At 46.6% G+C, this 60948-nt stretch overlaps 2 protein-coding genes across 4 annotated transcripts; both read left to right on the top strand.

Annotated features, from left to right (window-relative positions):
- The first annotated feature begins 10950 nt into the window (after positions 1–10950).
- Positions 10951–16541, top strand: LOC136467552 (DNA polymerase alpha-associated DNA helicase A-like). Of its 3 annotated transcripts, XM_066466306.1 has the most exons (6): positions 10951–12182; positions 12304–12587; positions 13014–14051; positions 15372–15540; positions 15763–15920; positions 16049–16541. In XM_066466306.1, exons 1-6 carry the CDS (start codon positions 11138–11140, stop codon positions 16295–16297), a joined length of 2943 nt encoding a protein of 980 aa, XP_066322403.1. In that variant the 5' UTR covers positions 10951–11137; the 3' UTR covers positions 16298–16541. The 3 variants fall into 3 exon arrangements, with proteins under 3 accessions (XP_066322403.1, XP_066322404.1, XP_066322402.1); XM_066466305.1 differs by lacking the exon at positions 15372–15540 and having other exon boundaries at positions 10991–12182; positions 13014–14079; XM_066466307.1 differs by lacking the exons at positions 15763–15920; positions 16049–16541 and having other exon boundaries at positions 10990–12182; positions 13014–14079.
- A 6505-nt stretch (positions 16542–23046) lies between these two features.
- Positions 23047–25092, top strand: LOC136466052 (uncharacterized). The gene is made up of 3 exons (XM_066464549.1): positions 23047–23133; positions 23744–23833; positions 24505–25092. Exons 1-3 carry the CDS (start codon positions 23047–23049, stop codon positions 25090–25092), a joined length of 765 nt encoding a protein of 254 aa, XP_066320646.1.
- Positions 25093–60948: the final 35856 nt, after the last annotated feature.

The following is a 60948-nucleotide window of genomic DNA, read 5'->3' as shown; positions in this document are numbered from 1 at the left end:
CGTGTAATCTTTCGTGTAATCCCTGATCTCCAAACGTAATCGCGTTTTCCCCTTTTCCGAATCTAGCTTCGAATCTCGGAACGAGATTCTTTTTAAGGGGGGTTGGTTGTAACACCCGTGGTGTTACGAGCTTATTTAGCACTGCGTTTTAGGCCTAAGAAAATTTCTAAAAACGAGTTTCTTGGATTTTTAATTTAAAACGTACTTGAGGCGATAAGCGAATCCTGTGTGACGTAGTTTCGCGGATTCAAATAAACGTCCAGGTTAAATTTCAGTGCGTAAAAATATTTAGGAATGCCGAACGACGATGCTAGCGGACGGTTTGTCCTATTAGCTTAAGCATGAAAATCAACTTTTATAAATAAAATAAAATATATTAATAAATAGAACGATATACATACATACATATATATATAGCTCTTGAATAAAAATTTAAATTCGAGCTTTGTTAAAATTTTCCCGTGTCTAGACGTTGCAAATTATTTAAATTAGTAAATCGTTATATATATATATATATATATATATATATATATATATATATATATATATATATATATATATATATATATATATATATATATATATATATATATATATGTGTGTGTGTGTGTGTGTGTGTGTGTGTGTGTGTGTGTGTGGCCAGACGTTTCACACAACAGCACGTATTATATTTTTCTAATCCTCCTTGGCTCCAAGCACTTTGAGAAGCCGGTCGACATGAACAAACAAATTGCGAGATTTGTTTTATCCTTGCAGCTTTCCATTATTTTAGAAAATCGAGATGTGCTTGGCAGAGGTAGCCATGTGCGTACAAACATTTGAATTCATGCACCACGTCCTGGTAGCGTAGACCTCTAGCTTTAGCAATTATCTAAATTTTCCCGGTCCCTTCACGTCTGCACGTTTCCGGCCACGTTATGCAGGCCGGCCATCCTAGCTGCTGTTGCTGTCTCTACCCTTTGTTTTTTTTGAGAAAGCCAAGCCACACGTGGTCCTGCTCCCTGCTCAGCCAGCGCACACCGTCCTTGCCTCTGCCATGCCCACGTCCTGCTGCTCCCTCTCCTGCACTCGTTCTTCTTGTGCACGCCGAGATTGAGTTGCAGCGCGGCTGCGCAACGAAGTCGTCGTGCCGCGTCTTCTGCCATCTCGCACGAGCGCATCACTCGGAGCCACAGCGCCTCACCGGTACCCGTTGGCCGCAGCACCCGCGCCACCGGCGCCTCTCTTCTTCCCTCCGTGCCGCGTCTAGGCCTGGGCCATTCGCGTCGGTGCTGGCCTCTCCCGTGCGCCTGCCCGACCATGCCTTTCTCTTCGCATGAGCGCCACCCCCTGTTCTTGCGCGGTGACGACCACCACCGTTGATCTTCCGCGTCCAGCCATTGCAGCTCGATTGGTTTGGCGGTGAGTACCTCCAGATCCTCCTCCTCCTTCTCCAAGCCACGTCTCTTCCTCTCCTTGCCTGTGTCGAGCCGCTCCCAAGCTCCGGTGGTCGTCAATGGTGGCTCCCGTGGCCCTCAACGCCCTTCCTTGTTTCCCTCCCTCACTCATGCCTTGAAGCGCAGAAATCGATCCCGCACCACCCTCCATCTTCCCAAACCCACGGCTCCCCCTCTCTCCACCTGAGCCGAGCTCCCCACGAGCTTCGTAGACATCCATGGCGGACGAGGTAGGGGCCATGTGCGCCCGTGCCCCGCTGTTGCGCCTCGCTGCTTGCGCTGGGGCCGCAGCACCTCGCCACCCTCAGAGCCAACTGTGTCCCTCGGTCCCCAAGCTGCACCCAGGAAGGAGTGGGCAGCTGCGCGCGCTGTCCGATTCCCTTTCTGCGTCCGCGGCAGCCGCGATGCCGTCGCGGTTGGCTCGTATCCGCCCGCGTGTGCGTGTGAGCAAGCCTGGCCCTCACGGCCATGCTGGAACCGCGCCTTGGGCTCTGCTGCGCCAAGCCACCGCACCACCATCGGTGCGCCGTGGCTGCCCTCACTACCCGGCGCATCGTCTCCGTCAGTGGCCGGTTCCTTTTTCCCCTCCCTCTGTTCGGTATCGAGGGGAGAAGAGGAATAAGGGGTCTCTTCGCATTATAGGGCTGCCTGCCGTTGGGCCGTCTGCACCGCTAGACTTGCTGGGCCGCGCGTTGGCGTGGGCTGCTAGTCTCTCTGGACCATCGCGTTGGGCTGACTTGCGCACCTGAGGCTGCCTATGCTGGGCCTCGCGTCTTTGCGGGCCGCGCGCGCCACGCGCCCTGGCTAGGCCACGCTTGGTCAGTGGGCCGCGCAGCGCTACTGGGCCACCGCCGCGCCTTACTGCGCTGCTGGGTCGGCCGGACACATCGTCCGTGCGCTGGGCCGCCTTTGCCGCCGCGGCCTGGGTTTCGAGTTGGACGGGCTAGTCTTGACCGGCCGGGCCTAATGCGGCCGTGGTGCGTATTTCGCTTTCTGCTAGTTTTATTAATTGTTTAATAGGGGCTGAAGTTTGTAAATTTGTAATAAATCAAATAAAAATCATAAAAATGCCAAATTAGTTTTGCTGAGTTTATAAAATCGTGGTCTATCTAATAGTATATTTTGTTCGCATAGGCTCGGTGTGTTTTTAGGATTTCTCTAATTATTTTAACATGCTTAATATTGTTAAAAGAGGAACTTGTAGGAATTTCCAGGATAAATCGGTAATAGTGTTGACTCTAAAAATTTGACAGTAAACTACTAATATTATTATCTACTCACTGTAATTTTTGTAGCAATAATAATTAGTTTGCTAGGTAGCTAATGATGCTCTATTTCGAATAACGATTAAATCGATAGATAGGAATAAAGAAATAACTTGGGTTTATATAACTAAGCTAATTGTTGGGAAATAATGCCTTATCCGATAACGTGTATATGTAGCCTAAGTACGGTCGTTGTTAGAACTAGCCCGTTAACTTGAGAGGCATAAATCGTATTTTACGAGTCATGATTGCAGTTGGTTAATTATATCTTTGCATTGCATCGCATGCATATCATATAGGTACGATGATGGATCAACGGATCGATCGAAGGGTGATTGGAAATCCAAAGATGGTGTAATGGTATTCTCTCCAGGAGATAATGCAATGGACTTCCTATTCAGTTGATGGTGGATGATCTGAAGATACATATACTAACTTTTAATATATCTTACCCAGGCAAGCCCCGGTGCATAACCCCTACTTTTCTGCAGTTTAAATTATATATGTGCATTAAGTTTTAAGGAGTTGAATGAAACTCACTTGCATATATATCTTTATCCTATGAGTCTTACTAGTATGATAGGATCGTGTAGATTGCTATGCTACAGGACTCCGGTAGAAGTCGAGTGATTGCCTGTCACTCGCGAGAGATAGGAAATATATTATTGGATTACTATCACTTGGAAAATATGAAAATGGTGGAAAGAAAAATGGTGACCGGGCATGGATGTGGTTTGGGTATTGGTGGTTGTAAGAAGTTGTGTCGCCGTGGAGGCGAGTCATAGCTTGGTTACACCGTTTTTCCCTGTCTGGTCGGTTAAGGACCGATCGTTGCATATGACTCTAGGCAGGTCACAGACTTATTATCCTGAGCACATACTTGTGTATGGGCGCTTGGAAGATTTGTTGCTCTCTTGTCATGGATCTAGCTCTTTTCTAGACCGACTGCTGGGGTTTGTTTTGGTGGAGGAGGTCCTTGCACCGCACTGAGTCCGAGACTCAGGGGCGGGGGCTTGGAGTCCCAGTTTAGACGGGGACCTAGACACCCAAGACAGGAGAGTGATAGGTTGGTCCTGCTTGTGCCCGGGGTACAAGCGGGGCGTGTGTTTTCGGGGTACCCAGCTGGGGGCATTGATTCACGAATCGCCGGGCTATCCGGTACGGCTTGTCTACGGTTTAGCATCGTAGTAAGAACTAGAAGATGAAAGATGGAAGATGGACAAAGGAAATCTGATTGCTTACCACTTGCTTGAAAGTAGCACAGGTGCTTACATAGAATGGTTAGTCAATGAACCAATGCGGCTATTATTAAAAATCAAATATAAGGACACACGCTTAGTAATGCTTTATGCAAATGCAACCCACAAATCAGATAGTCTTGCATATCCTTGGAGTCTTTTCTTTTCTCCAGTCGGGTAAGTCTTGCTGAGTACAATTGTCTACTCAGGGTTTTATTCCCCCTGTTGCAGGTGACAGGTGGATGCTAGAGCCGACCCTTGTGTGTGGACTCCTCCTGGTGGGCTCAGCGAGGATTCCTTTACGCTGCGATCGTAGTTGTTATTTATAACTCTCACCAAATAATTTTATAAATGAAAGTTTAATAATCTGTTGTCGTAGTTTATATATCAATACTTCATCATGTCGTTAATAGATGTTTATTTCCGTTGTAACTCTGATCACATGCTTATATTCCGCTATTTAATTAAATTATTTATAACTCTAATAATATGATTACATTCCGCTATTATAATAATAAATATTATACTCTGATGTACATGTAAAGTGATGTAAGAACTGGTTAAGAATGATGTAAGCTTTATTCTCTCATTTGTGATCCTGAGAGAAAAATGTGGATTTTTGGGTTCTCCCCTGGGGTGTGCCCGACGGAATCGAGTAATTTAGTGTTCTTCCTTGGGTGCTTAGTGTCTAATGGAAGACAAGCACTCCTGTGAGGCATTAAATTAGATGGTTCTGCCACAGTAGGAGCCCTCCAATGCACCACCTCCTTCGACGAGAGTAGCCCATTCTCGGTGAAGGCGGCCAGCACCTCCTCATCCACATTGGAAGGCCTCCAGTTCGACATCGCACCTCGGATTTATGAATGAATCTGTGAGTTCTCCTCTCCCTCGCTCTACCCTCCTCTCTCCTAGAAACTGTTGTGGCACATGAACAAACTTGGCGAAAAGGAGGAACGAGGAACGACAACGGTTGAAGGAAGGCAAAAGAATGGGAGGAAAATCCTCTCCCTTCCCCCTATTTAATGCGGAAAGACATGCGGCAGGACATGGCCCTGGCTGATAGGACACGCCCTGCCCGACAAAACATCGCCCAGTTAGCGGGACATGGCCTGGGCAGGGCCCTCCACTACTTCAACTCGGGCACGGGAAATAAGGCGCAACCGCACGCAAAAAATCCTCTGTCTTCCCTGGCAGGGGTTGGAAGGGCCCACCAACAGAATCTCCATCGAGGAGAGGCCAACGGGTCACCCGAGTCGATTGGACGGCTCGGGCGGCTGCCGAGAGACAAGTAAGGAGCAGCGGGATGACTCATGCGGGTTATGCCGACCCCATCACGAACAATGGACACGAATCCCATTCAGACATATCCGATAGGAGCTCCCCAGACCCGTCACTCGAGCCATCGAGGTAACCTTACCAAACCCCCTTTTTTGTTTTCTAGTGCATAATCATTCATTCATCCATTCTCATGCATGCATTCATACATTCATCCCATACATCCAAGCATTGCATACGCAGTTGTTGCATCACAATGCTTCGTGTTGCGTCACAAAGCGGTAGTCGCCTCATTTGATATGAGCGACGACCGACTGTGGTTCGAAGGCTAACCCATAAAGGGCTCGAGGCCACCTCGCGTCAAACAGAGCCAAGGGAGAAAATGCAGATGAGCCCCAACAGCCCTCGCTCGATCCACTCAGAAACGGATGGGGTCATCTCGACCTTCTCGTTCGATACTGACCTTGAGCCATGCCCACAGAATCTCCATCGAGGAGAGGCCAGCGGGCCACCTGAGTCGGTCTCTAGAATGGCTCGAGCATCTGTCGAGAGGTGGGTTAAGGAGCAGTGAAATGCCACATGAGGGCTATGCCGACCCCGTTACGAATGATGGACCCGGATTCCACTCGGACATACCCGTTATTAAGCTCACCGAGCGCGTCACTCGAGCCATCGAGGCAAACGACATTACCCCTCCAGTTGCAGAAACCGTAGACAGGGTAATGCACGAAACTAGACCGACCCCTCGGCCGCACCTGACACTTGGGTTGGCGCCTGACACTTAGGTAGGTGCTCCGTCTCACTCAACCCCTCGGCCGTGCTCGACACTTGTGTTGGCGCCCGACACTTGGGTTGGCGCTCCATCTCGCCCGACCACTCGACCACGCCCGACACTTGGGTTGGCGCCCGACGCTTGGGTTGGCGCCCCGTCTCGCCCGACCCCTCAGCCGCGCATGACACTTTAGGTTTGTGCTCCGTCTCTTCCGACGGTGACCCACGATCTTACACCCACTAGGTGCGCTCATGAAATGAGTGTAAACAACCCCTTCATGACTTCATAGAAGTCCCAAAAGGGCTCGGGGGCTCCTATCGAGTTTATAAACCCAGGGTCCCCAATGGACCCGCTTCCCTATAAAAACTCGGCCCAGCAGATGGCGTAGCAACAACGCGCGTCTCCCGGGTCGGCCTAGATACATAATGACAGGCCAGGAGAACGATCTGGTCCCTGACCGGAAGGCCTGGCCAAGGTAGGGACACAGTCTAACTCTAACCTCCTTTTTTGACCGAGGATACACCGGACCTCTGCTCGTGGTTCTTCCCCGTCCGACACGACCGGGGTCGACTGGGAACGACCATCCGAGGATGACCACTCGGTGAGGGCCCAGGGATCAGGCAGAGCAGATAAGGTAAGGCGCTCAAGTCAAACCGCAATACCGAGGACCATACCCTGCCATACCCTGCGCACCTGCAGTATAGTGCCACCAGGCCATGCCAGATGGGCACTATGCAACCTACCAGGTATGTCAGAACACAAACTGTATTGTAGGCACCGATGTTTGCCATACCAGGCGAACACGGTAGAGCCTGCCACATGCATCTGGACATAAATAGTATTGTGGGCGTCGACGACCGTCTCGTACCCGACAGTGTGGGCAACAAAACTAGGTAGCACACATATACATTATCTCTCTTTCTCTGACTTGTAAGGCCATCCCCTTCGACTATAAAATGGGATGAGCACTCTCCTAAAAAGCTCTCTGGCTCTCCTAAAAAAAGAGAAGCTAGATGATTCGAGCACTCGAGGACCTGATAACTCGAATAGCTCAATAGCTCTAGAACTCTAAAGCTACATAGAGCATACCAGTATAAATCATGTGTCATTGAGTGCTAGGCCACATACGATCACAACGCGTGACAAAACTACAAATATTTACTTGTTGATCACTTTTCGCACCGACACTCAACCTCTAATTCAAATAAATTTCAAAGGTAATAATAAATTTTAGTGCAATAAAGGATAATACTGACAAATTAACTTAACAAATTAACTTAACTTAAATACTATGTGGCTATTGTGATATGACTATTCATGCTCCGAAAATTGTTGTTCCTACTATTACAGCTACGCTGTTAAAAATATTCCAGTAGCCTTATGTTGTTTCCAAATTTGCTCCCAAGGATCTAAGGCCTTGTTTGGATCCCTGTCCATGGACTAGGCCCGTAAACTTTAGTCCTGCTAGTTTGTTTGGATCTATGGGTAAAACTTTAGTCTTTCATCCTAATTAAGCCATGCACATGCACAGTGGGTGAGTGGGTGGGGGGTTATGGGGGTCAGTGCGCCCCAAGGCACTTTTAGCCCCGTTTAAGACCCCCTTTGGAGCAAATGGACTAAATTTTAGTTCTCCTCATTTGCCCACTTTTAGCCCACCTATTTGAATCCCCATAGACTAAAAGTGGGCAAAAAGTGCATAACTAAACTTTTACCATAAGATCCAAAAAAAGGTCAGTCAGCCCATGATCCAGCGTAATTCAGAGCATGATATAAAATATGGACAACCTATAGCTACTGCCAGTGCCAGCCCTAGGGGTAGGGCACGAGGTGCGACGCCCGAGGTCCCAAGCGGAGAAGGGGCCCAAGCCCAGGTATACAAACCTCCAGGTCCTATAGTTCATTAGGCATTAGCAAACTAATGAGAAGATGGACATAGAACTGGCCAGACGGTCCAAAAAGACAACATCGATATTTTTTTACTAGTTTTCTTTTCCCACGGCCCTCCGATAGAGAGTAGGCAAGGAGTCACGCTGCACACATCACAGTCTGATCGTGAGTTCACGACGTGCGCCTTACACACGCAGAGCTGGCGAGCTGCGCCGCCGCGAAGAGCTAGACTACCGAAGACATGGACACGGCGCACGAGAACGGCGACCAAGCAGGGCTCCATGACGACGACGTCTTAATTCTTGGCTTCTTACGAATTGCGATCACCGATCAGTTGTTTAGGCCCAAGATATTTTTTCCTTTTTATTTTTAATCCAAATTAATTATCTGTATAGTATTATAGACTTCTAGTACTTTGTACCCATATAGTCATATATTTTTTAATTTAGGTGTTAGAATTTTAGAATGTTACCTAAGAAATATTTGTCATGAGTGAGAAAAGAAAACGAATATATTGTTTTTTTAATCTACATTGTTCTTCGATAATTATTATACATCTACAAATATATTACTTAATCTACATTGTTCATCGATAATTATCAGACATGTTAAATTAAAAACATATTATTAAATTTGATTTCGTTTTGCAAGTAAAATTAGTACCTATATATTATAAGATTTTATATATGTTTGAGAGAGCCCGTTGCGACGAGATCCTCAGAGGACCCTTAAAATCCTAGGACCGGCACTGGCTGCTGCTAAGAATACTTAGGTTTTCCCTATCCTAAAGAAGTCACTTGAAAACGAGTCAAAGCGGAGGTCGGCTTTGTTTTAAAGAAAAGAGAATGAGATGAGCACATGGCTCATCAAATTATTTTAGCCGGAGATCTGCTATGCCCGAATATTTTCCCGATCTTTAACGGTAACAATTCATGTACCAGCAGAAGTCAAGTCTTCTAGATATTTAATCTTTAATCGAATAATTAGGAGTGAACTAATCCGTCATTGAAACCTCTATACCAGAATATAACTTGCTTGTGCTGATAGTAGTTGGCAACTGCAGTATCAATCAAGCTCTTCTCACCAATAAAATATACTCCAAATAATCTGTTGGCCAAATAATCTCTCACCGAGTCAAGCACCAAATCTCAGATTCGCTGATAGTACTCGGCAACCGCAGTATCAATCAAACTCTTCTCACCAATAAAATATATTAGAGACCAATTTAATTGGATGTCCAATTAATATAATCGGTGTGTCTCCTGCACAGGTGACTGACCATCAGTCATCTTCAACCTCGCGCCCTCCTCGCCTCCTACCCTGCGCCCACCTCGCCTCCGCCGGTCTTCCTCCTCGCCTCGGCCAACAGCTTCATCGACCTGCCCTTCTCCTCGTCCTCGCCCTTGCCGCCGCCCACCGCCCCGTCGTGACGCGCTAGGGTTTCACCGGAGCTCCGCTGCCGCAGCTCTGGCGAAACCCTGGTGCGCCCGCAACGGGCGCCTTCTTTCCCTCCCCCTCCTTTTCCCGTAGCGAGCTCCGGCCATGGAGCTCCCGTGCCCCGACCTAGCCGGCCACCTCCACCGTCGCTAGGGCAGCTAAATAGCCCTATCCGTCGTCCCCACCGCCTGGCCGGCTTTCCTCCCCAAACTCTTTTTCTTCCAAGCCGCCGGAGTTAGGGAAGAAGGGGGTGGGGTGGGCACGAGCGCTGAGGAGGAGCTCACTCGCGTGCGAGAGAGACGAAGAGCATGGGGATGCGGGTGACTGACGGCGCCTTATCAGGTGACTGCAAAGGAGTATTTTATGATAAGATATTCTATTGGCCAAATAATCTCTCACCAAGTCAAGCACCTTCAAACAGAGCACTGATCCGGTTGAATAAATACCAGTAGTGTTCAACGACACATTACTAATTTCCGTCTAATCAATCACAGGAGTATAAGAATAAATGTAGCCAACGGCAGCGAGACCAAATAATAATAGATGCAGTAGCACAAACTTGATTTCTGAGTGTCTCGGCAGCACCAAATATTTTCATTTGACTAATGAAATTCAAACGATATCATAGGAATGCTTACAATACGATGCAATCAAAACCCTAGAATAAAAAAAAAATGGTCTGAAACAAATTATGTAAAAAATTGTTAGATGACAAAAACTTATTTGTATAAGTTATGTTATTCATAAAGTTATTATGCAAAAATTATGCTAGAAAATTTGTGTTGAGAAATTGTTATTATCATAAGTTTGTCTACAAATAGTTATGAATAAAAAATTGGGTTATAAAGACAATATAGAAAAGTTATCATGATAAGTTATATATAAAATTGTGTAAAAAACTATATAAAATTATGATAAAAAATTTATGGTGATAAATTTGTTCTTTAAAATGTTATACACAAAACATTATACATAAAAGTTAACTTTCTAAGAAATGTTATACACAAAGTATAATACATAAAATTTGTTCTGCAAAATGTTATACACAAAATTATGATGATAAATTTGTTCTGCAAATTCTGTATAACACAGGAAAACGTATAAAACATTAATACAAGAAACAACAGGAAAAAGGAAAAGGAAAATGTAGGAACAAAAAGCAAAAGCAAAAAGGACGAAAAAAGTAGTGCACGCAAGTCTATCCGATGCCATACCACGGCAAACGCCACCGTCCAGGCGGGCGGGCCATGTGGTCCGCAGGCCGCGCATGCAAGTCGACCTGATGCCAAACCAAACAGCACCCTCATCCTGCGATGGAGCAGCGCGCGGGGACAAACGAGGCCCAGCAGCGTGCGAGCCACCACCATCACCGTGCGATGGCGCGGCGCGCGGGGACAAACGAGGCCCAGCAGCTTGCGAGCTCTGTGGTTGTGGAGCGTTCGCTCGGAGAACGTCCGTCCAATTAGAATTAATGAGGCCGCCGAGGCACGGCAACCGCGCGAAATCAAACCAGAAGACGGCACTTTACTTGCTCACTGCTTCGCCGCGCGCGCGTATGGAGGGGGACGGAGCCCGTAGCCGCGCCCTGCGCCACCAGTCGCCGCGGCACGCTCCGCGTGCCACGCCATCGCCGAAAAATATCAGCTTTCCACGAAGGGTTCATTCACCTGCAAAGGTGAGCCGCTCGTCGGTCCTTCTGTCAGTTGGTTCGCTCGTTCCCGCGCGCGCGCGCCTCCTCCCCAACGCTGCCTCCGCCGCGCGACTGTGCGAGCGCGTCCAGCGGCGGCGGAGGCTGGGGCTGGGGGCCGGGCAGGCAGTAGCAGCAGCATGTCGCTTGATATCCTCTCTGGCAAGTTCTTGTTCTCTTCGTGCGCCGCCGCAAAGCCTCCGAGCAAGAAAATGGTCACGTTTCTCGCTGCTGGTGCTTCGCCGTCGACGCCGTCGAGGTCAACGTCATCCAATGCCCCTTCTCTTCGGCCGCGGCGCGTACGGACCGTGCCATCGAGCCCCACCAAGCAGACCCCCCGACCTGCCGTCAGCAACACCAGCGGCACCGCGAAGAGGCGGGTGCGGAGGAGGAAGGCCGAGGAAGAAGAGAAAGGCTTAGGTGGTGGTAGAGGAGGGGGCGAATGCGTGCCATCGATGGAGGAGGCGTCCATCAGCGTGGCGACGCTGTACCAGAACGGCGATCCGCTGGGGCGGAACGAGCTCGGCCGGTGCGTGGTGGAGTGGCTCAGGCAGGGCATGCGATCCATGGCGTCCAAGCTCGCCGCGGCCGAAATGTCAGGCGACCTTGTTCCCACGGCATTGGCTCTGGAGTGGGCGTCGGCGGAAGGCAGGCTTGGGTTCGTCATCCAGGCGCAGCCTTACCTCTCGGCAGCGCCCATGCCCCAGGGTCTGGAGGCGCTCTGCCTCAAGGCCTGCACGCACTACCCCACCCTGTTCGACCATTTCCAGCGTGAGCTCTGTGATGTTCTGTTGAGTTACCAGAACCAGGGGCTCATCTCGGACTTGCGAGTCACGCAGTCATGGAGGATTTTGGAAGAAATGGCCAATTCTTCAGAGCACCAGGCTGCAGTGCGAATGACATCTCCACGGCCTAAGGCCGTGCACAGCAGCATCGGTATAACCCTTAGAAAAGTGAGGCTGATGCAGGCCAGAATTGAAGAATTTGTTAGACATATGTCAGATCTTCTTCGGATTGAGCGGGATGTGGAGCTGGAATTTACACAGGAGGAGCTGAATGCCACTCCAATGCTAGATGATGATTCCAAGCCACCCAAGCCTGTCGAGTATCTGGTGAGCCATGCGCAGGCTCAGCAGGAGCAATGCGACACCATTTGCAACTTGAATGTGATCAGCAGCTCCACTGGTGAGGGAACAATTTCGGTTTACTTCTTTTCTTTTATGTTCAAATTTTATCCTCAGTTATTACTCTGACAGATTGAATGAGAAAAAATGTTTTCTGCTGTCCCAAATTGCCACTTTTGCAGGGTTGGGAGGCCTGCATTTGGTTCTATTCAGAGTTGAAGGTGGGCATAAGCTGCCTCCAACTACATTGTCTCCTGGAGACATGGTTTGTGTGCGAACATGTAACAGCCGTGGTGAGGGCGCCACTTCTTGCAAGCAAGGCTTTGTTTATAATCTTGGGGAAGACGGTTGCAGCATAACTGTAGCTCTGGAATCACGCCATGGTGATGCTACCTTCTCTAGGCTATTTGGGAAAAGTGTGCGAATTGACCGAATTCAGGGATTGGCTGATTCTCTTAGATATAAGGTATTGAAATTCTGTCACATAACTAAAATGTCTTTGCTTTAGTGCTTTCATCAGTCAGTATTAAAGATCGTTTTGAAACTTGTCAGTGATGTGATAAGAATCTTATGTAAATGTTTGTAGTATATCATGCACTGCAACTTTACCTGGTGCAACTATGGCTCCTTCAAGCAACTCTGCATTAAAGAGTCAATCAGCCATCCTTCTGTTTACATGAACTGAAACCTTTTCTAATTTTAGTGCATATAGCAATATATCCTGTATTAGATTGGTAAGAAATAGGCAAACCAGATGTTGGGAATGCAAGCGTTAGAAAAGGGATATATGAAGTAAATAAATCTTATTCTTGCCTTGTTTATTTCCATCATTATGTATCTTATTACACAATTGAAAAGTCCATCTTAACCACTAGAGCATTTGATTTGGCAGAGGAACCTTGAAGCGTTAATGCTTCTTCAAAGGAATGGTTTACAGAAAGACAATGCCTCCATTGGCGTTGTGGCAACACTATTTGGGGACAGTAAAGACGTGGTGAAGATGGCGAAGAATAACTTGACTGATTGGGATGAATCAAGTGGACCTGATCTGAGTCTATCAGAGAGGTATGCATTTGATGCCTCCCAGTTAAGGGCTCTGAAATTAGGCTTGAACAAAAAGAGGCCCATTCTAATAATCCAAGGGCCTCCTGGCACTGGAAAGACAGTGTTGCTCACTGAGCTGATTGTGCGTGCTGTCAAGCAGGGCGAGCGTGTACTTGTGACAGCTCCAAGCAATGCGGCAGTCGATAACATGGTTGAAAGTTTGTCGAGTACTGGATTGAACATTGTTCGAGTTGGGAACCCTGTTCGACTATCACCCTCTGTTGCCTCAAAGTCCTTGGGAGAGATTGTGAATTGCAGACTTCGACAATTCAGGAAGGAGCTTGAGAGAAAGAGAACAGATTTAAGAAAGGACCTGAGGCAGTGCATAGAAGATGATTCTTTAGCTGCTGGCATTCGCCAACTTCTGAAGCAACTCGGAAAGGATCTAGAAAATAAAGAAAAGGAAACAATCAGAGAAGTGCTCTCTGATGCACAGGTTGTGCTATCGACTAATACAGGGGCAGCTGATCCACTCGTCAGGAGAACTGGTTCCTTTGATGTAGTAATTATAGATGAAGCTGGGCAAGCGATTGAACCAGCCTGCTGGATACCTATATTGCAGGGGAAACGCTGTATTCTTACCGGCGACCATTGCCAGCTTGCACCCGTTATACTATCGAAGAAGGCCTTGGACGGTGGGCTTGGTAAATCTTTATTGGAAACAGCTTCATCATTGCATGATGGATTACTTACTACAAGACTTACTGTCCAGTACAGAATGCACGATTCAATAGCCATGTGGGCATCTAAAGAGATGTACCATGGATTGCTCAAATCCTCTGGTTTGGTTGCTTCACATCTTCTTGCCGACTCTCCAGTTGTCAAGGTATCCACATTTGCACTTTTAGTTCCAGGTATGAAGTGTGGGTGATCTTGCCTAGTACTCTCTCATTCAATGCTCAAGGATCATGATCAAACTCCCTTCTATGCATTTTTTAATAAAAAAAGACGACTTCCTTGAGCACTAAATTAAAAATATGTAAAAGTTGATCCCAATGAATTCACTACATTGTTTAAAGGAATCTCATGTCGTTGCCATTTGATCGCTAATAATCCATCCTTCACGAAGGAAAAAACATCCATCCTTAACCTCTACAACTTTTTCCTATAGGGTTGCTGTAGGCCAATTATGCTAAATTCAGGGATCTGTTGAGCTTTAAGAAAGTAGATTTGTTAATTTGATATGCTATGTTTCTATCAATATCTGTTAAAAGCATCCATTTTTTGACATTGAAGATTGAACAAACGCTTCATAAACAGCGATGAACAACTATATTGCATTGGTTTTACAGAATTTTCTTGATGCTCATCCTCAATTTGCTTGTTTCATTTATGTGTACTTCAGATAGGCAATATTAACTTTTTAATCATGAGTCTCATGAGCTAATCTACCTTCATGATTCCTAAAAAGGGTGCCTTTTGAGTTTTGTGTAGTCAAACTGTTTGAATTTTGGCCATATATTCTGAATATTGAGACACATTTAAAAATGATACGGCTAAATTACTCTTCAAAAGTAATTTAGAATTTTCTGTGTAAATATATCAAGATAAAAGTTCGCGTTCAAAGTTATATCTTGGGCGTATAGCTGTCCAAAACAACACTTTCGTGTTACTGTACGGAGTTGTTTGTACCCTGACAGTTCTGATTAGTTGTTACACGGTTACACCTATTCACAGGTTGTAGACAGTTTGTTTGTTTTACTGTTCAGTTCAAGCTGTGTGGCTATTATGTACGGTGTTGAGGATAGAACCTATTGTTGAAGATTATAAGAGCCCTAAATATAACGTCTTTACTAATCCTGAATCCTGTTGGTTTTACTCTACTTGGATTATTTAGCAGATAGGCATGAGCATGTATTTGAGCTTAATTTGTGCTGAATTTCCAAGAAAACTTATCTATACATCACCTCTTGGTATTGGAGATAATTGTTTGCATGATTTTTTTTTATGTATGAAAGAAACAGTTGGATCCAAACTGCCTCTGGGACCAAACCCGAAGTGTCTTCGTTCTTGTTTTCTTATTTTATTTGAAACCCACACGTTTTTCTTTAGGATTTTTTTTGTCATGACTGCACTTTGTGTTGCTAGCTAGCCTGAATCCTTGAACAAATGCAGACCTGTCAATTGGATCTTTTGTTGATTTCAGGCTACTTGGATAACACGGTGTCCACTGCTCTTACTTGACACCCGGATGCCAAATGGAGCCCTAAACATTGGTTGCAAGGAGCACTTAGATCCTGCAGGCACAGGCTCGTTTTATAATGAAGGAGAAGCAGATATAGTCACACAGCAAGTTCTTAATCTAGTACTCTGTGGTATATACACACAATTTACTTCTTTACTTGAACACTGCACATCGTTGTATCATGCTTTTCTTTGCATATTTCGTTCATGTTCTATATTCCTATTTCATTCCTGTTGGCTATTGATTAGGATTAACAGTTACTAGTTAGCCTTGATCAGCGGAACCTACTTATCCCTAATTTTCTATGCTTGGATTATTGAGCTGACAGGCGCCTCAAAAATCATGGTTGCAGGAGTATCTCCAACTGCAATTGCTGTTCAGTCACCCTACATTGCTCAAGTGCAATTGTTAAGAGAGAAGCTAGAAGAATATCCTGGGCTTTCTGCTGTTGAGGTTTCAACCATAGATAGCTTTCAGGGGAGGGAGGCAGATGCAGTGATCATATCAATGGTAAGCACTGTAGCATGTGTGCTCTCTTTTTTAGTCCTATATCATAGAAGTATGAATGAGATTCACAATAACAAATCAATTCGTTTTCCATTACTTTATACTGAGGTTTATATCTGTATCAATTCTAGGTTCGCTCGAATCCACTAGGAGCTGTAGGGTTTCTGGGCGACAGCAGGCGCATCAATGTGGCTATTACGAGAGCACGGAAGCACGTTACTGTGGTTTGTGATACCTCCACTATTTGTCACAGCACCTTCCTTGCCAGGCTCCTTCGCCATATCAGGCGGTATGGCCAAGTAAAACACGTTGCCCCTGGTTCCTTGGATGGGGTTTCTGGCCTCGGCTTCAGTCAACCTACTCTCCCCTCTATCAGTTAACACTCAGGACAATTACAAGCACTCTATCGATTGACGCAAACACCTGAAGGCTTTGTAAATACACAGGAGGATGAATATTCAGGAAGAGGAAAACTTCAATTTCCTGAGTATCATTAACCTATTTCTTGCCTGACACAATGCTCCTATTCCTGTAAATACATTACTGTCGACAAGGATAGGATACTCGGTACAGATTACAGAAATACAGACATGTACAGCACATTGACAGTTCACAGTTGAGTTCTAGGCTTTTCATTTATGATTTGTCGGGTTTATAAACCCAGGTCCCTAATGGGTCCGCTTCTCAGCAAAAGCTCGGCCCAACAGGTGACATTACAACGACGCGCGACTTTTGGGCCGGCCCAGATACCTAACGACAGGCCGGAAGAGCGATCCAGTCTCCGACCGGAAGGCCTGGCCAAGGAGGGGACGACACTCGCTTCTGACTCCGACCCGCTTTTTCGACCGGAAGGCCTGACCAAGGAGGGGACGACACTCGCTTCCGAATCCGACCCGCTTTTCCGACCGGGAATACACTGAACCTCTGCTTACGGCTCTTCTCCGACCGGCGCAGTCAGAGCTGACTGGGAACGACCGATCGGGGACGCCTGTTCGGTGTGGACCCAAGAACAAGCGGAGCAGATAAGGTAAGACGCTCAAGTCAAACCGCAATACCGAGGACCATACCCTGCACACCTGCAGAACAGTACTGCCAGACCATATCAGAAGGATGCTTTGCAACCTTTCAGATATGTCAGAACATGAACAGTGTTGTGGGCGCCGACACTTATCCTACAGTATGGTAGGCGTCAACATTTGCCATACCAGAAGAACACAATGGAGCCTACCACATGCATCTGCGCGTCAACAGTATTGTGGGCGCCGACAAACCATCTTGTACCCGACGATGTGGGCAACAAGACTAGGTAGCACACACACTCTCTTTCTCTCACACTTGTAAGGCCATCCCCTTCACCTATAAAAAGGGATGCGCTCTCTCCCAACAGAGGACGGAGGATTCCGACTCACTCTGCTAAGCTTTAGATATTCTGAGCACTCGAATAGCTCTACGGCTATAGAACTCTAAAGCTACACAGAGCATACGTTTCAATACTTAGCGCATGTAGGAGCTCCCGTCACTCTTGGCGCTTCAGTCCAGAGTCCGACCAGACCTCTAACACCCTCATCTTATTCCCACTCGTTTGTAATCCCATAATAAACTTCGAGCACCTAGGCTCAGGAATAAAGTCACCGACCGACCAAAACTGGACGTAGGGCATGTTGCCTGAACCAGTATAAACCCTGTGTCATTGAGTGCTAGGCCACATCCGATCACAACGTATGGCAAAACTACAAATATTCACTTGTTGGTCACTTTTCGCACCGATAGTTGGCGCCATCCGTGGGGAGGACGCCGTACGTTCACGCTTTTGGTCATCAGATGGCCCACCTTTCCGCCATCTTCGTCATGACGGGCTCAAGCGATACGATTCGCTTTGGCTCGCTGAAGTTTCCCACGCTTCCACCTGTTGGGATGTGGGTTCCTCCTGTCTTTGAGCCATCCCAGACCTTCCTCTTCAGAAGACTAGACTTCGTCGCCGACCAGCTCGGCGTGCTTCGCCTTCACGAGGAGGCACTTGTCCCAGCGCCCGTCGGAGGAGGAACGCCCTCCGTCGGCTCCTGGCCACCCGATGACCTCAACGACGAGACACCTGCGCCTCGCTCTGAGCCCACGCTTGGCTTAAACCCCACTGTAAATAACGTACATATTGTTCTTTACTCGCTATTTAATGTCTTCCGTCGACTCTCTGGAAGGACCCCGTTGTCCTCACCACAATCACCGTGCGACTGGTTCCCCAATGGCCTCGCGTCCCCCATGGACGCGTACGCATGGGGGCTCAGAAAGATGCTGACGTCGCCCCTCTCACATCTGAATTCATGGGGATGGCGGGCTATGCTCCCGCCTCTTTCCATGACCTCATGGATGATGAGGTTGAAAGCGACGGCTCTAGCATCGGCGACGTCGTGGCACCTAGCCACCCTCTGTCCCGGGAGTGCGGTATGGCGGACGCTTTAGGACAGCCGCCGGTGATAGCGGAGTCTCTACAGACTCACACCCCTCTGGACCCTCATGCTGAGACCCTCACGCGAGCGTAGGAGCACGGCGAGGAGTTACGACAATGGCGGCAGAGCTAGCCGCCACCTGTGCCGGCGCGCTCGGCGCAACACACTACGGCGGTGATGCCCAAAGTTCGCTCGGGCTGGCCAGAACATCACCGCTACGGCGATGCTTCTGCGCGGCCTTCCCAAGCCTGTCGACCCCTAGGAGGAGGCGATCCACCAGAACCTTCGGGCGCTGGTGGAAACCACCACCGTCCAATAGGTGGAGCGCTCCATGTCACGACACCAGCTCGTAGCCTCTTTCCCTACCAGGGGAATGGGGGTGCACCAGTCAAATCGCTCCTTCCACTCACCACTATAGTCACCGGGCGAGGAACAGGAGGACACAGCTACACCATGGCCTGACCCAACGCTCGCTCCACACCAACCACCTGTGCGTGAATGGCTTGGGCCGAACCGAGATGCTCACAGCATCATCAACAATCGGCATCAAGCCCGGTGTGATGATGATGTCCATCATGAGGCGGTGAGAGCAGGCGTCACGGGCCTTGGCCGGACCATCGGGGGGAGCGGGGAAACGCACCCTAGGCATGGTCGCCGACCAGACGATCGGAGTCCCAGCCCGGATGGCCCTAGGACCATGGACCTTTGGCCGTCATATCCAGAAAGCACCATTCCCACAGCGCTTCCGACTGCCTACCAACATCGCCAAATACACCGAGGAAACAAATCCTGGTATATGGCTTGAAGACTTTCGGCTCACCTGCCGAGCTAGAGGAGTGGATGATGACCATTTCATCATTCAATACCTCCCCATCTGTGTGGGGGAGCATGTTTGAGCATGGCTCGAATTCCTCCCGCCTGACAACATTCGCGATTGGGCAGATCTCAAGAGGATCTTCATTGGGAATTTCTAGGGGACGTATGTCCGTCCTGGGAATTCCTAGGGCCTCAAGAGCTGCCAGTAGGAGCCCAATGAGTCCCTATGGGATTACATCCATAGGTTCCCAAAACAATGCAATTCCCTTCCTAATGTCATTGACTCAGATGTCATCATCGCGTTTCTCTCTGGGACAACCTGTGAGTCCTTGATCCACAAGCTCGGCTGTCTGAAGCCCTATACCACCCGCGACCTGCTCGACGTCACCACGAACCACGCCTCCAGTGAGGAGGCAGTCAGAGCGGTCTTTAGTGGAGGCCGAGACAAGGGCAAGGCCAAGCGCAAGGACTAAGACAAGGGCCCCTCCATGCAAAGGGGCAAAAAGAACAAGAAGGATCGGCGTCGACCTGCCAAGGCCGCTTTGGTCACCGTGGCCGATCGTGCGGGCAAGCAGCCCCAACAGGGCTAGCCTGACCACTTCGACAAGCTCATGGAGAGCCCATGCACCAACCACGCCGACCCCGTCAAGCACCTCTACAAGGATTGTGAACTCCGCAAGCGCTTTCTGTGATAGTCCGACGGACCAAAAGAAGGAAAGGGCAAGGAGGTAGCGGCCAAGAAAGGAGGCATGGCGGGCAAGGATAGGGACAGCTTTCCTGATCCCGAGGAATGCCTCATGATCTTCAGGGGATCCGATGCCATCTACTCCAAGCGTCAGCACAAAGTGCGCTATAGAGAGGCATGCATCGCCGAAACGTCCATCCCCTCTTTCCTTAGCTGGTCAGAATCTCCGATCACTTTTGATCAGAGGGACCATCCTTCCTACGTCGCCAGACCAGGTCGCTACTGTGGCAGAACCGCCTAATCTAATGCCTCACAGGAGTGTTTGTCTTCCCTTAGACACTAAGCACTCGAGGGAGAACACTAAATTACTCGGTTTCGTCGGGCACACCCCAAGGGAGAACCCGAAAATCCACATTTTTGCCATCAGAATCACAAAGGAGAGAATAAAGCTTACACCATTTTAACCATTTCTTACATCGCTTTACATGTACATCAGAGTATAACATTTATTGTTATGACAGCGGAATGAAATCATATTATCAGAGTATGAATAATTTAATTGAACAGCGGAACATAAACATGTGATCAAAGTTATAGCAGAAAAATAATTAGCTATTCATGGCATGACGAAGCATTGATAAATAAACTATGACAACAGATTATCAACTTCCATTTATAAAAAAACATTTTGTGAGAGTTGTAAGTAAAAACTACAATCGCAGCATAAAGGAATCCTCGCTGAGCCCACTAGGAGGTATCCACACACAAGGGCCAGCTCTAGCATCCACCTGTCACCTGCACTAGGGGGAATAAAACCTTGAGTACTCAATTGTACTCATCAAGACTTACCTGATAGGAGAAAAGAAAAGACTCCAAGGATATGCAAGGTTATTTGGCTTGTGGGTTTATTGCATTTGTAGGAAGCATTACTAAGCGTGCATTCTTATATTCGAATTTTATTAATAGCTGCATTGGTTCATTAACTAACCATTCTATGTAAGCACCTGTGCTACTTTCAAGTAGGTGGTAAGCAATCAGATTTTCCTTTTCCATCTTCCATCTTTCATCTTTCAGTTCTTACTACGATGTTAAACCGTAGACAAGCCGTACCGGATTTTCCGGCGATTCACGAATCAATGCCCCTAGCTGGGTACCCTGAAAACACACGCCCCGCTTGTACCCTAGGCACAAGCAGGACCAACCCATCGCTCTCCTATCTCGGGTGTCCAGGTCCCTGTCCAAACTAGGACTCTAAGCCCCCGCCTCTGAGTCCCGGACTCAGTGCGGTGCAAGGACCTCCTCCACCAAAATAAAACCCTAACAGTCGGTCCAGAAAGAGTTGGATCCACGACAAGAGAGCAACAAGTCTTCCAAGCGCCCATACACAAGTATGTGCTCAGGATAATAAGTCTATGACCTGCCTAGAGTCTTATGCAACGATCGGTCCTTAACCGACCCGACAGGGAAAAACAGTGTAACCAAGCCGTGCCCCGCATCCACGGCGACACAACCTCTTACACCCACCAATACCCAAACCATATCCCTGCCCGGTCACCATTTTCCTTCCACCATTTATATTTTCCCAGTGATAATAGTCCAATAATATATTTCCTATCTCTCGCGAGTGACAGCCATCACTTGACTTCTACCGGAGTCCTATAGCATAGCAGTCTATACGATCCTGTCATACTAGTAAGACCCATTGGATAAAGATATATATGCAAGTGGGTTTCATTCAATTCCTTAAAATTTAATGCACAAATATAATTTAAACTGCAGAAAAGTAGGGGTTATGCACCGGGGCTTGCCTAGGTAAGATATATTAAAAGTTAGTATCTGCATCTTCAGATCATCCACCATCAATTGAATAGAAGCCCATTGCATTATCTCCTGGAGAGAATACCCTTGCACCATCTTCGAATTCCCAATCATCCTTTGATCGATCCGTTGATCCATCATCGCACCTATATGATATGCATGCGATGCAATGCAAAAATGTAATTAATCAACTGCAATCGTGACTCGTAAAATACGACGTACGCCTCTAGAGTTATCAGGCTAGTTCTAACGACGACTGTACTTAGGCTACATATACACGTTGTCGGATAAGTCGTTATTTCTCAACAATTCTTTTAGTTATATAAACTAAGGTGTTTCTTTATTTTATTCTATCTGATTTACTATATTCGAAATAAGATATCATTGTCTATCTAGCAACTAATTATTCTAGAGCTACAAAAATTATAGTGAGTACCTAATATTGCTAGGAGCCTATAGTATAAATTTTATATTCAACAATATTACCAATTGATCACAACCATTCCTATAAGTTTATACTTTTATAATATTAAGTACCTTAAATTAATTATATAGCTTCCAAGAACATTATCAAACTATGTGAACAAAATATACTAACAGGTAGATCATGATTTTAGGAACTCAACAAAACTGGTTTCACTATTTTATGATTTTTTTTATTTGATTCATTACGGATTTACAAACTTTAGCCATTTTAAACGATTAATAAAACTAGCAGAAAGCAAAAAACGCACCACAGCTGCATTAGGCCCAGTTGGTCAAGATCGGCCAGCCCAACGCGAAACCCAGGCCGCGGTGGCAAAGGTGACCCAGCGCGTGGATGGTGGCCCCGGCCGGCCCAGCAGCGTAGTAAGGCGCGGCGGTGGCCCAGCAGACGAGAGCAGCCCGATTCAACAGCAGGCAGGCCCAGGCGGGTTGGCACAAGGCTGGCCCAGCGCTAGAACGGGCACAGGCGGTGCGCAGGCCGATAGCTGGCATGGTTGGGCCAGACGTGCAAGCCACGGCCCAACAGGCCGTGCAATATTCATAATGTATTCCGGGATTATTTTCTTATAAGAAAACGGCCACAAATTAGATGTGACGCAGGATGACATCAACAAGCTATCACGCACAGCCAGCCGCTAGCTTACTCTGCTTGCTTGTGCGAGCATGGCGTCTCGCCACTCATGGTGCGTCTGTGCGCGGTGAAGAGGAGGCAAGGCAGAGTAGGAGCCGCACGCGGGGAGGATGAGCAGGAGCTGGGCGCCGTTGAGCAGTAGACCAGGCATGGGACCGAGGAGCGCGCGCGCTCGCGCGCAGTGGTCGGGCGGCGGCGTAGTCTGGCGGGTGTGGACGAACCGACGAGGCGGCTCGGGCAACGGCGGTGATGGCCGTGGAGCAGCAGGGAGCACAGGCGCCGGAGGAGCTACGCGTGGCGAAGCTACTGCAGTGGTGCGGCCACGGCGGTGTTGAGGTGCGAGGCGAGGTGCTGTGGAAGGGCAGCGCTGTGGCACGGAGTAGCTCGGCGTCGTTCGACCAACTACCAATACGAATAGAGGCAGCAGCCGCATGGATTTTAGTTGCTGGAGTTTAGCTGCCAATACGAATAGAGGCAGCAGCAGCGTGTTCGGCCAATTGCCAATACGGTCATCGCCGTGCCCATGACGCTGCTGGAGTTTAGTTGTCCGCTGTCCACGCCAATCAATAATATACGAAGCATGGAGATTTGGGAAGGCAGTTCGCACGAATGACACGGGAGTGGACCATGGCACGCGCTGTCGGATCGCTGGTTGCTTCTCACCGATCTGACTATGCAGTGTGGTGTCGTGGACTAGTGATGATTGATGCGTGCGTTCCTTGCTTTAGAAAAAGGAAAAGGAAGGCAGAGAAGCAGAGGTAGACAGACAAGACAGGGCAAACAGGGGCAGACAGAGACATGATTGAAAGAAAGACAGGGAGGAACAACATCTGGTCAGTATTTTATAGAGTGCAGACTAGTATGACTTGCACCAAAGAACTGAGTACAAGAAGCTAGCTAGAGTAGGCAACACAATAAAAATAGGTCCTGGCGATTGTGCACGTAGGTAGTTGGAGGCTTGGAGCTCAGCTTGGCAGATGCAGAGGATACAACTATACAAGTAAAGGCAGACAAGGACAACACCGAGGCAGGCAAGGTCAGAGACAAGACAGGGACATGTGAACTCGTGAATTGGAGCGATGTGCCAAAGTCTCAGCCAGGAGGAGAGCTAGTACTAGTGCCGAGAATCATGAGAAGATGTGATGGTTGTTGACGCTGCAAGCCAATGCCGTAGCTTGCAAAATTTTACTACTAGGACGACGAGATCATTAATTCGACGGGACAACTGAGGCAGTGGCTACTCGGCGGTGCGGTAAAGTACCTACTTGATTGGCGCTCATATAAAAATTCAGACGTGACGCAAGAGATGAAGAGAAGGACACGGGCACAGGCAAACGGACATGCCGGGGTGCAGAGCACGTATCGTTCCGGCGAGGTAGGTGGGACGAGTGGCCAGCGACACTCTCATTTTTATTTCTATTTCGTTTTAAGTTTTAACCCGATTAACTTCCACCAATAATTATTTCACACAAAAGTTCATACTTCGCACTAACCCATAGAGACAAAATATTTAAGCGTTATTTAATTACTTTGCTCAATATAGTTTGCTAAAAATGGTATTTTAAACCTAAGCTCAATATTTAAATTTTAAAATTCGAGAAAGTCGTTCTGGAAATTTTTCTTAGGCATAAATTGCGGTGCTAAACGAGATAGTAACACCGGGGGTGTTACAGCTACCCACTCGTCGTTGACCCCATTGTTCGCAAGAAGCGCCTCACCAAGGTGCTGATGGATGGAGGCAGTGGCCTCAACACCCTCTACGTCGACACCCTCGACGCCATGCGCATCCCCCGATCGGAGCTCCGCCGAGTGAGCTCTCCCTTCCACGGCATGATCCCGAGGACGCAGACATACCCACTCGGGCAGATCGACCTACCCGTCACATTTGGTGACCAATCTAACTTCCGCTCGGAGGTCCTCACCTTTGAGGTGGTAGGCTTCCTAGGGTCCTACCACGCCATCTTAGGGCGGCCATGCTATGCCAAGTTCGTGGTGATCCCCAACTACACCTGCCTCAAGCTAAAGATGCCGGAACCGAACGATGTCATCACCGTGGGTAGCACCTTTTCACACTCCTATACGTGCGACCACGAGCATTACGAGCTCACCACTACCGTCATCAACTCAGCCGAGCTCCCTCAGCTCGAGAATTTGTTGACCCCGGTAGTCCTAGACTACAACAAACCAACCTCCTCAACTGTCTTCCACCCAACTGAGGAAACTAAGGTGGTGGGGATCGACCCCACCGACCCAACCAAGATGGTGTGGATAGGGGCCAAGCTCCCGGCTAAATAGGAATGCGAGCTTGCCAACTTTCTATGCACCAATCATGATGTCTATGCATGGAAACCTTCTAACATGCTGGGCATACCATGGGAGGTCACCGAGCACGCGTTACGCCTTGTCCCGGGCTCAAAGCCCGCCAAGCAACGACTGTGTCACTTTGACGATGACTGGCGCAGGGCCATAAGCGAGGAGATCACCAAACTCCTAGCAGCTAGGTTCATCAAGGAGGTTACCACTCCAACTGGCTTGCCAATCCTGTTCTTGTTAAAAAGAAGACCAGGAAATGAAGAATGTGCGTTGATAATACGGGCCTCAACAAGGTGTGTCTGAAGGACCATTTTTCTTTGCCACACATAGACCAGATTGTTGACTCCACCTCAGGATACAGAATACTCTCCTTTCTGGATGCCTACTTAGGCTACCACCAGATCACGATGAAAGAGTTCGACCAGCTCACAACTTCATTCATCACCCCGTATGGTTCATACTGCTATGTAACCATGCCTTTTGGTCTAAAGAATGCTGGTGCCATCTATCAACGGTGCATGCAGCAATGCTTCACCGACCAAATCAACCCGCTCGACTAGCCTGACCAAGTCAAGCGGCCAAAACCAACAATCGCCATCTATGTTGATGACATAGTGGTCAAAATGTCTCAAGCTTGCGACCTGATCGCGAACTTGGCCGCAATGTTCGCAAACCTCTGAAGGTTCAACATCAAATTGAATCCTAAAAAAATATGTTTTTGGGGTTCCGAAGGGGAAGTTGCTTGGATACATCATGTCCAAACACGGTATCGAGGCCAACCCCAAAAAAATCATTGCCATCTCCAACATGGGCCCTATACGCAACATCAAGGGCGTACAAAGGCTCACCGGTTGTTTGGCCGCCCTAAGCCAATTCATCTCTCGGCTAGGCGAGCGGGGGATGCCTCTCTACAAGCTTCTAAAAAAGACAGACGCATTCGTCTGGACTGAGGAAGCACAACAGGCTTTGGAAAGCCTTAAAACGTCACTAACATTGGCCCCAATCCTAGTCGCTCCCGAATAGGGAGAACCCCTCCTCCTCTATGTCGCGGCAAGCAACCACGTGGTGAGCACCACCCTAGTCATTGAAAGGGAGGAGCCGAGACACCACCTAAAGGTCCAGCGACCCGTATACTTCATTGGTGAGGTACTCACCAATGCCAAGGTTCAGTACCCTAGGTGCAGAAACTTCTATACGCTGTGCTGATGGTGACCCAGAAGCTCCTACACTACTTCACCAGCCACGAAGTCATAGTCATCACTTCATTCCTGCTGGGAGACACCATCCACAACTGTAATGATGCGGGATGGATCTCCAAGTGGGCGCTCGAGCAAATGGGCCACAGCATCAGGTATATCCCCGCACCGCTATTAAGTCTCTGGCTCTCATGGACTTTATCGTTGAATGGATGAAGGTCCAGCTCCTGACCCCAGACGTCACCCATGAGTACTGGATGATGTACATCGACGGGTCCATAATGGTGCCCGGCTCAGGGGCTAGAGTGGTTCTAATCTCCCCGAACAGGAGCAGGCTCCGCTACACGATCTGACTCCATTTTTTGGCCTCAAACAATGCCATGGAATATGAGGCCCTCATCAATGGACTGCGCATCGCCATCGAGCTTGGTGCTACACGGCTATACGTCCGCAGTGACTCAGAGTTGGTCGTCGACCAAGTCATGAAGGAGTCCTCTTACAAAAGCCCCCTCATGGCACCATACTACCGGGAGGTGTGCAAGCTCAAGGACAAATTCCAGAGGATTGAACTACATCATGTCCCCCGAAAGGACAACGATGCCTCTAATTTTCTTGCAAAATTGGCTATCAGGTGGGTTCTATCTCTAGATGGGGTCTTCATCAATGACCTTCATGAGTTGTCTGCCCGCATCCTAGAAGGTCCGGTCTAGACACACCCCAATGCTAATCTAGCACTCGGGGCCTTCGACCTCGGTGCCTCTATGACAACGTCACCCATCGACGTCGCCATGGTAGCACTCGATCAAGCCAACTGGAGAGCACCACTTCTCACCTACCTCCTCGAGGAGATTCTCCCACCAAGACGTTCGTCGCATTCGGTAACGAACATTACAAGTGAAGTTCGTCGAGAGTACTCATGAAGTGCGTCCCTACTAACCAAGGGAAATAGCTCCTCCTCAAGGTCCATGCTAGAATCTACGGACATAAAGCGACCTCGAGGTCGCTGGTCGAAAAAGCCTTTCACCAAGGTTTTTACTGGCCCACCACACTACGAGATGTAGAGGAGGTCATCCATATGTGTGAGGGATGCCAGTTCTACGTTCGGCAAACTCATTTGCCGGCATAGGAGTTTCAAACCATCCCCATCACCTGGCCATTCGTGGTCTGGGGCCTCAACATGGTCAGACCCCTCAAAAAGGGCCTAGGCGGCTTCACTCACCTACTCGTAGCGGTGGACAAATTCACCAAATGGATAGAGGTGAAGCCCATCACCAACATTCGCTCAGAAGAGGCAGTCAAGTTCTTCCTTGACATCATCCACCGTTTTAGTGTTCCTAACTGTATCATCACTGACCACAAAACTAACTTCACCGGGAAGAAGTTCCTAGACTTCTGTGATGGATACGACATCAGGATCGACTAGGCCTCGGTCAGACATCCACGTACTAACGGTCAGGTCAAGCGGGCCAATGGCATGGTCCTCTAAGGACTCAAGCCACGTATCTTCGACCGACTCAATAAGTACACTAGGCGATGGGTCGCAGAGGTCCCAGCGATCCTTTGTAGCCTGAGAACGACCTCGAATCGATCCACAGGGTTCACACCCTTCTTCCTGGCCTACGGAGCTAAAGCAGGCAGTGTTGCCCTCTGACCTCGACCATGGCACCCCAATAGTGATGGCCTTCGACCGAGACCGAGCGGTGGAGGCTCAGCGGGATGTGGTCGACTTGCTTGAGGAGGCTTGTGAGATGACCATCATCTGCTCCGCTTGCTACCAACAAACTCTCTGTAGGTACCATGAAAGAAATATCAGAGGGAGGATCCTCGAGGTCGGTGATCTCGTGCTCCGAAGAACCCAATCAACCAAGGAGAAACATAAACTCTCTTCACCATGAGAAGGACCCTATATGGTGACTGAGGTGATCCAACCGAGCGCCTATCGACTAAAGGATGACAACGACAACGTTCTCACCAACACATGGAAGATCGAACAGTTACGCCGTTTCTTCCCCTAAAACTCGGTCTTACCACTTTCTTTCATTCAACGTTTGCACCTACAAGCACCCCAGCTCGAACACTCTCGGTCTGGGTCACTTGAGGGCTCCACGAGGGTGCGATACCACATCTTTTTTTTACTATCATATAGTAATACTTTTTCACCCAAACAAAAGGGTAGTCCGTTCATTTATTTGCCCTATGTAACTTATGTTTTAAACTCCTGACCGATCACACCCCGCCATGACCTATAGTTTCGAGCAGTTGAGCCTCATGGGCCATGCCCGAGTTCTTAAGGTTGCAGCCTATGGGTCAAACGGGCAGGTGCGAAAAAGAAAGGATAAAAAACAAAGCTATGCTAGGGTGAAAACAAAGACGGATGGGACAAGCTTCCCCTTATGAGTGATTCCATCACAAAAATGAAACTGAAGTATTCACGAATACAAAAAACTGTTCACACGGGGGCTCCCCCATGAACTTATCCTTTACATATACTAACTGTTTCTACTCTAAATTCTATTATGGCCACTCGGCGGCATCAGCTGACGGCTCGGTCGATGAGGATAAGGGCAGCTCACCTTCCGACGGGACAACATTCAGCTCGGTCGGAGGTGGGACGATGCTCGCTCTCGACCCGGTCTCCACTCCGTCCATACGCTGGATGCCACCTTCTTGACACATGCCTTCAGCCACGCTCACATGGTGAGCCTCCATCACCCACTGTGCGGATACTTGCTTAGCAACCATCTATGCGTATGGCAGTAAGCTCTCCCCGGGCGCATGGATGGCATCCGCGCTCCAGCCATCGGTGTACCCTCTATAGATGGCGGCGAAGTTCAGAACTAGGTGGTGCATCGCCACCAAGGTCAGCACCCTCAACGTCCCATAGAACATGCCATCAGAGATAAGCGCCCAAACTTTGTTTGGGACCTCCGCCAGTTGGACGGCGGGCTTGCTGGTGCTCGGCGCCAACCCGAACACCTCGGAAACAACCACCTGGGCGACGTTGCGGATCTAGTCAAGCTCCCCCTCAAGAGCTCATCGCTCTTCAAGGGACTTGGCTAGCACCTCCACGCTCCGATCGATCGCCGCCTTGGCTGTCTCCAGCTCCCGCTCCAGAGAACCAATTTTTTCACCCATTTCTAGAAAAAGGACGACAGGTTTAGAAGCAAAGCAAAGGAAAAGCTGAGACATCAACCAAAGGTGGAACAAGTACATACCAAGGTGGGTGTTTTTGAGGATGGAGAGTCCCTCCTCTTACTGGGTCATCTTCTCGAGCAATCGAGAATTCGACTCCTCCGCCCCAAGCACCTGCCCTCGGAGCATGAGCACTTCTTGATCAGCCTCCAACCGGGCCTTCTGCTCCGTCTCTAGAGCCTCTAAGGACTCCTAGAGCACCGCCTCAGTCTCTGCTAGGTGGACCTTCCCTATGTTGAGTCCCCGCTGGGCAGTAGTCTCCCGTTCCATCGCAACTAGTTCCGCCGCCCGCGCTCCCATCGCCTCGGCCACCTGGTCTTGGGACTCACAGTAGGTAGATTCTAGCTAGTACTCAAGCACATCGACCCACCGTGACATCGTGGCTTCTCGCTCCATCCAACTATGTTCCTCTTGAAGGAAATGTGACTTGTGGATCGACGTCGCCTCTAACTCCAGTAAAGCGAGAAGCAAACATGCTGAAACAACTAGTGAAAGACCAAGGAGTCAAGTACAAATGCTAAAAACACATAAAGCTTACCTCCGCGATGCATGGTAGGTCGACTGAGATGGCCTAATGGATGAGCTCAACCCGCTCCAAGGCCTCCTTGAGCCTCGCCTTGGTTTGGGCGAGATTGGACTCCATCGACAGTCCTCGCTCCTCCAGCAAGTGCCAAAGCCTCACCTCCTCCTCATCGCGAAGGATGAACCAAGCCTTCCTCGGGTCATCGGGGTAGGGCCACACTAGCTCGCAGGTCACCCTAACCCATTGGAAGATCCAGCCATCACAATATCGTGCAATGACTGGACCATCGCCAACTCCTACGATGGCGGGATGGCTGGCGGCTCCACCCTAGTGCCTACCTCGTCGGAGCAGGGGATCTCCACTATCTTGACTCCATGGCCCATTGGTGGATGTTCTACCTCTGGCCTGGCCACGTCTCCTCCTGACCCCTCTAGCTCCAACCAGGAGGGCGAGCCATGTGTTCCTCCACCAGGTGAGGCAGGGGGCCTGGATTCCCTCCTCTCTTCCATCGTGGCTGTTGGGGGAGGGATTGCAAGGGTCACCTCTGACCCAACCTCCGTCGTCACCACAGGGATCACCACCATCATTGGCGCTGCCGCTGCCACTGTACTCACAACCGGTCGGGAGGACGCAACCCCTAGAAGGGAAGGTCACGTTGCCGCAAGTTTGCTTTCCCCGCCACTCGTCGCAACTCACTGCAGGTTGGGTCTCCACTCCTCCCGCATGGGAGGCAGGGCAATGCCCAGTCTCGTCAGTCCCTGGCCGCTATCAAACAAGTACAGGTCAGTCGCGCTCAAACAACTCAATGGTGAGATCGAAAAGGAACAAAGACACATACCAAAACGAAAGTGGCAGGTCCCTGAAGCCCTGACCCACTGGCCACTGCCCACCGGACGAGGACCGCTCATGGGTCATGACCCACGCCCCCTGGTATCAACCGAGGGAGGAGTCGACCCGGTAGGTTCCCGATCGGCCTATGAATGGCCGTGACCGCTGACTCATGGTGCACCCACTGGAGCAACTAACGGGGCATCTCCCCATTATGGGTTGCACACACGCGTCGACCCCGAAGACAAGGGGGTACGAGCACGCTCCTCCAACCGGCCGGCATGCCCCGCCACGCTCGGAGCAGGAGGGTACAAAGCCAACGACGCCTCTAAAGGGCGCGACAACCGCGCCCGCTTTGCCTCTCTCTCAATGGCAGAGTCTGAGATTGTGGCGTGCTTCCTTGATGCGGGAACGTCGCCGCGCCTCTTCATATCCCACCCACCACCGGTGGACATGGCCATAGGCTCATGATGCTCCACTGAGTTCATGACGACACCCCTATCTCCTTCATCCTCGGAGGTGCTCGCACCATCTCCGTGGGCTCCTCTAACTCGAGCTCCGCCTCCATGTCGCTCTAGTTTTCACTGGCCCACACCCGTCGAGTGATCTCCTTCTCCTTCTCGTGCCTCCTCTGAGCCTTCTCAGCTCTCTTCTTCTTCTTGGCAACCACTACCTCCTTTAGGGTAGCTTGTTGAGCTGCGCCCTCTAGCCCCCTCAAAAGATGCGACCTGGATTTGTAACCGGTGAGTCCCTATGAAATGGACAACTCGAAGTCAAAACAAAGGAGAGTAGGAGAAAAAAGGTCATGGAATAAGAAGAGGGGAGCACACTAGATTGGTCAACTTCATGACGTGGAGAGGTCTGTGCTTTCCTTCAAGGGACTCTTTGTCCCTCAATTGCAGCACCCGGTCGAGTCAACTCTAGGCTTTGTCCTTCACCAACTCCTCCAGTGAAGTGCGGTCGGGATCCCACATCAGCCGCCTCCTCTCTTCCAGTGGGGTGACTCGATGATAGAAGAAGGTGTGGAACACCCGTAGCCCATCGAGGCCATGCTACACCAGCTTCTGAAGCTCCACCTCGATGACCTCTAGCTTGTTCTACCGACTAGAGGGACCCCACAACCAGCTCTCCTGCCTCTTCGACCTTCTTCTGGTGAATGGCGAGAATGGCGCCTCCGCTGGGTTCCTGATATAGAACCACACCCCATGCTGAAAGCTCTAGTTTGGTTTTGGTGAATTGATGAAACCCTAAGTGCTAACCTAGTTTATCAAGTGATCATGAGATAGGTAGCACACCTCAAGTAGAGAAGCTTATGAAGATCATAGCATGACAATGGTGATGGCATGGCAATGATCAAGGGCTTAAAACTTGAAAAGAAGAAAGAGAAAAACAAAAAGCTCAAGACAAAGGTATAATTTGTAGGAGCTATTTTGTTTTGGTGATCAAGACACTTAGAGAGTGTGATCACATTTAGGTTTGATAGCCGTACTATTAAGAGGGGTGAAACTCGTATCGGAATACGGTTATCAAAGTGCCACTAGATGCTCTAACTCATTGCATGTGCATTTAGGATCTAGTGGAATGCTAACACCCTTGATAATATTTGTGAAAATATGCTAACACATGTGCACAAGGTGATACACTTGGTGGTTGGCACATTGGAGCAAGGGTGAAGAAGTTAGAAGTGAAAACAGAGGAGATGCCAGCGTCGGTCAAGTGACCGGACGCTGGATCCAAAATCACCGGACACTGGATCCAAAATCACCGGACGCTGATAGCCTGCGTCCGGTTATGTTGATTGGCGGTACAGAGGCTAGGGTTTACCACCGGACGCTGGGCTATGTCCGATCGAGGTGGACCGGACTCGTCCGGTCGAGGAAAACTGGTTTTTGACCCTTACTGTACTCGACCGGACGCTGAGGCTCCAGCGTCCGGTCAGTTTTGCCAGAGCGTCCGGTCAGCTTCATAGCCATTGAAAACTGATGAACAGCGTTTGAAGCTGGTGACACATGGCGTCCATCAGTGGACCAGACGCTGAGTCCAAGGTCCGGTCAGTTGGACCGGAGCATCCGGTCAGAGCGCAGTGTGCCCAGTGAAGGGGTACAACGACTCTATTTCATGGGGGCTTCTATTTAAGTCCTATGGCTGGCTGTGGCTCATATCTTTGGCCATTTTCATTGACATAGCAACCTTGTGAGCCTAGCCAAAGTCCTCCCACTCATCTCCATCATTGATTCATCATCATAGTGAGATTGGGAGTGATCCAAGTGCATTGCTTGAGTGTTTACATCTAGAGGCACTTGGTGTTCGTGTTTTGCTACGGATTTCACTTGTTACTCTTGGTGGTTGCCGCCACCTAGATGGCTTGGAGCAACGAGGATCGTTGAGCGGAGGGTGGTGATTGTCTCCGGCTCCGATCGTGGTGATTGTGAGGGGTTCTTGGCCTTTCCCCGGCGGAGCGCCAAAAGGTACTCTAGTGAATTGCTTGTGGCTTGTGTGATCCTCATCTTGTGTTGGTTGTGCAACACCCTATTGAGGGTTTCACGTGTGAAGCCAATTAGCGCATGAACCTCCAAGTGAGTGAATCGCCACAACGAGGAGTAGCTTGCCGGCAAGCAAGTGAACCTCGGTAAAAATCATTGTGTTCATCCTTTGATTCCAAGGTGATTGGTCTTCATTGTTATTCATCCTTGTGATTGATTGGTTCACTCCTCTACACGGAGGTATAACTATCTTGATCACTCTCTTTACATTATCGCAAAATAGTTGACAAGCTCTTTAGTGTAACTAATTGTGAGAGCTTGCTTGGTTGGTTGGTGTGGCTCTTTAATTAGCCTTTGAGAGCACACTAACATAGGGTAGTGTCATACCTCTTGTGTGAATCAACACTATCTAAACTAGAATTGTGGTAGGTGGCTTGCATTTTGAGTAGGCTAGCACAACACTTGCTTCGCCTCATAATTGTCTAACTATTTTATTAAGTGTTGTTGTAGAAATTTTTATTAGGCTATTCACCCCCCTCTAGCCATTAGGACCTTTCACATGCCACCCCCAATTGAAGTCGTAGGGGGAGTATGTGGGGTAGGAGCCCAACGACCTCAACTTCTTCTACAAGGTAGAGCCCCCAACCACCATGGTTCTAGGAGGCTTCCCCTCCGACAAGGCTCGCCTGGTGAAGATCCACCAGAAGAGGTCCTTGTGTGGCTCCATCCTGAGGAAGGCCTCGTAGATAGTGATGAAACCAGCAACGTGCAGTACCCCAATCGGATTGAGGTGCTGTAGCACCAGGCCCCACTCGTTGTGGAGCCCATGCAAGAACCAGTGCGAGGGATGTCCTAGCCCACACTCGTGGAAGGCAAGGAAAGAGACAACCTCATCGGCCTAAGGTCGTGGAACAGCTTCCCCTAACATAGAAGCCCTCCAATGAGCCACCTCCTTCGGCAGGAGAAGCCCCTTCTCAGTGAAGGCGGCCAGCACCGCCTCGTCTACGTTGGATGGCCTCTAGTTCGATATCGTGCTCTGGATTCATGAATAAATATGCAAGTTCTCCTCTCCCTCACTTTACCCTCTCTCTCTTAGAAACCTCCGTGATGCACGAATGGGCTGGGCAAGAAGGAAGAAGGAGGAGAGGTGATAGATGGAGAAAGGTGAAGGAATGGGACAAAACCCCTCTCCCTTCCCTTATTTAATACGGATAGGCATACGGTGGGACACGTCCTGACTGATGGGACACGCCCTACCCAACAAAATGTCACTCGGTTAAAATGGAACATGGCCTGGGTTGGGCCCACCACAACCACAACCTAGGCATAGGAAACAAGGTGCAACCGCATGCAAATGACCCTCCGCCTTCCTAGGCAAGGTTTGGAATGGCCCACCAATGGGATCTCCATCGAGGAAAGACCAATGGGCTACCTGAGTCGATCCGATGGCTTAGGCAATTGCCAAGAGATAGGTAAGGAGCAGTAGGATGCCCCATGCGGGCTAGCTGACTCCATCATGAATGATGGACATGGATCCCATTCGAACACATCTGATAAGAGCTCCTCAAACCCGCCACTCGAGTCATCAAGGCATCTTTACCAAACCTTCATACTTTATTTTATCTTCTAATGCATAGTCATTCATTCATCCTTCCTCATACACACATTCACACATTCATCCATGCAATCATTCATTCATCTCATACATCCAAAGCATGGCATATGCAATTGATGCATCACAACGCTTCGTGTTGCATCACGAAGCGGTAGTCGCCTCATTCAATATGAGCGACGACCGATCAGGGTTTGAAGGCTGGCCCACGAAGGGCTCGAGGCCAGCTCGTGTCAAATAGAGCCAGGGGAGAAAAACTTAGATGAGCCCCAGCGGCCCTCGCCCGATCTACTCAGAGGCAGAGAGGGTCATCTCGACCTTCTCATTCGATACTAACCTCAAGCCATGCCCACAAAATCTCCATCTAGGGGAGACCAGCGGTCCACCTGAGTCGGTCTCCGAAATAGCTTAGGCATCTACCGGGAGGCAGGTTAAGGAGAAGTGGAATGCCACATGAGGGCTATACCGACACCGTTATGAACGATGGACCTAGATTCCACTCGAACATAGCCATTAGTGAGCTCATCGAGCGCGTCACTAGAGCCATCGAGGCAAGTGACGTTAGCTCAACCCCTCTAGTTGCGAAAACCATGGACGAGGTAACGCACGAAACTTGATCGACCCCTACCAAGCTAAGCAGGGCTCAGGGGCTCGGGTCGCTCGACCCCTCAACACGCCCGATGCCTTAGTTGGTGTTATTTGAGGCTTAACAACCTTTGGTGTTAAAATGGCTCAAATAAACAACACCAAGAAGCCACCCCAATTTGATGGCACAAATTATCCTTATTGGAAGTCAAAGATGACCACACATATCAAGTCAATTAATAGAAAGGTGTGGAAGGTAGTAGAAACCAAAATTGAGATTGGTGATCCGGAGAATCCCTCCACCGCCGGAGAAGTGCTTCTCCAAAACAATGACATTGCTCTAAGTGCCATTCATGATGCAATTGATAAAAGAACATTTGAGCAAATCAAGAATATTGAGATGGCACATGAAGATTGGAAGAAGTTGGAAGAATCATTTGAGGGCACTCAAGTCGTGAAGGGTGCAAAGGCATATATCCTCAAAGAAAAGTTTTCAAGCTTCAAGATGAAGGAGGATGAGAGTGTGCCAGAGATGTTTCATAGGTTTCAAGTGCTTATCAATGATCTCAAAGCACTTGGAGAAGAGGTGAAGGACAAGGACTTCTCCCACAAGTTCTTGAGATGCTTACCTTCAAGATTTGGCACATTGGTCATAATTCTAGTGAGGAGTGGTTTGGACACCATGACACCAAACTAAGTGTTGGGAGACATCATGACCGATGATACATATAGAGATGAAGATGAGAAGGAAGAAAAGAAGGAGAAGAAGGATGAGAAGAAGAAGAGCGTGGCATTCAAGGCCACATCATCCAAGGGCAAAGCAAAGCAAGAAACATCAAGTGAGGAAGATGATTCATGGGATGATGATGATGATAAGAAGATGGCTCTATTTGTCAAGAGATTTGGCAAGTTCATGGTGAAGAAGGGCTATCATGCAAGAAGAAAGAAATCTTCATTCAAGAATAAAGAAGAGTCAAGAAGGTGCTTCAAGTGTGGAAGCAAAGATCATCTTGTTGCTCAATGCCCATACAATAGTGACAATGATGATGACAACAAGAAGAACAAGAAGAAGGACAAGAAGGAAAAGAAAGAGAAGAAGGACAAGATGGCCTTCAAGAAGAAGAAGGGTGGTTCATATGTAGTCACTTGGGATAGTGATGACTCCTCAAGTGATGATGATGATGATAGTGATGATCACAAGACCACCAAGAAGAAGGTTCTTGCAAGTATTGCCATCAATGAGAAGCCTTCTCTCTTTGAATCTTCATCATGCTTCATAGCTAAGGCCACTAAGGTACAATCTTGTGATGATGAAAGTGATGAAGAACACGTTGATGATAATGAACATGAAAATGAAAATGATAGTGATAGTGATGATGATGAACCTACTAAGGACGAATTATTTGACATGCTAGAAGATGGTAAAGAACACTTTGACATTAAGAGAAGGGAATGCAAGAGCTTGAATAAGGAGGTAAAAGCCCTTAAGCAAGCCCTTGATGAGCTCAAAGCAACTCATGAGAAGCTAGAGGTAGCCCATGAGAAGCTTGGCAAGGCTCACAAAAAGCTTGAAAAAGCTCATTCCACTTTGCTTAATGAACAAGATAAAAAGAAGCATGTTGAAACTTGTGATGTAGGTGTAACTTGTGATTTAATTGATACATCACTATCTATGCCTATCATTATTACTTCTACTAACCCTTCTTGTAGCACTTCCACTTCTATCTCATCTAGTAGTGATGGTCTCACTTATGATGCCTCACTAGTGGTTGAGAATAAGAACCTCAAGAAGGAGGTCACTAAGCTCACTCACAACCTAGCTAAGGCTTATGGTGGTGAGGACCGCTTGCTTATGTGCTTGGATAGCCAAAGAGCTTTTCTCTATAAAGAGGGATTGGGCTATACCCCCAAGAAAGGCAAGGCGGCCTTTGCTCCTCACAAGACAAGTTTTGTAAAAAACAATGGTCGGTTTTACACTAGTTACAAGCAAGTTAGTCATAAAGAGCATGAATGCACCAACAAAAGCAAAAATGCTAATGTATCATCCATTAAGCTTAATTCTTCCTATATGCTTGTTAAGGGTACAAATGTTGTGAAGGCTAAGTTCATTGGCAAACCATAGATGGGCTCAAAAAGGAAAGCCATTTGGGTGCCAAAGAGCTTGGTTACTAACCTTCAAGGACACAAGCAAGTTTGGGTACCTAAAAAGAATTGATCTTCTTTTGTAGGTTAATTACAAAGTCGGAGGAAGGCATTGGGTTCTTGATAGTGAGTGCACTCAACACATGACCGGTGATGCAAGAATGTTCAACTCAATCAACACCAATGGCAATGATGGTTATGATAGTATCACATTTGGTGACAATGGCAAAGGCAAAGTCAAAGGGCTTGGTAAGATTACAATATCCAATGACTTGAGCATATCCAATGTATTGCTAGTAGAGAGCTTGAACTTCAATTTGCTATCCATGGCTCAATTGTGTGATCTTGGATTCAAATGCATATTTGGGGTAGATGATGTAGAGATCATAAGTGTAGATGGCTCTAATTTGATCTTCAAAGGTTTTAGATATGAGAATCTATACTTGGTTGATTTCAATGCTAGTGAAGCTAAATTATCTACATGCTTGTTCACTAAGTCTAGCATGGGTTGGTTATGGCATAGAAGGCTTAGTCATGTTGGAATGAAACAATTGAATAGATTGATTAAGCATGACTTAGTTGAAGGCTTGAAAGATGTTGTGTTTGAAAAGGATAAGCTTTGTAGCTCTTGTCAAGCCGGCAAACAAGTTGGAAACACCCATCCTAAGAAAAGCATGATGAGCACTAGTAAAGCATTTGAGCTATTGCACATGGACTTGTTTGGGCCAACACAATACACTAGTATCGGTGGAAACAAATATGGATTTGTGATAGTAGATGACTACACTAGATATACATGGGTATTTTTTCTAGTGGACAAAAGTGATGTATTTGCAACATTTAAATCATTTGTCAAAGGCATTCACAATGAGTTTGAAACAACCATCAAGAGAGTTAGAAGTGACAATGGTAGTGAGTTCAAGAATACTAGAATTGATAAGTTATGTGATGAATTTGGAATTAGACATCAATTCTCGGCCAAATACACACCTCAATCAAATGGCCTTGTTGAGAGGAAGAATAGAACACTTATTGATATGACAAGGTCTATGCTTAGTGAGTATAATGTGAGTCAATCCTTTTAGGCCAAAGCTATCAACACGGCTTGCTATTGTAGCAACCGCCTCTATTGTCACCGATTAAAAGAGAAGACACCATATGAACTCTTGAATGATAGAAAGCCCAACATTGCATATTTTTGGGTCTTTGGTTGCAAATGCTATATCTTGAAGAAAGGTACAAGATTGGGCAAGTTTGACAAGAAATGTGATGAAGGATTCCTACTTGGCTATTCCACCTCAAGCAAAGCATATAGAGTTTGGAATTTGGATAGTGGTACTCTTGAGGAAGTTCATGATGTTGAATTTGATGAAACTAAGGGTTCACAAGAAGAGAATGAGAACTTGAAAGATGTTAGAGGCATTCAACTTTCAAATGCCATGAAGAACATGGATATTGGTGAATTGAGGCCTAGGCATGTGAATGATGATGAAGATGATCAAATGCAAGTGCTCTCTAACTCAAGTGTGCAAGATGATACAAATCAAGTTAGTGCAAGTGGATCTCATGAAAATGAACAAGATCAAGTGGCCAGTACATCATCTCAACCCAATGATCAAGCAAGTGCAAGCAATCAAGTTCCATTGCTCTAACCAACAAGTATTGCAAGAGATCATCCTTTAGATACAATCATTGGAGATATTTCAAGAGGTGTGCAAACGAGATCAATATTGGCATCATTTTGTGAACACTTCTCATTTGTGTCATCCATTGAACCAAAGAAGATAGATGAAGCTTTGAAGGATGTTGATTGGGTCAATGCTATGCATGAAGAGTTAAACAACTTCACAAGAAATCAAGTATGGGAAATGGTAGAAAGACCAAAGGGACACAATGTGATTGAAACCAAATGGGTCTTTAGAAACAAGCAAGATCAAGATGGGATAGTAGTAAGGAACAAAGCAAGATTGGTAGCACAAGGATATACACAAGTTGAAGGTCTTGACTTTAGAGAAACATATGCCCCGGTTGCTAGATTGGAAGCAATTAGAATCTTGCTAGCCTATGCTTGTGCCCACAGCATCAAGCTCTATCAAATGGATGTCAAGAGTGCATTTCTCAATGGCTACATCAATGAAGAAGTATATGTAGAGCAACCTCCCGGTTTTGAAGATGATAAGAAGCCTAACCATGTGTACAAGTTGAAGAAGGCTTTGTATGGTTTGAAGCAAGCACCTAGAGCATGGTATGAGAGATTGAGAGACTTCCTCCTCTCTAAAGGGTTCACAATGGGGAAAGTTGACACCACTCTTTTCATCAAGAAGATTGGAAAAGATCTATTTGTATTGCAAATCTATGTTGATGACATCATATTTGGATCAACCAATCAAGAATTTTGTGATGAGTTTGGAAAGATGATGGCTAATGAGTTTGAAATGTCCATGATTGGAGAATTGAGTTACTTCCTTGGTCTTCAAATCAAGCAATTGAAGAATGGTACTTTTGTGAGTCAAGGCAAGTACATCAAGGACATGATCAAGAAGTTTGGCATGATTGATAGCAAAGTCATTAGCACACCAATGGGAACCAATGGCAACTTGGATAGTTATGCAAGTGGAAACATGGTAGATCAAAAGTTGTATCGGTCTATGATTGGAAGTCTACTCTATGTGACCGCATCAAGGCCGGATGTCATGTTTAGTGTATGCATGTGTGCAAGATTTTAAGCCTCACCAAGAGAAAGTCATTTAAAGGCTACAAAGAGGATATTGAGGTACTTAAAGCATACACTAAATGTTGGTTTGTGGTATCCCAAAGGAGCAAAGTTTGAGCTAGTTGGTTACTCCAACTCGGATTATGCGGGATGCAAGGTTAAAAGGAAGAGCACATCGGGCACATGTCAATTGTTGGGAAGATCACTTGTTTCATGGTCATCAAAGAAGCAAAATAGTGTTGCATTATCAACCGCCGAAGCCGAATACATATCCACCGGTAGTTGTTGTGCACAAATTCTTTGGATGAAGGCCACTTTGAGTGACTTTGGAATCAAGTTCAAAAGAGTGCCATTGCTATGTGACAATGAGAGGGCAATCAAGTTAACCAACAATCCGGTTCAATATGCAAGAACAAAGCACATTGATGTCTGCCACCATTTCATAAGAGATCACCAACAAAAAGGGGACATTTGCATTGAGAGTGTAGGCACCGAAGATCAACTTGCCGATATATTCACCAAGTCGTTGGATGGGAAAAGGTTTTGCAAGCTAAGGAATGAGTTGAACATATTGGATTTCTCAAATATGTGTTGATGCACCCCCACCAATATGACATGCCTCTCCTTCGAGCATCTCATGGTAAAAGTTGATTGGCATGACATACATCCTTGCTAAGGACATGTTTAGTGCATCTAGTCATATTTTCAATCCTATTAGGACCTTTCAAATGGTTCTATTTTAGGCTCATTCATGAAAATCAAATGATTTTGATGTCTATATGGTATCACTATTGCTTCTATGTTTGACTTGATCTAGTGATGGCATATAACATGTTTATGGGCGTGTAAACCTAATGTTTAATCTAGAATATGAACTATAAGTGTTTAACTCAACATGGTATAAGATAACCCTTATTTGGAGGTGTGAAGAAGCTTGTCCTTGGATCAAACCGAGTTAAATATCTTTGGGAAATAATCTAGAATTGAACCAAATTTGGGAAAATGACCCTCACCCCATTGATTGACATTAGTAATCTATCTCCATTTAGAACCTTTGTGGTTATTGATGACAAAGGGGGGGAGAAACAAAGATAAGGGGGAGAGAGAAACAAAGATAAGGGGGGGAGAGAAACAAAGATAAGGGGGAGATATGACAAAGAAAAGGGATCAACTAAAATTTTGAGCACACAAGTAGGGGGAGCAAGCTTATGAACTTATATGGTGCATTTGAATGTGTATTTCATATGTTTGCTTGCATGGCACAAGTATTAAACTTACACATCCATGCTTGTGTGATGAATGTTAGTTGTAAGATTGAATGATGAAATGAAATCACTAGATAACTTTCATTTCCAAGTAAGTCTTTACAAGTGGTATCTTTTCAAAATATGTTTCTAAGTGATATTGAGCTAACCATGGTGCTAAGGATGGTATATTGGTGCACTCTGATTGGTATCACGCTTCAAAGGTCCATCTTTTATACCTTAGCATCATATGGTAGACATTGACTCCTACATTTCCTATCTAAGCATATGTGCAAGCTATAATCCAAACTCTTAGCACATATGTAGGGGGAGCAATTGCTACCATTTAGGGTTCATGAAACTTGTCCATATCCTTTTACAAATGGTAAATATGCTTAGGCAAGCAACATGGATTCAATTGAATTTCAATTCATATCTTTGTATAAGGGTTGTCATCAATTACCAAAAAGGGGGAGATTGAAAGCTCTAGTTTGGTTTTGGTGAATTGATGAAACCCTAAGTGCTAACCTAGTTTATCAAGTGATCATGAGATAGGTAGCACACTTCAAGTAGAGAAGCTTATGAAGATCATAGCATGACAATGGTGATGGCATGGCAATGATCAAGGGCTTAAAACTTGAAAAGAAGAAAGAGAAAAACAAAAAGCTCAAGGCAAAGGTATAATTTGTAGGAGCTATTTTGTTTTGGTGATCAAGACACTTAGAGAGTGTGATCACATTTAGGTTTGATAGCCGTACTATTAAGAGGGGTGAAACTCGTATCGGAATACGGTTATCAAAGTGCCACTAGATGCTCTAACTCATTGCATGTGCATTTAGGATCTAGTGGAATGCTAACACCCTTGATAATATTTGTGAAAATATGCTAACACATGTGCACAAGGTGATACACTTGGTGGTTGGCACATTGGAGCAAGGGTAAAGAAGTTAGAAGTGAAAATAGAGGAGATGCCAGCGTCGGTCAAGTGACCGGACGCTGGATCCAAAATCACCGGACGCTGACTGCTTGCGTCCGGTCACGTTGATTGGCGGTACAGAGGCTAAGGTTTACCACCGGACGCTGGGCTATGTCCGGTCGAGGAAAACCGGTTTTTGACCCTTACTGTACTCGACCGAATGCTGAGGCTCCAGTGTCCGGTCAGTTTTGTCGGAGCGTCCGGTCAGCTTCATAGCCGTTGAAAACTGACGAACAGTGTTTGAAGCTGGTGACACGTGGCATCCATCAGTGGACCGAATGCTGAGTCTAGGGTCTGGTCAGTTGGACCGGAGCATCCGGTCAGAGCGCAGTGTGCCCAGTGAAGGGGTACAACGGCTCTATTTCATGGGGGCTTCTATTTAAGCCCTATGGCTGGCTGTGGCTCATATCTTTGGTCATTTTCATTGACATAGCAACCTTGTGAGCCTAGCCAAAGTCCTCCCACTCATCTCCATCATTGATTCACCATCATAGTGAGATTGGGAGTGATCCAAGTGCATTGCTTGAGTGTTTGCATCTAGAGGCACTTGGTGTTCGTGTTTCACTGTGGATTTCGCTTGTTACTCTTGGTGGTTGCCGCCACCTAGACGGCTTGGAGCAGCGAGGATCATTGAGCGGAGGGTGGTGATTGTCTCCGGTTCCGATCATGGTGATTGTGAGGGGTTCTTGGCCTTTCCCCAGCGGAGCACCAAAAGGTACTCTAGTAAATTGCTCATGGCTTGTGTGATCCTCATCTTGTGCTGGTTGTGTGGCACCCTATTGAGGGTTTGGCGTGTGAAGCCAATTAGCGCGTGAACGTCCAAGTGAGTGAATCGCCATAACGAGGAGTAGCTTGCCGGCAAGCAAGTGAACCTCGGTAAAAATCATTGTGTTCATCCTTTGATTCCGAGGTGATTGGTCTTCATTGTTATTCATCCTTGTGATTGATTGGTTCACTCCTCTACACTGCGGTATAACTATCTTGATCACTCTCTTTACATTATAGTAAACTAGTTGACAAGCTCTTTAGTGTAACTAATTGTGAGAGCTTGCTTGGTTGGTTGGTGTGGCTCTTTAATTAGCCTTTGAGAGCACACTAACATAGGGTAGTGTCATACCTCTTGTGTGAATCGACACTATCTAAACTAGAATTATGGTAGGTGGCTTGCATTTTGAGTAGGCTAGCGCAACACTTGCTTCGCCTCATAATTGTCTAACTATTTTGTTAAGTGTTGTTGTAGAAATTTTTATTAGGCTATTCACCCCCCCCCTCTAGCCATTAGGACCTTTCACATGCCACCCCCAATTGAAGTCGTAGGGGGAGTATGTGGGGTAGGAGCCCAACGACCTCGGCTTCTTCTACAAGGTAGAGCCCCCAACCGCCATGGTTCTGGGTGGCTTCCCCTCCGACAAGGCTCACCTGGTGAAGATCCACCAGAAGAGGTCCTTGTGTGGCTCCATCCTAAGGAAGGCCTCATAGACAATGATGAAACTGGCAACGTGCAGTACCCCAATCGGATTGAGGTGCTGTAGCACCAGGCCCCACTCATTGTGGAGCCCATGCAAGAACCAGTGCGAGGGATGTCCTAGCCCACACACATGGAAGGCAAGGAAAGAGACAACCTCATCGGCCTGAGGTCGCGGAACAGCTTCCCCTAACAAAGAAGCCCTCCAATGAGCCACCTCCTTCGGCGAGAGCAGCCCCTTCTTAGTGAAGGTGGCCAGCACTGCCTCATCTACGTTGGATGGCCTCTAGTTCGATATCGTGCTCTGGATTTACGAATAAATATGTGAGTTCTCCTCTCCCTCGCTTTACCCTCTCTCTCTTAGAAACCTCCGCGACGCACGAACGGGCTGGGCAAGAAGGAAGAAGGAGGAGAGGTGATAGATGGAGAAAGGTGAAGGAATGGGACAAAACCCCTCTCCCTTCCCTTATTTAATACGGACAGGCATACGGTGGGACACGTCCTGACTGATGGGACGTGCCCTACCCAACAAAATATCACTCGGTTAAAATGGAACATGGCCTGGGTTGGGCCCACCACAACCACAACCCAGGCATAGGAAACAAGGTGCAACCGCATGTAAATGACCCTCCGCCTTCCCAGGCAGGGTTTGGAATGGCCCACCAATGGGATCTCCATCGAGGAAAGACCAACGGGCTACCTGAGTCGATCCGATGGCTTAGGCAATTGCCAAGAGATAGGTAAGGAGTAGTAGGATGCCCCATGCAGGCTAGCTGACTCCATCATGAATGACGGACATGGATCCCATTCAAACACATCTGATAAGAGCTCCTCAAACCCGCCACTCGAGTCATCAAGGCATCTTTACCAAACCTTCATACTTTATTTTATCTTCTAATGCATAGTCATTCATTCATCCTTCCTCATACACACATTCACACATTCATCCATGCAATCATTCATTCATCTCATACATCCAAAGCATGGCATATGCAATTGATGCATCACAACGCTTCGTGTTGCATCACGAAGTGGTAGTCGCCTCATTCAATATGAGCGACGATCGATCAGGGTTTGAAGGCCAGCCCACGAAGGGCTCGAGGCCGGCTCGTGTCAAATAGAGCTAGGGGAGAAAAACGTAGATGAGCCCCAGCGGCCCTCGCCCGATCTACTCAGAGGCAGAGAGGGTCATCTCGACCTTCTCATTCGATACTAACCTCAAGCCATGCCCACAAAATCTCCATCTAGGGGAGACCAACGGTCCACCTGAGTCGGTCTCCGGAATAGCTCAGGCATCTGCCAGGAGGCAGGTTAAGGAGAAGTGGAATGCCACATGAGGGCTATACCGACACCGTTACGAACGATGGACCTGGATTCCACTCGAACATACCCATTAGTGAGCTCACCGAGCGTGTCACTAGAGCCATCGAGGCAAGCGATGTTAGCTCAACCCCTTTGGTTGCGAAAACCATGGACGAGGTAACGCACGAAACTTGACCGACCCCTACCAAGCTAAGCAGGGCTCAGGGGCTCGGGTCGCTCGACTCCTCGACACGCCCGATGCCTTAGTTGGTGCCTTGGTTGGCGACTCCACCTCACCCAACCCCTCAACGTGCCCGACGATTGCGCCCAATGCCTGGGTCAGCGACTCCGTCTCGCCCGACCCCTCGACGCGCCCGATGCCTTGGTTGGTGACTCTATCTCGCCCAACCCCTTAGTGCGCCCAACAGTCGTGCCCAATGCCTGGGTTGGTGACTCCGTCTCACTTGACCCTCGGTGCGTGGTGACAACGTCTCGCCCAACCTCTCGGCATGCCCGACAGCCACGCCCAATGCCTATGTTGGCGACTCTATCTCGCTCGATCCCTCGGCCACGCCCGATGCCTAGGTCCATGATTTCATCTCACCTGATCCTTCGGCCGTGTCGGACGCCTGGGTCCGTGCTTCTGGAAACGATGGCTAAGAACAAAGAAAGGGGGTACGTGCGAAAAATAAGAGATGTTTTTTCCTACTAGTTTTGCTATCCTCTCCTTGATCTTTAGTGACACCTGACCCCAGCCACGGCAAGGGGTCAGATCTCACTCAGAGGCCATGCCCACCAAGGTGCGCTCGCATGCACCCGCTGGCAAGTCGAAAAATCCCCAGGTGATTCTACCTAAATCGCCCGGTGGCTCAGGGGCTACACCCACCGGGTGCGCTCGCGCGCACCAGCTGGCAAAATGAAAAATCCCCTAGACAATTCTACCCAAATCGCCTAGGGGCTCAGGGGCTCCTGTCAGATTCATAGACCTAGGGTCTCTAATAGGCCCACTTCCTAGCAAAAACTCAGCCCAGCAGGCAGCATTACAATGATGTGCGACTCTTGGGTCGGCCCAGATACCTAATAATAGGCTGAAAGAGTGATCCAGTCTCCAACCAGAAGGCCTAGCCAAGGAAGGGACGACGCTCGCTTCTGACTTTGACCTGCTTTTCCAACCAGAAGGCCTGGCTAAGGAGGGGACGACGCTCGCTTCTGACTCCAACCCGCTTTTCTGATCGAGAATACACCAAACCCCTGCTTACGGCTCTTCTCTGACCCCTATGTTATTCCCACTTGTTTGTAACCCCACAACAAACTTTGAGTACCTGGGCTCAGGAATAAAGTCACCGACCGACCGAAACTAGACGTAGGGCACATTGCCTGAACCAGTATAAACCCTGTGTCATTGAGTGCTAGGCCACATCCGATCACAACGTATGGCAAAACTACAAATATTCACTTGTTGGACACTTTTCGCACCGACATGATTACTTGGTGCAACATTGTCACGCTATCTACGAACACATGGTGTATATGTGCTCATGTGTGTCGATTGTTGATGAGTGATTGTCAGCAGATGATTGAGCTTTGGATGAGTTTGGATGCTAGCCATTGCATGAGTGTGGTGTTTGTGCAACATGTCTCTTATCTTGTGGTGTGTAGGTATGGAGCATTGAGACGGGCGATGGATATGGAGAAGGTCAAGCGGTCGTGTCGATGGACTAGGAGCAATGAATGATGGACATGAGGCTTGATCGAGGGACCCAGGGCTAGAAGACTGGCTGTGGGTGGTTAACACTTGGAACATCGACAAGCAAGCATACATGTGGAGGAGTAGGCCGTGTTGACCAAGTCAAGACAATGGTTGACCAAGTCAAGCATGGGCGCAAGGACTTGGGGATCAGGCGGTCGAGGAAGGACGGTAACACGTGTCGAGATCATGGAGGAGGCATAGCAGATACGCTTCTCAAAGCTAGGTTTGATGGTTTGGGACTCAAAAATCACCGATGGACGGTTTGTCGGGTTTGGTCCTCAAAACCTAGAAGGAATTTGAGGCGACACATGGCGTCATCAGGGGAGATCGCATCGAGGTGAAGCTACCTCATGAAGGTCGTCGGATCCACGAATCTTTACTTGGACCATTTTGCCCAAATGAGGTTAAGTGGTTCAGCCAAAATATCTAAGGGCAAGTTTGTGATTATGTAATAGCTCTATAAATAAAAAGAGAGGCTGCCCAAACCATCTCTTCCATTGCTTTTGCCTTAGCATCTAGGTAGTTTCCAGTTTAAGTCTAAGTTTTTCTGCACTTGTGAGAGATCTACAAATGAAGTGAGTGATTACACTATGTTTTCTCTAATCATTTCTCTGTAAGAACTAGACCTATTTGATCTTGTAAATAAAGCAATCATTCCTTTGAGATTTCAATCTGAGTTATTACTTGTGTTGGATTTGGTTTTTCTTTTCTTTGGTTCCCCTCCATTCTTTGTTTCTTTAGTTTTTGAGTTTTAGAGATGGTTTGAGGGCTTGTATACGTGCAAGGACCCTAGATGAACATATCTACCAAGTGATATGGCCAGATTCATCATGAGCACGAAAATCTACCTTTAGGAGAAAGTTTGAGAAAATCCTCTTTTATTTGGTTGGTTTTTAGACCCAGTTTGATTATGTGGTCTCTGGATCATGATCTTCAGTGGAAAGCTTTTTTTAGGAAGTCATTTGGCGCACCTTATTGATCTTAAAAAATAGTTACATAATTCACAAAAGCTTAAAACTAGGGGGTTCATCGACCCAAGTATAAGATGACTTTGATGTAATTGCTACCCTAGCTAATTCATGAGCCACTTTGTTGGCTTCCCGATTACAATATTCGATGGAGATAGAAACAAAATCTTACCAAAGGTGATTGCGTTCATCATTGAAAGGATCTCACAATGTCTAGAGGGGGTGAATAGGTGTATCTAAAATTTTACAACACAAACTAAAGTTTAAATATCAGTAACTGTCGGGACTTCCGACAGTTTGGGCCAGAACTTCCGACAGCCGGAAGTTCCAACTCAAACTGGCCAGAGTTCCGACTCCTATGTGAACTATGAAATCAATGACAATATGAACTTTGAGAATGAAATCGCTTATAACCTCACTTCCTAGTGGTTAGGTAGAGATGTAGGATCACTCCCTTGATGTCAAAATGCCTTGACTCCGTAGATCAGGTTCAAACCCTCAGAGATAGATATAGGGAGAAGGAGACAACCAAGAAATAAGTAATTGCAAGTAATACAACAACAACAAGCACGCGCAGACAATGATTTTATCTCGAGGTTCATCAACCCCACAAAGGAGCTCCTACGTCCTCGTTGTTGAGGTGACCACTAAGGTCGGTGTGGGGGTATGACCCTCGGTACCCGCAAGGCTCCACGTGGGCTGAGCCGCTAGGGGAGGCCTAGCCCACAAGACTATGCACAGGTCGCGCCACTGGTCGAGGCCTAGCTTGCAGGACAACGCCATGCGAAGTTTGCCATAGGAAAACGTGCTTCACAAGGCAACATGAAGATCCTCGGTGATCTACAAAATCTGCTGGGATATGATAGATATTGTATGATCTGTAACTTCCTATCTTATAAACCGATCAGAATAGAAATAACCGATCTGTAATCCTACCCCCAAGCTATATAAGGCGGGTAGGGACCCCTTATTTTCATCTGAGCACATGCAATACAATCCGCAAAGACACATGACATAGGGTATTACGTCAAGCCGATGGCCCGAACCTATCTAATCGTCGTCTCTTGCGTTCTATGTCACCAGCTGATTTCCTCACACGCACCTCCACCGATTCATCTACTATCGTGGGCATGCCCCTCGGTAGACAGCTGACCAGATTTCGTCAACAATTGGAGTTTCTTCCACCTCCTTGACTTTCTCAAGGAAAGCACAAAGGTCACTTGAGTTCTTCACTAGAAATCAAGGTTAATACAAACTTCCCAAAGCTCTTCCACAAGATGAAAGCTCTTGGACGACGCCTAGCCGGCTAGGGGCAAAGCCCTAAGAGTAACAAATGCAAATCCAACCGGCTTGACGAAGAAATCGAGTGCTCAAGCTTGCTTAGTTAATTTTCTCACTCAATCCACTCCCTCTTCACTCAAATTCTTGGAGGAATCGAAGTTGGGAGCAAAGGGGGAGGAGATGGGAGACTTGAATGATAGAGAGCTATTTTGGCCAAAATTAGGTCGTGAGTAATGAGTGGGTAACGGTTAGAAGAGAGGAGAGTGATTTATACCACTAGGCAAATCCAACCATTCAGATCTGCATCGGAACTTGCGACACAGATCGTCGGAACTTCTGATGCCTATAAGCTATATGGTCAACAGCATGGTCAACGGGTGAACACAGCCAGCGCCGGAACTCCTGGTGGCTGCTGGGACTTCTAACTCCCATCGGGACTTTTGACTCCTGGAACTCCTGAGACACGTCAGGACTTCCGATGACCAGAGTTACAAAAACTACTTCTAAGTGTTTGTGAAGTGCTAGAGTGTCTCTCTTTTGATTTTTAATTTTATACTTGAGCACTCTATTTTCCTCAGACTACCTAAATTTGCATCCCTCTTTATAGTACGGCAAACCTAAACTCAAAATCATAAAATATATGCATGAGGAGCGTTTGAGTTGATCCGCCTTTTAAACTTGAAGAATTGAGGGACACCATTTCATCTAAAATATCACTTTAAATCTTCCATGGGACTAAAACTACAATGTATCTCAATAAGATCTCATTAGTCCCTAATTTGGATGCCATCAACACACCAAAACCCACAACGGGGGCAAATGCACTTTCAATCATAAACAGGTGTACTCGCTGTTGCTGAAAATCCATCCTGCCTCATCGTTTCTACAACCTCCAAACAATCCGATTGGATCATGAGCCGATTGCACCCTATATGTTGTGCCAGTAGCAAACCCTCCTTGGGTGCAATCGCCTCCGCCATCGATGCATCCACCACATGGTCCATGAAGCACGAACCAGTAGCTATGAAGGAACCTAACACCCGCGCCAGTGCTGCCAGTGCCCTGTTCCGGCTTGTAACTTGTGTCCACATTTAACAATAATTTGCCTTCTGGGGGTTTCTTCCATCCTTCTTGTTTTTAGTCTTCTTCTTCACTGATCTCTGATATATAGTTTGTTATCAGTGTAGCAATCGCCATAGCAGCTCTTGTCGGATTTTGAACAATTTCTCCATGGACAAACTTCCTATGTTCCCACCAAATATTCCATCCACCGGTTAGGATCAATTCTGCCAAGCCTACATGATTCAAGGCTTGTAGCGGTCTCGACACATTGACCAATTTAGCTACAAGCCCAGTCTACTTGCAGCAAGTTTTGATGATTCAAAACTTGTAGACCGGTCTGGTTCAGTTGGATTAATGAGCTCATTAATTGTAGTAAGCAGATTATTCCCTCTCGGCGTTAAAACTATCAGGTTGTGGCTTGATGAGATCCAACTATCCTCCTAGATTTTAATTTGGGATCCATCCCCAACTCTCCACATATACTCTGCCAAGTGTATGAGCTTCCACTTTTTAGTTTCCACTTATTTCTAAAGCACTCCAAACCTGCCAAAATACTCTACCAAGTGTATGAGCTTCCACCTTTTAGCTTTCACATATTTCTGAAGCACTCCAAACCTGCCAAAATACTCTGCCAAGTGTATGAGCTTCCACTTTTTAGCTTCGCATTCAAAAGTATTCCACCAGGTAGTATCTTGCTCTTAATACTCTCGCAACTAAGGACTCTGGTTCAAGCAGCAGCCTTCATACTTGTCTAGCAAGCAGAGCCCTATTGAAGCTTTCAAGGTCTCTAAAACCCATGCCGTCCCTTTTCTTTGGTATACATAACTTCCACCAAGACTTCTAATGAATTCTTTTATGATAATCGTCATCACCCCACCAAAATTGAGATATGACATCTAACATCCCTTTGCAAATGCTTTTTGGGATTTTAAATACCATCATCGCAAAAACAGGCCCGGCTTGAGCAATGGATTTTATCAAAATTTTGTTTCCACCCATGCATAAGAGATTCTCCTTCCATCCCTTAGCTTTGACCGTTACTTCTATCAATCAAATGTTGAAAACAGTCACTGCGATCTACTCCTACCAAGGCTGGGAGACCAAGGTATTTATCGCTCAGTGACTCAGTCATACTATTTAGAGCTTCACATACATCAGCTTTGACTGTTACTTCTATATTTTCACTGAAGAATATTCTGGACTTTGCATCACTAATTTTCTGTCCCAAATTTGCACAGTAGCGGTCAAGCAAGCTCTTCAGATTATTTGTGTTCTCCTTATTCGCTTGCATTAAAATCAAGGAGTCATCCGCAAACAGCAAATGGGAGACCACTGGTGCATCCCTATAGACACGAAGGGCGTGTTTGGATGCAGCCCTGGGTCAGTTTTGCCTGAAAAATCTATAGCCTGTAGTCTGCCTGGAAGCTATTTGGTTGGAACCCTGGACAGCAGCCTAGACTAGGCATATGCTTCTTCCCTAGGCGACCAAAATCGACTGCCTGGCTGCTGCATGCTGTTGCTTGGGCATTAATCAACGTGAGAACTCTCTAGGGGCCCACATCCCTCTTTTCCCGGGCAATAAATTTCAACCAAACAGTCACCCTTGCGGTTGCCTAGCCAGGCAAAATCGAATGCAGTTACAGGCAACATGCAGGCAACATCTTTCTCCAGGCAAATGATTCAGGGTTGCAACCAAGGCCTTGTTTAGATTACCCCAAAATTCCAAGTTTTTTCACTCTCTCTCCATCACATCAATTTTTAGCCACTTGCATGGAGCATTAAATGTAGGTAAAAAAAAAAACTAATTGCACAGTTTAGTTGGAAATCACGAGATGAATCTTTTGAACTTAGTTGGTCCACGATTGGACAATATTTACCAAATAAGACGAAAGTGCTACTATTCATCAGGTTGAAATTTTTCTCAATCTAAACAAGGCCCAAACATGCCCGAACTCCATGCAGCTCCCCTCTACTCCCTGCTCTTTTAATAAGCTCGATAGCCCTTCTGCCACCAAAAGGAAAAGGTAGGGTGACAGTGGGTCCCCCTACAGCAAACCTCTTGTTGGTGTGAAGGTTTCCATCTCCATCGAATTTATATTTCACGGACTTGACACAGGCCATGATCAGAGTGACCCATCTTCGATCAAAGCCCATTTTATCATAATTTTCTCGAGAAAGCCCCATTCTACTCCGTTCATCGAATTTATATTTCACGGACTTGACACAGGCAATGATCAGAGTGACCCATCTTCGATCAAAGCCCATTTTTATCATAATTTTCTCGAGAAAGCCCCATTCTACTCCGTTAGCACCTGGTTTTAAGGACAAAACCAGATACACACAATATGTGAGCCGAAGAAGTCAAATCTCACATATAGCTACAAATAAAGGTAATATCAATAGACAATGCTTAATATATAACATACTTAGTATAAAGGATATAACCTTAGACAGCAAACAGTAGAAAGACAACTCTGATCTTTGGGTGAATACTCCAATTCCATAGAGATAACTGACTGGTTAATCACAAACCTAATTCCTCCAAACTCTAGCAATCTGGTACTCATCCGGGATTTTTCCAAAGATTTAAAAAGTAAAGCAAGCATAAGTACATGTTGTACTCAACAAATATAACATGGGGTTCATGAGGCTCAAAAGGCTAACACTGGTTTAACTACAATTAAATTTTAATGAGTCATCTTTTAGCAATTGGGTGGAAACAAGTTTATTCACAAGCCCATATAAACACATGATTAGGTAAACATGAATAATGAACAGCATAAACAGTAATAATTAGTGTGCATCTTTATCATCGGTATCATCCGTGTTCTTCATCTATTCTGTAAGGGTCCAAGGCCACTCGTGACCATGAGCACGGCTGATATACTAGTTTTACACTCTACAGAGGTTGTACACTTTTACTGTGAGTCATGATTTACCCTTTCACCCGAGACGGCCAACCTCTTGACCCACTACCAAGGAAGATCGGCAGGGTTCACTATGAAACCTTTTAAAGGTTCGTCTAACAAGTTAGGGCCGGTAAGGTTTCTCCATCAATAAACATGAACCCCCTCCAAGGAGTGACTAACAAAATACCAAGAAATCAAAGTGCACCCTCTTGGCAAGACAAGATCATACCTAGCGGAGCCCCTCTTGCGCCATAAAGGTAACCACTAACAATCTAGAAAAGGTCCTTATACTGAGCTAAAGCTAGAGCCATGTAGCCCTCACAACTGTACTGTAAGTCTCAGATGTTCGCTTACAGATAAGTCCTTAGGGAGAGGAATCTAGAGCACCATAAAATAGCCCAATGCTCTAGCCCTCTTGTTCCATGTTGCTAAAAAGCATATTTTAATGTTTATTGCATATACCATTAGTCAAATTATAAGATCATGGCTTTAGTTGAGCACTAGCATCATACTACCCAATACAATAACCCATAGGATTTAGGAATCCATGATATCAAATAGCTAGGAAAATTACTACAGTTATCAAGGTAGACACATACATATAATTAAAATGATATTAAGGTGAATAAGACAATAAGGAAGATCACATGCTATACTTGCCTTTAACTCGAATTCTTCTTCTATTGAATTGTAACCTTTGAAGAACTTCTGGATCAACAACTTCTTTTATATCACCAACGCAAAGCTCACCGACTGGACATGATCATAAAGCACCACACAAGCATTCATGCAATCATACACGAAGTAAACAATAGATCTAAATTAGAACAGTACACCAAACATAAAATCAAGATGAAAAGTTTGTAAAACGAATCTACGTCTCGCAACGAACACACAGACGCGAAAAGCACTCTAATCAAAGCTATAACGAAAAAGTTACGAATTAAACAAGATTTCCTTTAATAAAATGATAGATTAAATCTAACCTCAAATTTTAAAAGTTGAAAATATATTTAACAGTAGGATGAACATGTAGATTACTCAATTACGAATCTAACGCGACTTGAATGGATCAAAACGGAGTTAAAACAAAGATTTTATGGCCTAAATAAGACTAGTGGCAAAACTATAAATAGATGAAAGTGTATTTTGGATCTAACCGAAGAAACTATGTTTTCAAAATAAGGAAACGTATTTTGAATCTAACAGAGGGATTTTACGCTTTCTGAAAGAGAAAACGTATTCTGAATCTACTAGAAAGAAACTACGCTTACGTAATAGGAAAACGTATTCTGGAAGTGCCCCATGAACTGCGGGTTATATTACGTGAAACTGTAGGGGCTCTTTTGCAAATAAACCCGACAAAGGGGTATAGGCGATCTTGGACCATTGGATTGAACTTGGACGGCCCAAATTAGAAAGGAGGTGGAGAGAGAGAGTCACCGGCCGAAGAAAAAAACCGACGCGGCGAAGCTCCATTACCGGCGGCGAGAAGCTCCCCGGAGCGCTCGGTTTGGCCCTAAAGGCCACGGTTTGACGAGCCAAGAGCACAGAGGACAAGAGGAGAAGATGACAAACTCACCTAGGGCCTTCTTGCGGTCGACGACGGGTCTACGACGTCGGGCAGCGTGGCGGCGACGGCGAGAGGAGAAGAAAAATCTAATTTACTACAAGAGCGATTTTCCAAACTAGGGGCTCCCTTACGGTAGTTTTGGTGTGCTTTGCCCAAGGGGTTGGTATATATTTATAGGGAGAAAAACTCCCCACATCTACATCATCTAGCAATATTGTACTAATTGATGTTGCACCCTCCACATTTGCTAATGGACCCAAATAATCATTAAAGCCCATTAGTAAATAAATACATGGGCCTTTGAGATTTATTAGGATTATTGCACATGTGCTTTGAGAGTTGGTTGGAAAATGAGATATATTATTTATTTTTGGAATTAATTAATTTAATGAATAAAATAATTTTAGAATAGTTTAGAATTGATATTTAAGATACGAAAAATACTCCGGGACCTCCGAAAATTTAGGAAAAATTCTCAGAGACACTTTGGAACATGATGAACCCAAATAAAGTATGTGGAGCTCATAAAAAGATTGTTGGAAACTTGGAACATAAAGATTAAGGTGAAGAATGTAGGAATTAAATTTCAGAAAGAAGCTGGAAAATTCCTAGAGATAGATATTCGTCTCCTAAACGTATTTAAAAAAATATATTTTGCACGTAGAAACACAAGGTGTGACCAGCATGAATGCAATAAACACGTTTCTACCTTAAGATATATTTTAATCTAATGAAAATTTATTATTTCTCCATGTTTTCATGAGCATAAAAATACAAAATTAAATCATTTTAGCTCTATTTGAAGATACGCAAAATTTAGGGTGTTACACTCCGTCGTATGCCTTGTGCATATCCAACTTAACTGCACATAACCCCTTCTTTTCATGTTTCTTTTTGATGGTATGAATACTTTCATAAGCTAGAAGAATATTATCAGTAACGAGTCTTCCTGGCACAAAGGCGCTTTGATGATCACTGACGACTTCCGGCAAAATAAATCTAAGTCTGTTTGCTAACATTTTGGATATAACTTTGTACACCACATTACACAAACTAATTGGCCGAAATTGAGACACCAGAGTTGGATTATTTACCTTGGGAATTAGAACGATCATTGTATCATTTCATCCTTCTGGTATTTTGCCGTACTCACTGCCTCCAGAACTTCTTTCACCATATCGTCACCCAAGAGCTCCCAAAATCTCTTGTAAAAAACAGCATGCATCCCGTCCGGCCCCGGCAAAGTTTGGGATTTTTCTGAGACCATTTGAATCGAATTTGGATATTGGAGAGATGTTTTCGGAGTTCTAGACCGTGCAAACCGGCTCAACCGACTCCCTCTAACCTGCCTAACCCGTTCCTCCTTGGGCCAGCCAGCACAGCACTGCCCAGCCGGCTAGGCAGCCTTCACAGCCGGCCAAGCCAGTTCTGCAGCAGGCCACAGCCGGCCAGGCCGCCCTATAAGCAGTGACGGACCTAGGTTTTTACCTCTGGATATGCGCAGCAAAAAAAAATTCTTATGTAATTCGGTAAACCAAAAAAAAATTCTTATATAATTTTTTTTACATTGAAAATTTCTACCTATCTCTATGACTGACGGACCCCAGGGTATACGGTGGCCCACCCTGCGTACCCTGTAGGTCCGTCCCTGCCTATAAGCCAGCCAAGCCTGTCCTCTGCCATCCAACAGCCAAGAAACGGCTAGGCCGGTCTCCTAACCGGCCAAGCTGGTTTGTCTACTGCAACTTTCCAATATTGTTCTATTATGCTTCACATGATTGGAGTTCGATCAACAGAACTGAAGTGCATTAACTTCCATAACACCAGAAATTTAACATGATTCCGTATGCTATCTTACCTCTGTATCCAACCACATTTATCTTGTATATTTTTTTTTTCAAAAGGCTTCCGTATTATCATGTATCATGTATATGGACTGTGGAGCTTTCAAACCTGAATGCGGAAGCTGGAACCAGACACGTGTACTGAAAGACAAATATACATTTATCGTAGTATCTCTAAAACAATTTCCTTTTAAGCAAAAAATGAAAAAAAATCCCTTCTAGCAGTTTGTTAAAAGAGCTTCTTAAAAATAAAAGTTATTAAATATTCTTTCACTAAAATGTTGTTAAATATCCTCTCTACCTCTTAAGTTTCCGTAGTCGAGAGAAACTCCATATCGGCTCCACATCCGGTGTTTTTCATGTGAGATCAGAGTAAATTGAACGCATGAATAAACTAAAAAAATCCCTTTATTTGTTCTATGCCAAAGTACAGGTCTAAGACCCGGTCCCGGTGTGGTCGTTCTCACGTAGGCTACGGTGCCACTTTGTATTGGTGAGGCAGAGGTTCGAGGATTGTCTTACCCCGCAGATCGAGTTTTTTATGAATAAGTTAAGAAAATAAAAGATTTCACGTGAGAAAACGGTAAGAGACAAATGAACTGTTATAAGATGTTTGGTCAGCTGCTTAGCGGTGACGTGTGCGTCTCCATAACCTCCTGCACCAGATAAATCTACGACAAATCAAAATTGCCAACAATACAATCCAGGCCAAATGGCTTACTATTGTTGGGCGTTGGTGATGGTGAATGTCTTTGCTTTCGTTTCGTAGATTGATGAGCCTTGAAACGAGATGAACGGATGACGTCGTTGGCTCCTGAGTGACACCAGACAAGTCTCGCGTGGGATTACTCGTCTGTGGATAGAAACGCTTATGATTATAGAGAGGTTTCCACGTTTCCTTTTGTGATCAGAGGTTCAAATCTTTGGCCCTGTTTGTCTTATGAGTCGTACTATTTCAACGAATAAACAACGTTTTTCTCTCACAATAAATCAACAAACAATACTTTTAGTCATGGTTTTTTAACAAAACAAACAGGGCATTTGTCAACTTGTATTAATCAAAGCAAAACAGCCGGTCTTTGTTTTCACTTTACATTACCCACGGTCCAGGAGGACTGGACTGTCCCCTCCAAGCATGGGCGGAGCAGGGGTATGCCCCTTTATTCTACGGAATACCCATGTGTTTTTTCAACAAAAACAAATATATGTATAAAGGTATATATGTGTATAATTGTATAGTATGTTGTAAATTGGTCCACAAGCGTAATAGACCTAGTACTAGCCCACAAAGCCACTTGAAACAAATATATGTATAAAAGGGATATACATATAATTGTACAGTATGTTGTAAATTGGTCCATAAGCACAATAGACCTACTATCAGCCCATGAAGTCACTAGAAACTGCATCCCGTCTCCACTCTCAGGGTTCAAAATTTCGGTGAAATTTCATCCAAATTTCACGAATTTCGGTAATTTTGGTGGTGGCCAAAAGAAAAATCCAAAATTTTATAATATACTAATACATGTGCTATATAACTCTCGACTCATATTTTCTATTGTTTATATTGCATATTCTTCTATTCAATAGATGTGTAGTCATAAATCATACTAATATTTGTTTAGATTTATCTATTTATTTAGAAAAAAAACATACTTCCAAAACAATTTCGACGAAATTTTGGCCGTATTTCGCGAAATTCAGTAATTTTGGTGGTGTCCGAGATTTTTGCAATACCGAAATTAAAAACCTTATCCACTCTCCCGCTCGGCGAATCGTCACACTCCGTTCGTGGCACGGCACCTCACCGAGCGAGTTGCGGTGCATCAACTCGAAAGTTGGACAACCTCTCCCTAGCTCCTCGGCCCCCTCCTAGCTTCGTTGTCTGCTGAACTTGTCCCCTCGCTCTTACAGTCGGCAACCAGTGTCTAGTGGCAGAACGAACTACGCTGAAGCCGTTGGCGGTCACTGTTGTCAGCAGCAGCAAGCACGGCAGCATCCCTCTCCCTCGCTGGCTCGGCCCCCCTCCCAGCTCCGTTCCACTCGAGTCGGCGTCTCCCTCTCTTGGATTCATTCTCCGGTCCGGACTCTAGCAGGCTTCTAGATAGATATTCTATTTTCTTCTAATTTATAAAAAATGAACTCTAGCAGGCTTCTAGATAGATATTTTATTTTCTTCTAATTTATAAAAAAATGAAATAATCTTGATTGATGAAATCTAGAATGAATCACTACAATCTAATATATTGCATATTTATATTGAATTTTTTTTTGTACGTGGAATACCCCACTTCCACCAAGCATCAAACCTTTGTTATTTTGGTACATCACCTTGATGCGTAGCCAATCCTTGACTAAGGATGTTTTTTTAGAGCATATGACAATCTCTCTCCATTATTTCGAAGATCAAAATGTTTCCTTTGAAATTCATGTGTCTCAAGTGACCCTAAATCCGGTGCAAGAGTACCAGTCAGAGTACAGGAAGGATATATATTGTTGCAAAGGGCTCAAGGTTCTACCGAAAACAAAAAGCACACCTCACATTCGTTCTTCAAAGATCATAGTCTCCGGATTCTTCCTTCCAATGCATCCTTGAGCTGAGCATCGGCGAGCCTGACTGACTGGCTCTATCACTCACAGTTCACCAATAATATCTTGACCCAACTGACCAACTCGGGGCTCCGCGACTACGTGGGATGGCAACCGGTGGGGCTCAGATTATTTGCAAGACATGCACCGTCCGTAAGCGAGCTTGGTAAACCTGCAGATTATTGTGAACAAGGCGTGCGGCAATGAGGATTTTTTTTAGACTCGCGAACGAGCGGTGCTCATGGACCGCAGGTGACCCCGATCGCCCATCCACCAATCGTTGCCGATCACAGTCACAGATATTGCCGCATATCGCCGTCGCCGGGGTGTTGCTGTCTCATACTCTCATCAACTGCATGATGCCCTCTGGCCATGAAAACGAGACGCCATTCCAATTCACTCGTGCCGATTCTTGTACCGCGGCCACGAATTAAGCGTAAATGGCAGTTCTGAATTGCGTCGCCTTCTCTAGATTGGGTGGAGTGGAAGCAAGGGCGATCGGTGCACGGGCGGAGCTAGTAGTTATCCGTTTGTTCTTCCACTGGCTCGTAAATCTCACGGGATGGAGGTGGCAATTGGAGGCGACGGCGACGGCGACCCCCGGCCGGGCTGCTCGTGCTCTCCACCCGTCGCGCTCCCGTTGCCGTTGCAATCACACCATCCCCCTGCGTTTTGCCTGTGCAGACAGAGCCTTCTTCGCTTCGTCACTTGTGGTCCTCCGGTTTGTTTCGCTCCACTGTGCACACTGCATTATTTATTTTTGTGGGAGCCAATTGTTTGCGACAGATACTCTGTTGCGTGCCATCATACAGTATTTGTTTGGTTGTTTCACGTGGGTTTACTGCTTCTTGGATTGCTGCTATCTGTGTCCTTGCAATCTCACCGTATATCGGCGGTGTCGCTTCCACGCATTCATCGGCTATGATTCTTATTACGAACAAAAATCTGAGCGTAGCGTGGGGACGCTGAGCCGATAGCTTGATACTGTTTAGTAATATGGTGCTCTCCTCTCTACTATGTACAGCGCGGCAGGGCAGACGTTGAAAAGGCTCCCCTGCTGCTGCACTGTAGCCGTTGCGGGAGCAAACGTCGAAAGGTTCTCCTGCCATACCATAGCCACAGCAGGGACAGACGCCAAAGTCAGCCCTGCTATCACATCTAGTCACTGTAGCTTCCTGATAGCCTGACATGTCTGTGTACTAGAATTAGATAGATAGAGTTGTATACATAGTTTTCCACTACAGCTCAGTAAAGAGAGCGAGTTCGGTTTTGCCATCTCCTCTGCATAGCTCCGGCCAACGCTGGTGCTTATGCTGTGTGTGCTCTATTCTTCCTCCCTTCTTCTACCTCTAGCCATAGTGTGTGGTCGGTAACACCGATGAGCGGTCGGCTCACCCGTTGAGAGATATAGGGGCCAATAAGTGGTATCAGAGCCGTACAAGCGCCGTCGCCGCACTAACCACTGAGGATGACAGACGGTTTAGAGATAGACGACAGTAGCGACGCTGCTGTGGCTGTCCAGCCGCGACAGGAGGTTGTTGTGCGCACGATACGGGAGGTCAACGACACCAGTTGGCCGATGCTGACTCACACCAACTATG

The sequence above is a fragment of the Miscanthus floridulus genome, chromosome 7, assembly GCF_019320115.1.
Source record: "Miscanthus floridulus cultivar M001 chromosome 7, ASM1932011v1, whole genome shotgun sequence".
NCBI lineage: Eukaryota > Viridiplantae > Streptophyta > Magnoliopsida > Poales > Poaceae > Miscanthus > Miscanthus floridulus.
This window is presented reverse-complemented; position numbering and strand designations above follow the sequence as displayed.

What these genes read in the sequence shown, in the direction of transcription:
- LOC136467552 (XM_066466306.1), top strand. Translation starts at nt 11,138, where the DNA reads ATGTCGCTTGATATCCTCTCTGGCAAGTTCTTGTTCTCTTCGTGCGCC. An exon ending in TGTGATCAGCAGCTCCACTG is followed by an intron (nt 12,183 to 12,303) that starts GTGAGGGAACAA and finishes CCACTTTTGCAG; the next exon opens with GGTTGGGAGGCCTGCATTTG. An exon ending in TCTTAATCTAGTACTCTGTG is followed by an intron (nt 15,541 to 15,762) that starts GTATATACACAC and finishes TCATGGTTGCAG; the next exon opens with GAGTATCTCCAACTGCAATT.
- LOC136466052 (XM_066464549.1), top strand. Translation starts at nt 23,047, where the DNA reads ATGGCCGTGGAGCAGCAGGGAGCACAGGCGCCGGAGGAGCTACGCGTG. An exon ending in GCGGCCACGGCGGTGTTGAG is followed by an intron (nt 23,134 to 23,743) that starts GTGCGAGGCGAG and finishes TTGTGCACGTAG; the next exon opens with GTAGTTGGAGGCTTGGAGCT. An exon ending in ACAACACCGAGGCAGGCAAG is followed by an intron (nt 23,834 to 24,504) that starts GTCAGAGACAAG and finishes ATTGTTCGCAAG; the next exon opens with AAGCGCCTCACCAAGGTGCT.